This window comes from Chelonia mydas, chromosome 22, assembly GCF_015237465.2.
Source record: "Chelonia mydas isolate rCheMyd1 chromosome 22, rCheMyd1.pri.v2, whole genome shotgun sequence".
Lineage (NCBI taxonomy): Eukaryota > Metazoa > Chordata > Testudines > Cheloniidae > Chelonia > Chelonia mydas.
Window position 1 is genome coordinate 20813 of NC_051262.2, and position 52201 is coordinate 73013.

The 52201-nt window shown below is 53.6% G+C and overlaps 1 protein-coding gene and 1 non-coding gene across 2 annotated transcripts; both read right to left on the minus strand.

The window, feature by feature from the left end:
• Positions 1-7286: 7286 nt before the first annotated feature.
• LOC119564016 lies at positions 7287-30525 on the minus strand. Its single transcript, XM_043533851.1, has 6 exons — positions 30252-30525; positions 29019-30120; positions 9899-10058; positions 8182-8304; positions 7746-7923; positions 7287-7393 (listed from the first exon to the last, which is right to left on the minus strand). The coding sequence occupies exons 2-6, from the start codon at positions 29099-29101 to the stop codon at positions 7287-7289; spliced, it is 651 nt and encodes a 216-aa protein (XP_043389786.1). The 5' UTR covers positions 29102-30120; positions 30252-30525.
• A 16945-nt stretch (positions 30526-47470) lies between these two features.
• Positions 47471-47543, minus strand: TRNAR-UCU. Its single transcript has one exon. It is a non-coding gene; the product is annotated as a tRNA-Arg (tRNA).
• Between the last annotated feature and the right edge of the window lie 4658 nt (positions 47544-52201).

Here is a 52201-nt window from a genome sequence, read left to right on the forward strand (position 1 = left end):
GGTACCCATTCTATGTGGGCAGGAGTGGGGGGGGGATCTTGTTTACCCCCTCCCCAGACCTGCTGTGCTTGCAGTTTACCCCCAGCCCCTCTCTTGCTTCAAGGACCAATCCTAGCTCCTGCCCCACTGTGCTTTTGCCCTCAGCCCCTGCCTCGCTCCAATCAACAGGGACTAATCCTCCCCCCATCCCCCACTGTGCTCATCTTGCCCCTGTCCCCTGCCTCACTCCAGCTGGGGACCAATCCTTCCCCCCGCCCCCCATGCCCAACTTTGAGGGTGGATGAAAATCAATGACTTTTTAAAAAAAATCAAATAATCTGATTTTTTTAAATTTAAATTGGATTTTTGAGGAAAAAATATCTAAAGATTGTTTTAATTAAGGTACATCAGAGATGCTTAGTTTTGCAGTTCTCAGACTGTGGATTTGTGTCTCCAGGGGTAACGTGCTTGTTAACAGCAAAAATGTTTTAAATAAATAAATAATATAGAGAGGTGAGAAATAACAGACCTCAACTCTATTGTCCCTCTGCAAATATGTGGACACAGGGTCAACCCCTTACCTCTCTTTAAAAGTGAAAAGTTTCAAAAAGTTCAATGAATAGAAGATTGTTGGGGGCAGAATAGATCTGGACAAGGAAAAGAAGTCTGGAGATAAATGTGAGAAGTGAGGGACATATGCTTTTTGTTAAACTATTATGTTTGCTGTTGAAGAAAAATATCCAGAATACTTCACGTGGTTGTTTTAGTTAAATAAAGCAATTTAAATATCTGTCTGGGGATGTTCTCTTCCTAATACAGCCTGCCAAGAAAATCCTCCAAATATTAATGATTAACCTGTTGAATTGGAGAGAGCTCACCTCCCAATAACTTCATAAAGATCGGCGTCAGTTACCTTTGGTAAATGAAATAACCAAACACTCATTCATTTTGTGACATAGCTGTAAAACTCATCTGAAAAGTTTTCAAAATAAATCACGGTTTAAAAATGTATAGTGTTTCCCTTCTAAAAGTGAAACCTACATCGAACTCTGAGTTGTGAAGAATATGTATTGAGGTTATAACAACCAACAAGAATGCACTTTTATGTAGAAAACCATGATTAAATGGAGTCTTCCTGACAAGTGATTTAAATCAAATCCACCCTGCCCGCTGTGCACTTGCCCCGGCCTCTTCATTCCCCAGGGGGGCCCACAAATATGTTTGGTGCCAGGCCCACAAAAAGTCAATCTGGCCCTGTTCCTAGAAGGAACCCTCATTGAGTGGGGCGATCCTCAGGGAGTAGCTCCAACCTCCAGCCTGTCTGGCCAGTGGCAGGACATGAGCACGGCAAGGGAGTGGGGTGGCAGTGACATTACACAGGCCTTTTGCAGGAGCTCAGCCGATTGGTCAAAGGTGGTGGGGAGGTGGTGACCTCACAGACAGATGCTGACATCAGCCAGGCAGGACGGGGAGGGGCCAGGGAAACCTCAGCGACCCCTGTGGCTTCACTTCAGCGAGTCTCCTTCTCGAGGTCTCTCCGTGAGGACTGAGACGGGATCAGGGGTCATGTACGTGAGCCCCAGGGGGAACCTCTGTAGAGTTTTCTCCTTTCCTTTCATAGATTTATTGATAGAAAACAGACGTCCCTGTTGAGAAGGTAAGAGCCTCCTCAGGTCTGAAACCTCTTCAGTCGGATCTATCTGGTGACAGTTGAATTCTAAGCAAGATTCATCAGCCAGATTCTACAGAAAATTCTTTCCTGAGTAATTCGGATCTCACCCCATCTAATAGCGCATCACAGGCCATTGGGGCTATTTACCATGAATATTTAATTACCAAAACCATGTTATCCCATCATACCATCTCCTCCATAAACTTATCGAGTTTAATCTTAAAGCCAGATAGATCTTTTACCCCCACTGCTTCCCTTGGAAGGCTATTCCAAAACTTCACTCCTCTGACGGTTAAAAACCATCGTCTAATTTCTAGTCTAAATTTCCTAGTGGCCAGTTTATATCCATTTTTTCTTGTGTCCACATTGGTACTGAGCTTAAATAATTCCTCTCCCTCTCTGGTATTTATCCCTCTGATATATTTATAGAGAGCAATCCTATCTCCCCTCAACTTTCTTTTAGTTAGGCTACACAAGCCAAGCTCCCTGAGTCTCCTTTCATAAGACAAGTTTTCCATTCCTCGGATCATCCTAGTAGCCCTTCTCTGTACCTGTTCCAGTTTGAATTCATCCTTCTTAAACATGGGAGACCAGAACTGCACACAGTATTCCAGGTGAGGTCTCACCAGTGCCTTGTATAACGGTACTAACACCTCCTTATCCCTACTGGAAATATCTCTCCTGATGCATCCCAAGACCGCATTAGCTTTTTTCACAGCCATATCACATTGGCGGCTCATAGTCATCCTATGATCAACCAATACTCCAAGATCCTTTTCCTCCTCCGTTACTTCTAATTGATGCGTCCCTAGCTTATAACTAAAATTCTTGTTATTAATCCCTAAATGCATGACCTTACACTTCTCACTATTAAATTTCATCCTATTACTATTACTCGAGTTTACAAGGTCATCCAGATCCTCCTGTAGGATATCCCTGTCCTTCTCTAAATTGGCAATACCTCCCAGCTTTGTATCATCCGCAAACTTTATTAGCACACTCCCACTTTTTGTGCCAAGGTTAGTAATAAAAAGATTAAATAAAATTGGTCCCAAAACCGATCCTTGAGGAACTCCACTGGTAACCTCCCTCCAGCCTGACAGTTCACCTTTCAGTAGGACCCATTGTAGTCTCCCCTTTAACCAATTCCTTATCCACCTTTCAATTTTCCTATTGATCCCAATCTTATCCAATTTAACTAATAATTCCCCATGTGGCACAGTATCAAATGCTTTACTAAAATCTAGGTAAATTAGATCCACTGCGTTTCCTTTGTCTAAAAAATCTGTTACTTTCTCAAAGAAGGAGATCAGGTTGGTTTGGTACGATCTACCTTTTGTAAAACCATGTTGTATTTTGTCCCATTTACCATTGACTTCAATGTCCTTAACTACCTTCTCCTTCAAATTTTTTTCCGAGATCTTGCATACTACTGATGTCAAACTAACAGGCCTATAATTACCCGGATCACTTTTTTTCCCTTTCTTAAAAATAGGAACTATGTTAGCAATTCTCCAATCATACGGTACAACCCCTGAGTTTACAGATTCATTAAAAATACTTGCTAATGGGCTTGCAATTTCTTGTGCCAATTCCTTTAATATTCTTGGATGAAGATTATCTGGGCCCCCCGATTTAGTCCCATTAAGCTGTTTGAGTTTTGCTTCTACCTCAAATATGGTGATGTCTACCTCCATTTCCTCATTCCCATTTGTCATGTTACCATTGTCCCTAAGATCGTCTTTAGTCTTATTAAAGACTGAGGCAAAGTATTTGTTTAGATATTGGGCCATGCCTAGATTATCCTTGACCTCCACTCCATCCTCAGTGTTTAGTGGTCCCACTTCTTCTTTCTTTGTTTTCTTCTTATTTATATGACTATAGACCCTTTTACTATTGGTTTTAATTCACTTTGCAAGGTCCAACTCTACTTGACTTTTAGCCTGTCTCACTTTATCCCTACATGTTCTGACCTCAATAAGGTAGCTTTCCTTGCTGATCCCTCCCTTCTTCCACTCCCTATATGCTTTCTGCTTTTTCTTCATCACCTCTCTGAGATGCTTGCTCATCCAGCTTGGTCTACAACTCCTGCCTATGATTTTTTCCCCTTACTTGGGATGCAGGCTTCCGATAGTTTCTGCAGCTTTGATTTAAAATAATCCTCCTCTACCTTTAGATCCATAAATTCTTCAGTCTAATCCACTTCCCTAACTAATTTCCTTAATTTTTGAAAGTCAGCCCTTTTGAAATCAAAAACCCTAGCTGCAGATTTATTTTTATTAATCCTTCCATTAAGTTTGAATTGAATTAGCTCATGATCACTTGAACCAAGATTATCCCCTACAACCATTTCTTCTATGAGGTCCTCACTACTCACCAAAACCAAATCTAAAATGGCATCCCCTCTAGTCAGTTCAGCAACTACTTGCTGAAGGAATCCATCAGCTATCGCATCTAGGAACATCTGAGCCCGATTATTATTACTAGCACTCGTCCTCCAGTCTATATCTGGGAAGTTAAAGTCTCCCATGATCACACAGTTTCCATTAGTATTTACTTTATTAAAAACCTTAAAAAGGGCTCTATCCATATCCAAATTAGATCCCAGCGGTCTATAGCACACCCCAAGCACTATCCCAGGGGAGGTTCTAATAGTTTTCTCCCCAAATATAATGTTTGCCCAGACGGACTCAGTCATATCCATTTCATTGCTTCTTATTTCTTTACTTTCTATCTCATCATTGATATACAGTGCTACTCCACCACCTTTACCTTTATTTCGGTCTTTCCTAAACAGCACATACCCTTCAATACCTGTAGCCCAGTCATGACTACTATTCCACCCTGTTTCTGTTATCCCCAGAATATTTGGTTTCACTTCCTACACCAGTAGCTCTAGTTCCTCCATTTTGTTACCTAGGCTCCTCGCATTAGTGTACAAACATCTTCATTTTTGCTGTTTGGCCTCACTCACATTCTGTACCCTATTAGGCACAGTCATTTTACTACCAGTATAACCTATTAGACTTGTATCTACACTGCCCTTCCGCCTACCCACGGCTGTATCCTCTCTTACTTCATTTTCTTTCCTCTCAATGCTAAATTCTGGCGTGGAGATTACCTGGACATCTCCCAACCATCTCCCCCTAATTCCTAGTTTAAAGCTCTCTTAATCAGTTGTGCCAGCCTCCATCCTAGAAGTCTATTTCCTTCCCTACTCAGATGAAGTCCATCCCGAGAGAACTGTCCTCTATCCATGAATGCCTCCCAGTGGCCATACATCCCAAAGCCCTCCTTATAGCACCACTGCCTGAGTCATCTGTTGATAGTCATAATCTTGTCACACCTTTGTTGCCCTTCTCTAGGAACAGGCAGAATCCCACTAAAGATCACCTGAGCCTCAATTTGCTTAAGCGTCTTCCCCAGCCTAGCATAATCTCCCTTAATACTTTCCAGCGAGAATCTAGCCGTATCATTTGTTCCCACATGAAGGATAATTAGGGGATTCTTTCCCGCTCCCTTTAGAATCCTTTTCAACCTCAGGTCTACGTCCCGTATCTTAGCACCTGCAAGACAGCACACCCTCCTATTCTCTGGATCAGCTCTGGTTACAGGCCTATCTATTCTTCTCAGTAAAGAGTCCCCAATCACATAGACCTGTCTTTTCCTAGTGACATTGCTATTCTCCAGTCTATCCCCTGTTCCCTCTGGCTGCAAGTTCTTTCCATTCCTATTCTCCCTTGTAATCCTCTTTAATCCATCCTGTATCCTCCTGGGGCTCTTATTTGATGTAATCTCCATTAACTCTTCCCCTTTTCCTATAGGACTAGCCGCTCTTCTCTTCTTCCTTGCCCTTCCACCTTCAGTGACTACCTGCTGAGCCCCTTCTTCATTTTCCAACTCTGCATACCTGTTCTTAAGCTCTATTTCTCCTTCACTAGCCCATCTTTTCCTCTGCCTGGTTCTTTTAGTCACATGCTTCCACTGAGCACTTCCCTCACCCAGCAGTCTCCCCTCAGAATTCCCCAGTCCTGCTTCCATCTGCAAGTCTGAGCTTTTCCCTTCAGATACCTCATGTCTTTGCTTTATAATCTGCTCAAACCCCTTCCTAAACTCCACCAGACTTTCCACCTGCATCTCCAAACCTCGGATCTTTTCCTCCATCAGCTCTGTCGAGACGGCATTTCATGCAGACAAAACTCTTACCAGGTCCCCGCTCCAGGATCATGGACATACGGCAGCTTCCACATCCAGTCATCTCCATTGTGTCTTCCCCTACATGGGTCACTCCCACTGCTGCCTCTGTGTCTGTCAGACCCTTCCCACCTAAGTCCTGTTAATCTGGGAAACACAAACCCCACCAAAACCCACCGCCCACAGCAAAACACAAGCCCCACAAGACAAACCCCCCTGACAAACTCCCCCTCAACCCCCCCGTCTACAGCTCTGTTCGCTAGCTCCTGTGCCGCTGCCTAACTCGCCAGACCTGCTCCAGCCCACCTACGCCTGGAGCCAGGAGCCTGGGGTCAGTGGCCACTGTCGTCGAACGCAGGGAGGGTGATGGTGGATCTGAGCAGGGCCATGCTGCTCCTAATGGCCCTGGCTCTCTCTCGCGACACCCTGGGCACGATCCAGTAGTTAATGTGCTGTGGGGAAAGGAGGCAGCTCAGGATCAATGGGTAGGTGCATGTGTTGTGCTAATGAGCCCCTCCCCATCCCCAGGGGGCTGAGACATTGTGTGTGGGGTGGAATATCTAATTCACTGATTGCAGAGCTTCCGAAGGGGATTGTTGCCCCAGGATGATGGTTGTATCCTGCAGGTCACAACTTGTCACTGTCTCTCTAGATTGGGACAATGCTCGGTGTTGGGGCTGCTCCCATCCTCCCTGACCTCCTGATTCCTGAACAGCTTACCAGGAAAGAGACAGACCCCTTCCCCCTCCCTGGCTCTCAAGTCCTTGGTCGGCTGAAGGGACTGAGTGTGAGCACAATCCCCCCAGGAATCTCAGGGCCCCTCGGAGACAAGGGCTGATTGTGTGGGGTCCTCCTGGTTCTCTAGGAACGAGCCTGTGACTCTTCTCTGAGGACCGTCTTCTGGATCTCACAGGAGGGGTTCAGACTCTCGCTCCCCAAGCCAGCCAGGGGCCCTGTGGTTAGCGCTGAACAGAACCAGGCAGACCTCTGGCTTGAAGTCCCAGCTCCTTCCTCTGTCCTTCCAGGAGGAAGGGCCTGACACTGCATTGCACTAACTGTCCTGACCAAGGATGGCCCACTGCGGGCCCAGCTAGGAGGACAGCCTGGAAAATGGATCTAAGAGTGAAGGTAAAATTGCCCCCACTCCTCTCATCACACTCACCTCCAAGATGTAGTGGAGCCTGTTGGTGCCTGGGGACTCTGCCAGCAGATTCCCCAGCATGGCATCCAGGATGTCTGGCAAGACCCTATGCAGATCCTGCAAAGCAAGGGAGAGTCATGGGTCAGAGTTAGGGAAACAGGGGCTACACCTGCCACAGGATAGGAAGAGGGGACTGTGGGAAGCAGTGGTGAGACCCCCAGACACATATCCTGGCCTCTCTCATTCACATCCCACTGCAGGCAATTAGCAAGGATTCGTGGCAGGATGACAACTAGCTCTTCAAGCCATGACTTTAGCATGATCTACCTGGACTTGGGTGGGGTCCTTCTCCATGCTTAGGGTGAACATGGCATGAAGGGCAGCACGAAGGAGGTGGGTCTCCAGCTCTGGCTCCAGGGCGGGTGTCATGGTGCTGGCAAGAGAGAGAGGAGCCGGTATTAGACTGTGCAGTGCAGGGGTGGGACTGGCACCAACACGGACGTGAAACTGCAGGGAAATAAGCAGAGGCTGGCGAGAATGGAAACTGAGGCACCAAGCCAGGGAATGATAAGGCCAAGGTTTCCCAGACAGACAGTGGCAGGGCAGGAATAGCGCCTGTTCCCTGGACCCTGCTGTCCCTCCTATAGCTGATCCTGGGAGTCAGCCTCTCCCAAAAGCCATTGCAATGTTACTGGAATGAAAAGAACAGCCCAGCCAGGAGTGTGTGAACCTTCCCGTCACCTCTGCCAGAGGACTCACCCTCTGGAGGTGACCTGGGAGTGGGAGGGACAGTGACTCCCAGCCATGGACCTGAGCAGCACTGGGGTGAGGGGAACTGGGCAAGAGAGTCTCGGTACCTGAGGTTGCCCACAGCAATCAGGCAATTGGCCAGGATGGCGCCGGGTGGAGAGTCATCAGGAAGCTCCTCAATGAGCTCCTGTGAAACCCAAAGGAGACAAAGGAGTGTGTGAGATTCGGGCCTCACTGACACTTTCCAATGAGAAGATTACACAGCCAGCACCCCACCCAGCCAGCAGGATCCCCCCACCTGCCTCCCACTCCTCCAATTCCTGCCCACTATTTCTCCCGTCTCTTCTCCCCTATCTTCACCCCAGCAATCCCTGCCCTCAGCTGCCCCTCCAGCACCAACCATCCCCCAGCTGGCTCAAGCTGCCGGGCGCCGTGTCTCGCTCACCACAATCCTCTCCACCACAGCCACCTTGCAGCAGTTCGGCTCCAGTGTGTCCTGCCCTCTCTTGTGTGCAGCGAGACACGTGGGGTAGATGGCATGCAGGAACGCGAGCTGCTGGGCCTCATCCTGCGCCCACCAGGTGTGGGGTTAGGCAGGAGAGAGCCAGTTAGCCAGGGACCTCCCTGACCACACTCCCCCTTCTCAATGATGCCTTCAGCCCCCAACTCCTTCTAGACTCCATAGCAAAGAGACCCCCCCCCCAACCACTGTCTTGGGCTCCCTGGGAGGTGCCTCCCCCCCCACCCCGCCCAATGGAGCACCATGGACCCAAGTGGCAGCATCTTGTGTCAGTGGGGTTCACGTGGCTCAGACCAGACATCTGGGCTGGGGACCTGCCCTTCATAGCGTTGGTCAAGGGCCAGGGCCCAGAGTGTTCACAGCCCCCTCTTCACCCAGCCTGGCTCCTCACCTGGAACAAAGCAGAAGCGTCCATTGGCCTGGCTGCTGCTCGAGTCCCAGGCGCTGCTGCTGTCCCATGGGGAGCGGGCCGAGCTGCTGGTGCTGGGACAGGGATCCTCCACCTCCTGCCCTGGGGAGGCTGGAAGGTCCTCAGTGACCGGGCAGGGCGATGCCTCGTGCTGGAAATCAGGGTTGGGCTCCTGGGGCCGATGCTGCCCACACAACAAGCCCCAGACCCACCCTGCCCGGCTCCGCTCCTGGGCTGGGTCCTGCCTGCCCATCCGCATCCTGGGCCAGCTCCATTTTGGCCTGGCCACTGCCTCTCCCACCTCAGCATCTGCGCCGGGAGCAGGTTTCCTCTGCCAGAAGGCTGGGCACTTCCACCTCCTGGCCCGGCCGGGAGCTCGTTCCCCGCCAGCGGAGACAGAGGGGCCGCTCTGCTCCTGGGGAAGGTGGCAGCTGCTTCCCTCAGGCTCTGGGGCCACCTGCAGAGCCTTCTTCCTGAACACCCTCAGGAGCCGGGCCACCCTGGACCCGAGCGGGGAGCAGTCGTGAGTCTGGGCTCAAGACAGCCTCTCACTAACCAGCCTTTTTGGTCCCTCCCCATCCCTGCCCCAGCCAGAGCAGCTCCTTTCCCCCCCTCTCCCCAAAGGGGTACAGGGAGTGCAAGCTACACACACTGGCAGAAGTTCATTGCATGGTCTGCTCCCAACTTTCCCCCTCGTCATCCCTGGTGCTGCAATAACTGGGGTCTCCTCCTCTCGAGCACTAGGGTCAGTCACAAAGACCATCAGGTACTTTGGACAAGCAGCTCCCTCCTGCCATCACAGGCCACACTCCCATCTCCCCCCTCTGCTCCCACCCAGGCTAGAGCAGGAACAGAACCCAGGAGTCCGGACTTCTCCTGGGAAACCATTGCCCACTTCAAACCATTCCACACTTCCCTCGGCATAGCAAGGTCAGGGTCTCGTTGTTTCCCCCCACTGATTTCCATGCTCAGCAGCTCACAGTGTCAGGCCCAGCTCAGAGACCTCAGCCTGGGGAACAGTCTCCCACAAGGGAAGGGCTGGGAGCCCCATTGCTGGGACCTTTCCAAACACACTGGAGATGGCTCTGGAGAATTCCCTCCCTGGTCTGAGAGCCAGGGACTCCTGGGGGCTGTTTGCAAATCCAATCTCCTTTGGGAGAGATTCTCTCCCCCTCTTTCTGCCTCTCCCCAGACAGACAGGGAATGCCACAGAGGAACCCTAATGCCACTCACTTGCTCTGGTGATGGAGCGATGGATGGAGGATGTTCAGTGTCGTCCCTCACCCATCTCCTCACTCTCCAAGCCTGAGGCAGGCTGGAGAGGGTGGTGGTGACCTGAGGAGTTACCCTGCCCAGCCAGCAGGCAGGGTGATGACACTGGGCCATCGACTGGCTGTGAAAACAAGAGTCTGTCTTATTGCCAAGGGACAGAGAGACTTGGCCTGCAGCAGGGGGTGCAGTACACCGTGCTAGTGTGGAGGTGACAGAGCCTCCCGGATCCTGACATCCCAGCACTTTACACACCTTCCTGGAGCCTCCCAGCCCCCCTGGGCTGTAGGGACTGCGACCCCAACCCGACTGATGAGAAACAGGCCTGGGGAGGGGAAGCTATTGGCTCAGTCAGAGCCTGGGATGGTACCCAGCAGTCCTTATTTCCAGGCCCCTTCACTAACCACTGCTGCACACTCCCTCCCACAGCTGGCAATTACAACCAGGCCCTCGTGTCCGCTCCCCCTGCCTTTGAGAGGGAGTGTGCTCTGCTGGAGTGACTGGACCAGGGATTGGGAGCCAGGACTCCTGAGTTCCATTGCTGGGTTTCCTATTGCTTCCATTGGTGGTTGTTTTCCTTTTCCTGTGGGACTTTGGGCAAGTTGCTCCCCCTCTATGGCTCTGTCCCCAGCAGTCAAATGGGGATTGAATACTTTCCACGACTGGACAGTGCTGGGAGAATCCCCCAGCAAAAGCTGCTCTGACAGTGCCAAGCAGCATCTGCCTATTGAAGGTCAGAGCGCACTGCCCGGGAGGAGGAGTGTTCGGCTCTGGGGTTTCACTTCAGCCCAGTCCATAGAGAGGGGCCCAGTCATGGAGTTTGGCTCAAGAAGACCAAGTCTCCAATTTCCTAAGGGCTTTTTGAATTCCAGTCCTGTGCTCCAAAGTGCTTGGTGTCATTTGCATATTTTAGAAGCATACTTTCCACTCCATTTTCCAAACCATTAATGAAAATATTGAATCGTACCAGACCCCGGACTGATCCCTGCCAGACCCACTAGGTGCACCCTCTCCGTTGGACAGCCAAACATGGAGAAGGGCTCTTGGAGGATGGGCTTTCAACCAGCTCTGCACCCACATTACACTAATTGCATCTAGACCACATTTCCCTAGTTTGCTTGTGAGAATGTCCTATGGGACTGTGTCAAAAGCCTTAGTAACACCACGATCGATCACATCTACTCTTTACCCACCTCCAGTAGGCCCGTAACCCTACTAAAGAAGGAAATAGGATTGGTTTGGAATGATGTGTTCTTGACAAATCTATGCTCACTAGTCCTAAGAACCGAATTATCCAGAAGGTGCTGACAAACTGATTGTTTAAGAATGTATTCCAGGATCTTTCCAGCTATGGAAGTGAAGCTAGCTAGTCTGTAAGTCCCAGGGTTCTCTTTGTTCCCCTTTTAAAGATAGGTCCTGTCTTGTGACTGGACGGGAAGATGTTCTTTTTCAGGGACCTCAGACGAGAACTGGGGCACAGCACCTGGTTCGTTAAGGCCACAAAACTAGAGGCAGGAACCTCTTCTCTCCTGCTGGCAAAGAACCCCAGGTACCTAAAAGGCAGGGACTCACATCCCTGAATGGGCTTTAAAAAAGGCAGTGGTTAAAAAATTTGGCCCTGACCATTTCTTGTTTCCACAGACTAGACATTTTAGCAAACTTTAGAATTCCTTGGTGCTAAACACCGTAAAACTCCCCTTTCTCCTTCCCAGAGGGCTTTAACGCCCTTTATCTCACTCAGGATCATGACTGCCCAGAGTTGGAGAATTGTCCCTGTTCTCATTGAATAGCTGGGGAGGAGCTTGAGGTACAGAGAAGGGAAGTGACCTACCCAAGGGCCTACACAGCAAGGCGGTGGCAGAGCCAGAAAGAGAAGCCACCAGTCCTGACTCCTAACGGACAACAAACCCCCAAGAGGCAGGGATAGAGCCCAGGAATCGAGATGGTGGGAAATTTCATTGAAACCGTTTCTGTCAGAAAATCCCATTCAGACTAAACCAGTTTGTTCCTGGAAATCATAACAAGTGGGATGAGAGTTCTTTGCAAAAAGATTTTGTTGCCAAACAAAAGCATCTCCTCTTCGTCACAGTGTGTTAAATTGTCTCATGGCACATGTAAGCAGTGTCAGGATGAGCTCCACCCTGACATCTGGTGGTGAGGTGTGGCAAGTTGTGGAAAAGAACTTCAGGGGCTGATCTCATTTGCATAGGCACACCCACCCCGCCTAGAATGAGGCCATAGCTGCCCAAATGATCACTTTGGCTGCTGTGGGATCCCCAGTGTCTCTGTTATTGGGACAGGAAGAATAACTTGCTATTACTCTGATTATGGGAACTGTGCTGGGAACTGTACTTGGCCTTTTGTTATGATGGAGGGATTCACCATCCACTAAGTAGCACTCGCTAGGCAAGGGTCATGGGTTCCAAAACTCTGTGAATTGAGAGAGGTTGGGGACAAGTATTAATATTTGGTGGCATGGGCCCCTGGGTGAGGGCCATACATGCTAATTTCACTTCCTCCTCTCTCCACTGTGGAATATCAGAGCTAATTTTGATTCCATTAGGAGTCTAGTTACAGGCTGCTGAGCTCATTTTGGGCTAATAGTGCACCAGCACTGAGGCTCCCCTACTACAAGCTGAATACACCAAAGAGCTGAACTGACTAAGAGCTGACATCCCTGAGCGTTGTGTTAAGTAGTGGGGGAGCCTGAAGATATATTGTGGAGCAGTTTGTGGGACGGCTGGAGTGCCTTGTGGACAGGCTAGTGGAGCAGTTCGTGGGACTGCGGGAGCTGCTTGTGGGACGTGGAGTGGAGCAGTTCGTGGACCGCCTGGTGGAGCAGTTTGTGGGACGGCGGGAGCTGCTTGTGGGCAGCGGAGCTGAGCCGAGCCGAGCAAAGCAGTTTGTGGGGCAGCTGGCGGAGCGGAGCGAAGACCTATGGAGCTGTGGGGTGGTCAGCTTCAGATCACGTAAGATGCCCCTTACCTCTCTTCCCCCTCGCCCCATCTCCACCCAGGTTGGGAGGTAAAGCACTGCAGATAAACTTTCGAACTCTGGGGCTGCCCTGACCAGGGAAAGAGACTTTTGGGTCATTGGACTTTTAGGACTTTGGGTGATTTGGGGTTGCTGGACTCAAGAACCAAAGGGAAAGAGCATGCCCCAATTTGCTTGGGGTGGGTTTTTGCTCATGGGTTGTGTTACGAATCCTGTTGGTGGTGTTTCCCCAACATAATGCTGTTAGGGGGCTTATTCCTTCACCCACTCACTTCCCTGGTCCTTCTCGCATGAACAGAGAGCAACAATACCCGAAGTCCAAAGGTGCAAACAATTCGATGTTTATTGGGGTGAACTTCCAGCAAGCATGATTCCAGTTTCCTTCCTTAGTATCCTCCTTCCCAGCTCTGACACCACAGAGCCTTACACCTGTGTCCCTGTTCCCATTCCTGCCCTTAGCAAAACATTATTCCAATTTCCTTGCTTTTGCTACACTCAGACTCTGTGCTTGTGAGAGGGGAAGTATTGCCTCTTGGAGGCGCCCAGCGGGGGGTGGTATATATTTGTCCCAGGTCACTGGGTGGGGGCTCGAGCCGGTTTGCATTGTGTTATTGGAATGAATCCCCTAGATATTGAACCAGGTCCTTGTTGCTGCCAACTCTGATGGGCAGAAGGGTTACACACACAAAGAGGAGATACTTAGATCTCAAAAATTAGATAAGAAAATACAAATAAAATAGACTATTTCAGCTATTCTATTATGTCATAATCTGATCTGAGTAAACGTGATAGGACACCTCATATTACGCACTACTCCTAGTGACACTCTCCAATGGATCCGCATCCTCCACCCACCGTGAGGTAGGTAGGAGTGGACCGTTATTATCCCTACTTGGAAGAGGGAGAAGTTAAGACTGAGAAAGGAGAATTGACTTGTCTTAGGTCATACAGCCAGTGAGTGGCAGAGTTGGGAATAGGACCCAAGTGCCCTGATTTTCAAACTAACCATCGGATCTTCAATTTCACACACTCAATGACCTGAATAAAGTGCTCTCAAATGAGCTCCAGACCAACAAGAGTGCACAGGAATTATTCAGCAAGTATTTGAGGAGAACTGGAATGTTCAAGAGAATCATGAACTGCTCAGAGGCAATTAATGCAGAGAAGCAGCAAAATTCGTCAACTATATGACTGGTTGTGACTTACTAACTTACTTGGTCTTAAAAGAGAACAACAAAGACCTGAGTCTCCTCCCTGTCAATAACCCCCTGCTCAGCCAATCAGGGTAGAGGCTGAGGACTGGAGGCTGAGAGTTCTCACCAGAGAGCCCAAAGGATGGCCCAGGTCACTGGTGGGGATCACTGCCCGAGCACTATTTCAGCCCCACATTTTTGGGCGGATCTCCCACGACATGAGCTGCAGAGCACTCTCCCGTCACACACACACCCCTCCTGGTGTTGGGAGGGGAAGAGGAGAAAGGACAAAAGATGCAAGAGAAGAAGAGAAAGGAGGGAGGGAAGGAGGAAAAGGTGAAATAAAACAGACAAACCCTCATGTCCCCAGTGATTCTAAGGGACAAAATTCTAGGTGCGGAATAAAATTCTGCCTCCTTAAGCTTGTGTTTTCCACGCCTAGAATTCAACTGTCACCAGACGGATCCGACTGAAGAGGTTTCAGCCCTGAGCAGGCTCTTACCTTCTCAACAGGGACATCTGTTTTCTCGTCAAATCGATGAAAGGAAAGGAGAAAAGTCGACAGAGGTTCCTCCTGGCGCTCACGGACGTGACCCTGATCCCCTCTCAGTCCTCACAGAGAGACCTCGAGAAGAAGACTTCCCTGGCCCCTCCCCATCCTGCCTGGCTGATGTCAGCATCTGTCTGTGAGGTCACCACCTCCCCACCACCTTTGACCAATCGGCTGAGCTCCTGCAAAAGGCCTGTGTAATGTCACTGCCACCCCACTCCCTTGCCGTGCTCATGTCCTGCCACTGGCCAGACAGGCTGGAGGTTGGAGCTACTCCCTGAGGATCGCCCCACTCAATGAGGGTTCCTTCTAGGAACAGGGCCAGATTGACTTTTTGTGGGCCTGGCACCAAACATATTTGTGGGCCCCCCTGGGGAATGAAGAGGCCGGGGCAAGTGCACAGCGGGCAGGGTGGATTTGATTTAAATCACTTGTCAGGAAGACTCCATTTAATCATGGTTTTCTACATAAAAGTGCATTCTTGTTGGTTGTTATAACCTCAATACATATTCTTCACAACTCAGAGTTCGATGTAGGTTTCACTTTTAGAAGGGAAACACTATACATTTTTAAACCGTGATTTATTTTGAAAACTTTTCAGATGAGTTTTACAGCTATGTCACAAAATGAATGAGTGTTTGGTTATTTCATTTACCAAAGGTAACTGACGCAGATCTTTATGAAGTTATTGGGAGGTGAGCTCTCTCCAATTCAACAGGTTAATCATTAATATTTGGAGGATTTTCTTGGCAGGCTGTATTAGGAAGAGAACATCCCCAGACAGATATTTAAATTGCTTTATTTAACTAAAACAACCACGTGAAGTATTCTGGATATTTTTCTTCAACAGCAAACATAATAGTTTAACAAAAAGCATATGTCCCTCACTTCTCACATTTATCTCCAGACTTCTTTTCCTTGTCCAGATCTATTCTGCCCCCAACAATCTTCTATTCATTGAACTTTTTGAAACTTTTCACTTTTAAAGAGAGGTAAGGGGTTGACCCTGTGTCCACATATTTGCAGAGGGACAATAGAGTTGAGGTCTGTTACTTCTCACCTCTCTATATTATTTATTTATTTAAAACAGTTTTGCTGTTAACAAGCACGTTACCTCTGGAGACACAAATCCACAGTTTGAGAACTGCAAAACTAAGCATCTCTGATGTACCTTAATTAAAACAATCTTTAGATATTTTTTCCTCAAAAATCCAATTTAAATAAAAAAAACAGATTATTTGATTTTTTAAAAAAAAGTCATTGATTTTTATCCACCCTCAAAGTTGGGCATGGGGGCGGGGGGAAGGATTGGTCCCCAGCTGGAGTGAGGCAGGGGACAGGGGCAAGATGAGCACAGCGGGGGATGAGGGGAGGACTAGTCCCTGTTGACTGGAGCAAGGCAGGGTCTGAGGGCAAAAGCACAGTGGGGCAGGAGCTAGGGTTGGTCCTTGGAGCAAGAGAGGGGCTGGGGGTAAACTGCAAGCACAGCAGGGCTGGGAAGGGGGTAAACAGGCTCTCCCCCACTCCTACCCACATAGGGTGGTTACATACCTTAGCCCTGGTTCTAGCCTATTCTCTTCATCTCACTCTGCACTGAGCTGAGGGTGGGGGCGCACTGAGCACAGGGCTGGGTGTGAAGGAGAAGGCTGGGGGTTGGGATGCAGGGTCTGAACAGGAGGTAGAATGAGGGAGGGGGCTCAGGGTTGGGGCAGGAGGTTGGGGGTGTGGAGCGCTTACCTGGGGCAGCTCCCATTGGGTGCGAGGGGTGCAGGTTGGTATGTGGGGGGGAGGGTGCAAGAGCTCCAGTTTGGTGCTCAGGGTGGGGGTGGGGATGTGTGGGGGGTGCAGGAGTCAGAACTGGGGACTGGGTGTGTGTGAGGGGGGTGCAGGAGTCAGAACTGGGGACTGGGTGTGTGTGAGGGGGGTGCAGGAGTCAGGACTGGGTGTGTGAGGGGGGTGCAGGAGTCAGGGCTGGGGCGTGCAGGAGTCAGGGCAGAGGGCTGCGTGTGTGGGAGAGGGCTGCAGGGGTCAGGGCTGGGGAGGTGCGCTGGAGTCGTGGGGGTGCTCCCAGCCCCCTGCCCTGAGCCGTTCACAGGAGGGGGCTGGAGGGGGTATACCCCGATTCCACCCCCTTCCTCAAGGCCCTGTCCCTGCCTCTTCTCCACGTCCCCCTCTCTCTGCCCGGCACACCGCGGACCGGGGGCAGGGGGCGGAGGTGGGGCGAGTCCGCAGCCAGCTGCAGGGCGAGGCGGGAACTTGGCTGCCGGCAAACTCGGAGCAGCAGGACCGAGCCCGGGGCACAGCCCCACCAAGCTTCTCCCCCCCAGGAGAGAGCAGAGGCAGAGAAGAGTGGCTGGGCCAGGGCCCCCCTACCCCAGACTCCCCCGCCCCCCATCTCCAGCAGTCCGGCCGCCCCCCCCCTTTTTTTTTGCGCTTGGGGCGACCCTGATTCGGGTGTGCCTGGGCCCACCTTGTGCGCACGCCTCTGAAGCTAGCATTATTGTGTGATCCTTGAGAACCCCGGAGCTGTGCTGTCCCTGAGTAGTGTGAGCGGGAATTGTGCTTTTTCACACTGCTTGTGAACACACGGGGGTCCAACTAGCCGGCTTTCAGCTCCCCCACTATAAAAAGTGATCAAGCCCTTCCTGTACCATAAACCCAGGGCCTTGAAGGGACGGGTCAGCGCGGAGAATTCAGGGCTTGCCAACAGGGGGTCACTCAGCAAAATTAATTTTGATTAGTAGAAGGTGTGACTTGAAAGTGGATTAGTTAAATGGCATCGAACCCCTCACTAACCCCATCAAAGAACTGACCTTACATAGCGCATCAGAGCTCAAAGCTATTTCTTTATGTTTTTTGGGAGAAAGCTTCATATTCCACAGTCCACACCCCTCTTCAAATGAGAGTTTTGGGGAGGTTGCAGAGAGGTTCCCTGTGCCTCTCTGGTGACTTGGCTTCTGGATTCTCCTGGTCTTTACCTTCTCCTGCTCCTGCAGTGTTGATTTTCTCTCCTTCACCATCCTGCAGCCTCCTCCTTCTCTTCCTGTTGAAATAGCAGCAGCAGCTGCTCTGGTATCTTAGACCTTGTCTACACTAGAACTGACTTCGGTATAACTTACGGCGCTCAGGGGGGTGAATAATCCACCCCCCGAGCAACGTAAGTGATCCCGATCGAAGCGCTGTTGAGGAGAGCGCTGTGTCGGCAGGAGAGCTTCTCCCGCTGACAGAGCTACGCCTCTCACGGCGAGTGGGGCAATTAAGCTGATGGGAGGAGCTTAGAGCATCTTCTAGTGTCGATGTAGCATTAGTGATGAGTAGCTCAGTGTCTAGATAAACCCTTGAATATGACCAGAACTATGAACAGAAGCGAGGTAACAAACTTGCAACAACTCTGCAGGATGGTGTGGTCCCCACTTCACACTGTTTAGCTCTGTGCTCAGAGCACTCGGCTGGGACCTGGGAGACCCAGATTCAGTTCTTTCCTGTCTGCCAGAGGGAAAGAGAGGATTTGAACAGGAGTATCCCAGGTCTCAGGAGGTGCTCTAACCACTGGGATATTCTGATCTGGGGCTCCCTCCGTTTCTCCTGTTGAAGCTGTTCTCCTGTGGATAAATAATGAAAGAGTGATTGGAGCAGGCAGACTAGACCCAGGGTCTCCTCCCAGGTGGATGCCCTGACCACTGGACTACAGAGTCCTTCACGTTCTCTGGCCCAATGATGATTTCAGCACTTATCCACAGTGGAACAGAGTGGTATTTGTCTCTTGAGTGCCTGCTAGTAGTTGGGTGTGGTACTGCAATCTTTCCCCCACTCCTGGTGCCCCCTGTATGTTGCTGACCTCACAAGGCATGTCTGCAGTGACTCACACCTCCAGCCAGGTCTCACAGTCAAAAATGAACCCCTTCCCGGGTAGCAAAGAGCTTAGCCAGCTGCCTGCCTGTCCTCACCATGGTCTTCAGCCCCATCTCAGGGCCCTTTAAATCCAGCCCTTTGCTCAGGTTTCTAGAGGAGTCTTGTCCCCTGCCCAGGGCTCAGGCCACTTCATCACTGGGGGAACCCACTCACAGCTCCAGATTCCAGCCCAGGGATCTTGTCAACAGCAAGCGCCTACTGCTTCCTTTCATTAATTCCTGCTACATTCCCTGGGCCTCTCCCCACCTCTACCTCGTAATGGTTTCAGTTCCTCTCACTCCCCAGTTTAGCTTGTGCAGCCTATCAAATGCCTTTTGGCCAGAGCTGAGCACCCTTCTTTGCTCCTCCACCCCAGCAAGGAACTGAGCAGCTGAGGTCCTGCAGCTCCTTTTTATAGGAGGCTGCTGGGCTCTGATTGGCTGCTTCCATGAGGCTTCTCTAGGCAAGCCTAGAGGAGCCCCCTCTGCTGCTCCTTCCTGGGTCAGGGAGTAGGACTGCAGGGCCACCAGGAGGAGGCCACAAGGGGCCAGGTACACCCCATCACAAACAGGCCTCCAGATTTTAGATGCCAAAGTCCTGGGTTTGTTTGGGTGTCAAAGCCAAACTCCTGGGGTTTGATCTGATAGGCCCTAGAAACACTCCGGGGAGTGAGGGGAGACATTGGGGATCGGTGGAGGGAATGAGGGGAGAAGAGCAAGGATCACTATCACTCCACCCAGCAGAAATGGGGCTTGGGGTGAAGAGAACTGGGCTGTGTGAGAAGAGACAAAAGGCAGGAAAGCTACTGAGCATGTTATGAGAACCTGTCTAGACCAGAAAGTTGATTCACCTCACCCCACTGAGCCTTCTATAGAAATAGTCTTGTGTTTTAATGCTGGGCTGGGGGTCTGCTCTTCCCCAGGGTCCCCCTTTATGTAAGGGGCACTCTTTGCTGTTTGATTCCTGAGACTTTCGGGTTGAATGAGGTCACATTTTCAATTCTCTGCATCCACTAGGGCTAGAAACTTAACTTTATTTTTCTTAAATGAAAGCCAAAGTTCTCATCTAGCCATTGGACGCCAGGAGCTGGGCTCTTGGAAACCCCAAATACCATGAGACCCATGATAAAATCACGTGGTGGCAATACGGAGGCTGAGACTTCCAGAGCAGTCATGGGGATTTAGATCCATAATTACCTGAATTGAAGAAGTGCCTAGATGAGCAGTTCTCCAATGGATTTTTCCTCTGTCTGCCCTTCAGTCATAGCAATTTCACAGTGGCCACAGCGTGAGCAGTTACAATATTGCACTGACAGCATTGCGGCAGAATGATGAGGGCAGAGGCAGCACAGACCAGATGTCACTCATTGCATGACATTGGTACCCTGCTTGCAAGAAAAGCTACCTGGAGAGGAAATACGCAGGAGGAGCAAGCCTCCAATGCAGTTAATGGGCTGTCCTGGCCAGCTGTAGTCCCTGGGAGGGGAGCTAGGGTTGCAGATACCTTGCAGAGCTCCACTTGTTCTTCAGGCAAGCCCAGTTGGCTCCGTATTGCCCATGAGCTCATCCTACAGACCAATCCAATGGAGACAGCAAGAAAGGAGTAAAATGGAACCACGGGCTACAGAATGGGGCAGCAGCAACAGGGACCAGAGCTACAGAATTCTGCAGTTTACAATATTTTATTTGGTTGCTTAAGTCTATAAAGAGAAAAATTGTAAATGACTGTCTAACAGTGCCCCCCTCCCCCAATAAAATCAATTAATGCATCTAACAGTGTTCAGGGAAGGTCCCATAATCCTGAGGAAATGCCAAATCCTGGGGCAGGTTGCTGGGCCTCTCCTCTGCCCCTGCCCTTCCAGCAGTAGAACTGCTGCATGTTTTCAAGTGTCACAAGAGCCTCTTACCCTGTGAGCAGCTTCTTCTGAGAGGGGTCAAAGGCATTAAATCAGCCAGGGATTTTAACGCCACTAGGCCGTTATCATCCAGTCCCGTGATTCCCAAACACATTTTTGCTTTAGTTGAACTTATGGCCACAGCAAACTCAACGCGGCTGCTGCTGTGACAGTTAAATTGTCCTGCGAGGGCTGGGGGGAGGGGGGGGGTCAATGAGCAGAGGTGCGCTGGGGCTCCTGCTCTGATCGGGGGCAGGCTCCAGTCTAGCGTTTCTGTTTAAGTATTTTTTAGAACAGCTTGTGAAGGGCTGCCCAGAGCTTTAGCTGGGTGCGCTTTGGTCGTCGACTGTAAGAGCATTTCTTGAGATTTGATCCTGGGAACCACACGGATACATTTCAGGTCTTACGCTCAGCATCCCCCTGCTAACCTTTGTCGTTTCAATCTCACTTTCCTACTCGTAAATCCTTTTCTTGTCACTGAGGCCCCTAGGGTTGGCTGCAGGATAAAGTGGCACTTGTGTAATTTCAATCAGTGTTTACACGTGCGTTCTCTTCCTCCCAACACACTACTTTGCACCAGAGCCAACCTCACCTCCAGGCTGCTCCCCCACCCCACCCAAACTCTCTGCTACCTCCCCTGGGGCAGATGCTTCTGCCTCCCTACCTCTCTTATATGTCCCCTCCTGTCAGCTTCTCAGTGGGGATGGCACAAGTCTCACACGCACCCCCAGTCCCCGCTACTGACCAAAGGAACCCCTGGCCCACACTTGCTACAACCTCCACACTCCTTTACCCCCCTCCCTACGGACCCAGCTCCCTCCAGGTCCCTCCTCCCCCAATGGCTGGTGCCCTCCCCACCACACTGCCCCCACCTGCCTTGCTCCAATCCCTACAGCCCCAGCCCCTTCTGGCTCCAAGCACCTCAGCACAAACCTGCTCCCTGTGGTCCCCCCACAAGCTCCCCAGCAATGGCTGTGGAAGGTGGGGGGTCCCTCTTGGCAACCGCACACCCACAGCATCTCCCTAAGCAACAACCCCCTCACACTCTCCAATGCCCCCCGTCCCAAACCTCCCTTGCAATGGCCATGGTGCTGTCCGGGCTCCCCTCCCCCACCATAGCCTTCAGTGTCCTCATTCCCAGCCCCTCCTCAAGGACCGTGGTGCTGCTGTCCAGCCCCCTGCCAGTCACCATAGCCCTGGGGCACCTCACAGGAGCCACTGGATCCCAGACCTTGACCCCCCAGAACCTAGAAACTGGCTGGGGCACTCTGGGCCCCGCTAGCTATGGAGTCCTCCCCCAAAGCCCACCAGACAATTCTGTGACCCCCCCACACCACAGCCTCCGCATCCCACTTAGTCAGGCTCCCCGATCCCCCCACCACAAATAGCCTCAGCCCCCCAACTGCTACCACATACTCCCCTTCACTGCAGCCCCCCTTAACTGCCAGTCTCCCCTCCCGCAGTTCCTCCCTCATCATACCCCCCTGGGGTGTCCCTTCAGCCCCACCCCCCAGAATTACACATGGAGCACACCCCTTCCCCCGCCCCCAAAGGCCAGGCCCGGCCTTCTGTCCACAGCCACCCCCCACTCCGCTCCGGCTCCCCCGTGTCGGAACCAGACCGTCGCCCCAGGTCCAGGGGGGAGGGCAGCCGGGAGAGGGCTGCCGCAGCCACTTCCGGTGCCTCAGACCCCGTCCCCCGTCCCTTTGATTTCTTCATGACAACATGTTATTAACGTTTCTTGGGAGTGTTTTCTGAGTCTAAAGATGTGAGTTTCTTTGTCTTGCAGGAGGATTGTTTTAAAAGCTGATCGTCTTTCTACTGTGAGTCTTTTCATCAGTGTGAGGGATGAATGCTTTCCCGATGGAGAGTCTGTTGGGGAGATGGTTGGTTGGGTTTGGGGGGTTTTTTGGTGAGGGGGGGCAGATTGGTAATATTTGAGGTCACACATATATCGATAACTGCATGAGTTAAAGACTCCCCCCCCGCCCCAGCCCACGTTCCATGGATCTTGCCTGAGTCCCCCCCCCCCCCCCCATTCCAGGGCAGAAGCCCGAAGCCCGAGCCCCACTGCACCTGGGAAGGTTGGAACTCCCACCGCTTGCCTGCTCCTACAGGGCTGATGGCTCCGGAAGTGGGTAGGGACCAACCCCTGCAGACAGCCCCCGGGGAAGAGCCATTGCTTTGCTGCCCCCGACTCCCCCTCAATTCCAGCCCAGCAGGGCCGGCTCCAGGCACCAGCGTTCCAAGCAGGTGCTGTGGCGGCACTGGGAAAGGGGGCATTCCGGGTGCCGTCAGGGCGGCCCTCGTCTTTCCGCGGCAGCGGTAATTCGGCCGCACTTTTACTCTGCAGGCTGGTCACAATGGTAGTGGTGGGGTCACATAGGCAGTTGCCCTCAGTGATCACCAGAGGTCGCTGCAGCAATGAGAGGAGGGATACATGCCAGGCATTGCCACACCTGGCCACCAGGAGTCACTGCTCCAACAAGAAGGCACCTACAGGGCACTCCCGTGCCTGGCCAGCAGGGGTCACTATCACAGTGCTGGGGGGGAGATACACATAGGGCACTATCCCACCTGGCCAGCAGCGATCAGTGCCCCAACAGGAGCGATATTCACCATGCACTGCCTCACCTGGGCACCAGGGGGCCCTGCACCCTTACACCGACCCACACTTATCCCTGGTGAGCAGGCGTGTGCCTGTGTGTTACTCTGCACTTTAAGGAATGAGGCAAAGGCTAATTTTATTTAAATTTCTGATGAAGAAAGCTCTGAGTTATAATCCTCACCTTGCTGAGCACCTGCCCATAGCCAGAGCAGTGTCCCCGATGACAGCAGAGACCCCAGAACACAGACACCCAAAGGGGAAGCAGCTTTTAGGGGAAGCAATGACAGACTCTGGGGAGGGGCTCTGGGGAAGCAGAGAAAGACCAACTAACTGCAGAGGGGAAAATCATAATCTATCAGGGAGAAAGAACTGACTCCGCCAGGACATCACACCAACTACAGCCAGGCTGGGATACCAGCAATTTGGGGCTGGAGCAGCTCCAGCAAGAGGCTGGGTGGAGACAGGTGACCTCAGTCTCTCTGCCGAGCAGGCTGCTTTGGGTGCAAGGAGGGACAAGGAGCCCCTCCAGCCAGGGTCTTGCTGCCCAAGGAGGGGGAGATCTGGGGCAGTCTTTGGAGGAGCTGGTTCAGCAGCCGTGAGCCCGCTGGCTTGTCCAGGCCTGAGCTCTCCAGCAGCACCCTGTGCACAGGTGTACGCACGGGATGGAGGCACCAGTGTAACGCTACAGGGCCTGACTCTGCTGAGTGCTGCCTGCAAGAGACGGGGCAGAGTCCAGGGCAGATGGGGGCAGGAGATGACAGGGCCAGCGGCCATGAGCTGAACCCATCACACCTCTGGCCCGTGACGTCACCACCCGTCCCTGCAGCTCTCCACCTGTCCCGCTGTCCATCCAACCCTAAAGCCCCCCATCCACCCCCACTGTATGCAACATACAGCCCTTCACCCATCTGCCTCACACACTCATCTATCTCCTCATGCATCCTGCTGGCCCTCTGGGTGTCCGTGCAGTGCCCAGCACAAGGAGGTTTGGACAGGGCCCGATTAACCTTCTGTGAGCCCAGCACCAAACATATATGTGGGTCCCCATGGGGGAATGGGGTATGGCACAAGGGGGGGTTGATCACCAGAGCCAGGGGCTGGCCAGGGGTAAGGCACAGGGAGGTGCGGGGAGGGAGACACAGCTCCGGTCTGCACAGCCCCACACAGGGGCTCTGTTTGCAAACCCGCAGCCACCAGACACATACTGGCCCACCCAGCCCTGCGCTGCCAGCGTGCTCTGCCATACCACCCCCCTGCCCATTGCTCCCCACCCTATTATACCCAGCAACTCCCATGCCCAGTGCCCCCTCACCCAGAGATCTGGCTCACAGATCCCTGTGCCCAACACTCCCCACTGCCCCTCTCACAGCCCCCCCACAACTGCCCAGCACCCCATATTCCTGAGGAAATTCAGCACCAAAAAATTAAAAATTCTGTGCACTATTTGAAAATTCTGCAAATGTTATTTGTCAATAAATGAATGTGGAAGCTCCGGCCTGGCAGGGGGGAGCAGAGGCCACTGGCTGCATGGAGGTGGGAGATCACCCTGCAGCCTTCCCCCTCCCCTCCCGGGATAGGGACTCGGCCGTGAGGCTGCACCCGACCCTGACACAGCGTAAGGGATAAACCTGCCCCAGAAACACTCTTGGCCACTGCCCCTGCGCCAGGTGTGGGCAGACAGGCTCAGCCTGGCAGGATCGAAGTGTGGAGGGGCTCAGTGTGAGGGGATCCAGGGGGGTAAGAGGGCTCTGTGTGGAGCAGTCGGGGTGCAGGCGGCTCACTGCGGGATCTGGATGCACAGGGGCTTGTTGGGGGGCTCCAGGTGCAGGCGCAGTGGGACGCTGCAGAGGGCTCCAAGTGAAGGTGGTTGGGGCTCAGCAGGAAGTGTGTAGGTGTGGGGAGCTCAGCGCAGGACGGGTCCGGGTGCAGGGGAGGTAGGGCTCATTGGAGTGTGGGTCCAAGTGCAGCAGGCTGGGGCTCCGTGGGGTGGGTGTCCGGGGGGCTTATCAGGTTGGTCCAGGTGCAGGGGAGGTGGGGGCTTGTCAGAGTGAGGGTTTGATGGGCCTGCTTAATGGGGAGCCTCAGCTGCTGCCAAGGGGATGCTGCATGCCGGGCCCCCGCTTCCCCCTGCCCCCACTTCCTCTATCCCCTTCTCTTCCCCACCCCGTGCTCCTTCCCTATTGCCCCAGCCCTCCTCATCCCACCCCCTTCCTTCCCTACGGCTTATTTCCCCCTGCTCTCCCCACCCCGCCCTGCCCCAGCACACTCACTCACTGCTGTACAGAGAACAGGATGGCTCCTTCCAGCACGCAGACGGGGAGCCCGACAGGCACTAGGACCCAAAAGGCAGCGTCCACCTGCAAAGTCAGCAGAACTGAGAGCTGGGGGTGTGTCAAGGTTCCTCCCCCACTCTGAACTCTAGGGTACAGATGTGGGGACCTGCATGAAAACCTCCTAAGCTTACTTTCACCAGCTTAGGTTAAAACTTCCCCAAGGTACAAATTAATTTTATCCTTTGACCCTGGATCTCCACCGCCACCACCAAACTCTAACTGGGTTTACTGGGAAACGTAGTTTGGACACGTCTTTCCCCCCAAAATCCTCCCAACTCTTGCACCCCACTTCCTGGGGAAGCTTTGGTAAAAATCCTCACCAATTTGCATAGGTGACCACAGACCCAAACCCTTGGATCTGAGAACAATGAAAAAGCATTCAGTTTTCTTAGAAGAAGACTTTTAATAGAAATAAAGGAATCACCTCTGTAAAATCAGGATGGTAGATACCTTACAGGGTAATTAGATTCAAAACATAGAGAATCCCTCTAGGCAAAACCTTAAGTTACAAAAAAGACACACAGTCAGGAATAGTCATTCTATTCAGCACAGTTCTTTTCTCAGCCATTTAAAGAAATCATAATCTAACACATACCTAGCTAGATTACTTACTAAAAGTTCTAAGACTCCATTCCTGGTCTATCCCTGGCAAAAGCATCACACAGACAGACACAGACCCTTTGTTTCTCTCCCTCCTCCCAGCTTTTGAAAGTCTCTTGTCTCCTCATTGGTCATTTTGGTCAGGTGCCAGCGAGGTTACCTTTAGCTTCTTAACCCTTTACAGATGAGAGGATTTTTCCTCTGGCCAGGAGGGATTTTAAAGGGGTTTACCCTTCCCTTTATTTTTATGACAGGGTGGCACTCTTTCCAACAGAGCTCCTACAGCCAATCAATCAGCACTGAACAAATATCACAACACTAACACCTTCCAGGCCAGATTTTAGCAGAGAGCCTCTAAGCCTCACTGCAGGGAGCTTCCCTCCACCAGCCCTGAACAGAATATCGCTGCCAGCCTCCAGCTCAGGGTTGAGCCTTCACTTCCTCCCATGCAGCTCTCAGAGAAAAAGCTCCTTCGGTTCCCCGAAGGGGAAAATCCACAAACAAACCTTCACTTTGCTCTCACACCTCTAGGGGCCCAGGACAGCCAGGTATCCATCCCAGCCCATGCAGGGGTAGGAGTTCCTGCTGCTCCCTGTTGACAAACACTGACCTTGCGCTGCCCTGGGGGGGCTGGGGGAGCTGCCCCATTTTCCACACGTACATCCTGTTTCTGGGAAGGAAGAACTACGGCCCTAGTGTTAACTCCCTGCTGCACCGTGCTCTGCACAATGCCAGAGCCTCACCGGGCCGGAGCCTCCTTTGTCAGCCACCTGCGAGAGGAGCAGGCTCGTTTCCACAAGACTTGGGGAGTTCGGAGAGACGGGGCAGAGGACGAAGTCTAGAGACACCAGTGGGAGCCCCATGCCCTGAGCTAAGAGAGCTAGTGCCCGATAAAAGAGCCTTCGCCGTAGAGCTTCCACCACCCGCGGCGGAGAGGAGCCAGCAGTGGCCGGGGGGTAGGGGGGAAGGGGGAGGAGAGGAGCCCCGGGCCTGGCCAGCTGAGAGGAGCGAGCAGTGGACGGGGGGAGGGGAGACGAGCCAGCGGGCAGGGGGACCTGAGGGCACATGGGAAGTGGAAGGGGCTGGGCCACGGCCCCTTCAAAGCATGGGCAGTGCCAGGTTAACAAGACCACCAGAGGCTCCATGGAGCCGGGCCCATGCTCAGAAGGGGCCCTGGCCTGCTCCGCATGCACTGCATCCCGAGACCCCACTGGTCCCCACCCCCGACCACCATTTACTCCTCTCAGCCTGCTCCGTGGACGGCCAAGGGCTCCTCTCCACCCCGTGGCCCCCCTGCCAGCTTCTTTCTGTCCCCTGGCATGATCCCAGTGCACCTCCAGCTGCAGGCCTGTCGGGCCCCACCTGTCTCCCCGGAGCTGAGCTGCCTGGGACTGATGCAGAAGCCTGTCCAGTCTCGGCTGGTTGGGGGAGGGCAGTGCGGGGGGAGGGGCTTGGCTGGGCCCCTCCAGGCAAAGGGTCCTGATGGAGCCCGGCAGGGGCAGGCCCTGGACTGGCTGATTGCACCACTTCCGAGGGGCCAGAGCGATTCCCCGCCCCAGGTCCAGCTCTGGCGGTTCAGCCCGGCTGACACAGTCACCTCCCAGCAGGGCCAGTGAGTGGGGCCAGGAGGCAGGGCTTGGGGGAGTGGGTCACTAGGGGGCCTGGAGCCGGGGGATGCTGGGCTGTGAGGGGGCAGGGAACGTGTGTGTTGGGGCACTAGGGAGTGGGGGTTCTGTTGGAGGTGCTGGACAGTTGTGGTGTTGTGCTGGGCGCTGTGCATATTTCGCAGGGTCTGGGGAGGGGGCGCGCTGGGCAGAGCGGGTCTGGGGGGGCTTTGGCCATAGGGAATTGGAGGGGGGATGTTCAAGTGTTGGGCAGGGGGGCTGTGTGGCACAGCATGGGCCCACCGGCAGCACAGGGCTGGGTGGGCCATTGTGCATCTGGCAACTGCTGGTTCGTAAATAGTGCCATCGTTCTGGGTGGAGCGGGGCTGCCCCTGCCGTGCCATATTGCCCCTGACTGACCCCTCGCTCTGAGGACAGACCCCGCCCCCCCCCCCCGCGCCATGCTCCATTGCCCCCATGGGGTGCGCACAAATATGTTGGCACCGGGCACACCAAAGGTTAATCAGAAACCCAGTAGTGGGCGTGGACCCTGAGCGAGGCTTTTGGCTGATGTAGTAATGGAACTAGAGAGTGATTAGGGGGGTTCTTGGCATCTCTAATCCCAGCCCCACTTCTCCTGTGCCCAAAGTCGCCCAAAGAGAGCGAGCCACCCCTCTCCGTCTCAGACCCCAGAGCCCAAAAGGCATGACTGGCCACTCACGCTGTGACCCAGTTACACCAATGAAGTCTCCCCAGACTCTCTAAGAAGATAGGGAGCGGGAAGAGCAACCCCCGTAACCTGGCAGGCAGTACGCATCCTTCCCAGTAGGGCAGATGAACAGGGAGTCACCCTCAGGGATCCAACCTTCTGCTAGGGAGCACACCCCACTCCTGGCCAGAGAGATGATCAGCCCCCGCAAATGGCAACATCATCTCCCTTGAAGCCACAGCTAGTCAGAAAACCCACACCCAGCTAACGGGAAGTCCCTGCTTGGAGCCAGGGGGGCTGTGACCAGAGCCCTCCCCAAACCAGACACTTACCTCACTCACAGTGACAGCTGCTTCGCTCCCAGCTAGACAGGTCTTGCCTGGCATCAACAGGATTCACGCTGTCACTGCTCTCGCTCACTTTCCATCTCACCTCGGGGCTGGACTCCGTCCTCATGACTTCTTTCCCCTTGGTATTAAACACAACACAAGAGGGAAAGAAAAAGCAATGGTGGCGAGGCTCCTCTTCTCGCTCCTCCCGTACCCCAGGGCTCTGGCTTCAACCCTCCTCCCATTATGCCATCACAGATACAATTAGAAATCCCCCCTCTGCACCTGCACCCAAAGGAGTCACTCTGCACAGGAGACGATTGTCTCTTCCCCTGCCCTTAATACCACGCGCAGCTCACGGCCTCTGAAGAAAACTAACCTGGGAAGAGCTGAGGAAGAGAGTGCCGTCACCGCTGACTCACACCCAGTGCTGGGAAAGGCAGAAAGCTCAGGACTGTTCATCTCTGCTTACCGGGATGTCCAGCCTGCTCAGCTCCACTTCTTCCAGCTTCTCCTCTGCCTGGGGCTCCTGGGCGACGCATCTGCAAGCGCAGGAAATAACCGATGAGCGAGGCAGCCCTGTCCACAGCTCTACTGGTGCGCGAGAGCTCGGCCTCCCTCCGTCTCCCACATGCTCTAGAGCAGCCCCACGCGATGAAAAGAGACAGAGGCAATGGGCTGCGTGGCCAGTCACCCCACCTCCCCCACTGTCGCCTCCAGGACCCGCTATGATTCTCTTCCCTCCTGCTAGATGGTGCAGGCTCTCGAGACCACGCCTGTGGGGATCAATGCGCACTTCTCCTGCCCATGGCCTGCAGTAGGAGGCACAACAAAGAGAGAGAGAAGGTGCGTTGTCCAACACAGAAGACAAGACAGAGAGAGGGGGAATAGGAGAAATTAAAGTAACTCAGCATCTGGAGTCACCCTCCTGGATCCAACCTCCTGCTGGGCTTGGACACACCACTCCCACCAAGAGAGATGAGCAGTCCCCAAACCAAGCACTCCTCTCACAGACAGAGACAGCTGCTCCACTCCCAGCTCAACAGGTCTTGCCTGGCATTAACAGTGCTTGCGCTCTCGCTCGCTTTCCATCTCTCCACCAGGACGGACTCTGTCCCCGCCCCTCTCACCCTCCAACATACACACATACACTTACACACTTCTTTTCCCGTGGTGCCAAACACAACGCAAGAAGGAAAAACAAAAGTTATCGTCACACTCTGCCGTGATGGCGGGACTCTTCTTTTCGCATCTCCCACACCCCAGGGCTCTATCCTGAACCCCCTTCCCATGATGTTCTCGGAGCTACAATTAGAAGCACCCCAGTGCACCTGCACCCAAAATCGTCACTCTGCACAGGAGACTCTTGTCCCTTCCACTGGTCTTAACCCCGCAGAGCCCCGGGCCAAGCTAGGATGCACCTTATTATTCTTGGGTACTGGGGCGCTCGTTCTCTCCTTCCTATCCCTCTTGGACTCCATCTGTGAGAGAGGACAGGGAAGTGTTACAGACACAGACACCCTCCCCCAGCTCTCTTTGCGCCCTGGCTTCACACCTGGGTGTCTCCCCAATCCTTGGCATTGTCCAGCATGTCTCCCTCCACAGAAGTCACCTGGCCTCGTCTTAGACGCCATCTTCATCTTGCTCTTCTCCTTCCCAGAGCTCCTGCTCTGCTCCTCTGTCCTCAGCTCTGCAGGCAGAGGGGAAGGGGCACCGTGGGATCACACACGCCCCATTGCAGACACCCCGTCGCATCCACAGGGCTCCCAAACAGTGTCACCTTCGGCCAAAAACCACACCCCACCCCGAGGGAGCAAAGAGTCTTTGTGAGCCCAGCACACACCAGACAGGAAAAGATTCACACTCACACCCAGCCCAGCCACATTGGGAGCTTGCCCCCCCCTTCCCGGCCACGGGGCTAATGGATGGAGAAGTTTGGTGGGCTGTGGGGGCCCCTGAAGGACTAGCTCAGCGTGTGAATGAGTGACCAGGACATATGTGGGGGGCGGACTGTGGGGTTGAGGTGTCCAGGCGGACCCAAGGGAAGGGAATGGGGGGATTCGAGGTAGAGGAGGGAAGGGTTACCAAGGTGCACTGTGGGAATAGGGGATTTAGAGACCCCAGAGGGGACGGGTGGGGGCATGTTTGAGGGCCCCACGGTGGCTGAAAAGGGGAACCCGGCAGGTTGGGGGGTAGCCGAGACGGGCGATGAGGAACCTGGCACGCTGGGGGTGGACGGGGGAGGGGGGACGGGAAAGGGGGGCCAGCAGTGGGGAGAGGGGTGGGAGTCCATGGGGCGGGGTGCTGAGGACGGGGGAGGAGCTGGGGGCGGCAGCACATTTCGGGGGACGCTGGGGGCCGAGGGATGAGGAAAAGGGTTGGGGTGAGCTGTGGGGAGTTTGGGGAGCGGGGTCTGAGGGATCCCCCGGATGCAGGGCGGGGCTGGGGGGGCCCGCCGGGGGCTGGAGGGGTGTCGGGGCCAATGGCTGGCGCGGGGTGACTGTGGGAGACGTTGGGGGAGGGGTCGGGGGCGCAGACGCGCACCGGGGGCGGGGCCGGGCTGCTTGTGGCGCGCGGGCGACACGTGGCTGAGGACGGGAGATGGACACGCTCCGCCCACGTCACCCTCCGCCCGCCCCTTGGGGGCTTCTGACCTTCTCCTAATGGCGTCCTGAGAGCAGCCCTCACTTCCTGTGTCCGCGACTTCCGCTTTGAGCAGGGAGTTCTGACGCCGAAAGACCGGGTGGACCGTAGCCGGCCCCGCCCTGGCCGCTGGGAGAAGGGTCCGGGGCCAGCCCGGCGCGTGGCGCCTCTCCCGGGGGCCGCGGAGCCCCGACCCCCTTTCTGACACGGCCGCAGCCGGTGTCTGACCCCCAGTGGGGGGGGCTGGGGGCGCCCCGAGGCCCCGCCCCCGGTGGCTCCCTCTCCCCGTCCCTGGGGCAGGGGTTTGGGGGGCGAGGGGGGCCGACTCGGGGGGGGGGGGTTGTGGGGCGCCGGCTCCGGGAGGGGTTGTGGGGGGGGTTGTGGGGCGCCTGGCTCCGGGAGGGGTTGTGGGGCGCGGGGGGGGGGTTGTGGGGCGCCGGCTCCGGGGGGGGCTGACCGGGGGGGCAGTCGGAGGTTCGGGGTCCAGCCCGGCAGCGCTCGGCTCAGGCAGCTCCCGGTTGGCGGCTCCGCGGGACTCTGGCCGGCCCCACGCTCAGGGGGTGACTCCAGACCTGCCCCGAGGCCGCTGATCCTAATCTGGGCAGAGGCGCCGACTCTGTGGGTGCTCTGGGGCTGGAGCACCAGGGGGAAGAAGAGGGGTGCTCAGCACCCACCAGGGTGACCAGCCATCAGGTGACCAAGGGAGCCCAGCTCGCCTAGGGCGGGTGGGGGCAGGGCAGTTTCCGGGGGGGGGGGAGCCCCGACCCCGACAGGAGATGCGGCGCTGAAGCCCCCAGCTGCCCGAGTAGCAGAAGCTGCAGGGCTGAAGCCCCGACTCCCCCCTGTGCAGAGCTGGCCTGAGCCCCTATCTCCCGTTCCCCCCTGTGCATTCCCCCTGTGAGGGGCTGGCTCTCACTCTCAGCCTGTGGAGAAATTCAGCCCCAATCTACCCACCTTGGTGTCTCCGTTTCCCCCTCATCACACAGCCATGACTGGATTGTGCCTCGGAGGCAGGGTCAGTATTAGCCCCAGGTGGGATCTAGGGTACACGGAGGTGAAGTGACTTTCCAAGGCTAAGCAGGGAGTCTGTGGCAGAGCAGAGAACCAAACCCAGCACACCCGAGCCCCCAGGGCTGTGACTGAACCACTGGGCGACCTTCTAACCCAGAGCCTCCGCTGAGCTTTGAGTGTGTGGGTGGGCCAGGCCCTAGACCGAGCCACCAGGAGGGGGCATGGGGAAAGGCACATGGGTGGGAAGCAAGAAGGGGAAACAACAGGAAGGGGAGCAAAGACTTGGAGAAGAAAGAAGAGAGGGGCAGGGGGAGGGGAAAGACTGCCCATGGCTTGTCCCTCGCAGCTGCTACCTTCCCACAGCCATCACTGGCCCACAGCTGCCAAAGAGGCCCCAAGCAGGTGTGAAGTGGAGCGAACCTCACGTCTTTCCACTGGGCTGTTAGTGAAGACACCTGGAGCTGAGTGTAATCATTTAAAAACCCTGTAACTCCTGATCATGTCCTTACGTAGTTCGTTACTATTTTAATGATGGCATTAAGAACCCAATAACAATAATCAGTAGAACATGAAAAGTGCATAAATAGGCTGAAAATTGGCAGTTGGGGGGAGGCAGGAAGGAGTGAGTGGGAGACCCCCAGGGGAGGGGAACCAGGGGGAGGGGGCAGAAAGGGGTGGGGTGAGTTGGGGCTGGGGCCTTGGGGGAGAGGGCGGAGCCGGGATGGGGCACCCACTGGCAAAACCAAAGGCAGCATCTATGCTACACCTGATGTCCGGTTACCAACTTTCTGCACAAAAGCGCACGCCCTAGCCCCGCCCCTTCCCCTCAGGTCCTGCCCCCAGTTCACTCCATTCCCCCTCCTTTGGTGGCTCGCTCTCCCCCACCCTCTCTATCACTGGGCTGGGGTAGGGGGGTGGGATGCAGGAGGGGGTGAGGGCTCTAATGGGGGGTGCGGGCTCTGGGGTGGGGCCAGAAATGAGGGGTTCAGGGTGCGAGACGGGGCTCCAGGCTGGGGCAGGGGTGCAGGAGGGGTGAGCGCTCCGGTTGTGTGTGTGACCTTCCCCTTTCCCTTAGCCATGTGTTTGCCTCCCCTCCTCCCCCACCAGGGCCAGCATGCACAAGGCCTTGCTGACGGGTCACCTGGCTCTCCACTGACAGCTCAGGGGTCTGGCGTCCTCTGGCCCTGAGACCCCACAATAACTCCAAGGTTATTTCTAACGGGTTAAAGCCGAACTTGTGCTGAGATGAACACATCCCTTGTGGGTGTGGGGTTTTACAATCTGAACTGGCTCTGCGTGTGGGTACAGTGCATGGGTCTGAGTGAGACCCACATGCCAACATGGCTGAAACACACAACTCCCCATCCTGGGGGTGTCCATCCCCCTCATTCCTCCCACGGGGGCCTGGCCCGTCTCCTGTACGGCCAGAGACCTGAGGGCCAGCAGTCGGGGTGTTGGGAGAGGGTCTGTTTTCTGTGGCTAGTGACTGCCCCAGAGTCACTCCCACCAGCCCCGATTGCCTTGCACGGCAGCTGCCGTCCTCTGAAGACTGGCTGGGGATTCGACTAGGAAGAGGCACCTGGGAGCTGGAGTGACCACGGGTCAAACACTGCAACATTGGAGCCAGAACATCCAGGTCTAGATTTTCAGGCCAGTCAAGACAACAAAATAATCCAGTGTGACCCCCAGACACATGACACCCAGCTGATCCGGGCAAGTGACTTGTGCCTCTTGCCACAGAGGACGGCAAAAACTCCAACATCCCTGCCAATCTGACCTGGGGGAAATTCCTTCCTAACCCCCAAAAATGGAGATCAGTGAGACCCTGAGCATGTGAGCAAGGCCCACCGGCCAAGCACCGGAGAGAAATCATTTTCTATATCACCTGAGAGCACTTGCTTCAGCACTCCCTGCCCCCTCCTGCCACCTCCACGTGGAGTGGAGAATCCATCACTGCCCTGGGTACCTTGTTCCAATGTTTAATCACCCGATTTCAAATGTGTCCCAAATTTCTAATGTTAGTTTCTCTGGCATGAACTTCCAGCCATTGGTTCTTGTTCTGCCTTTCGCTGCTTGGTTAAAGAGCCCTTTCGTACCCAGGTTTCTCTTTGTGAGGGGATTTACGCACTGTCATCAAGTGACCTCTTGGTCTTCTTTGTGAGAAACTGAACAGATTCAGCTCTTGTCTCGCACTGAAAGGCAACTTTTCAGCTCCTTTTTTTTTTTTTGGGGGGGGGGGTTCTCTGCCCCCTGTCCAATTTTTCATTCTCCGTTTTAAAATGCGGCCAACACGACTGTATTGAAGATTCCGGTGTTGGTCTGACCATGGTGGTATACAGAGATATCTCTGGTGCCCTATTTCTAGTCACTATTCTCCTGTCTGTGCATCCAAGGGTGGCCACAGCATCGCACGAGGATTTCATGCTGAGTTGTATGTCCATTATGACACCTAAATCCTTTACCGAGTCACAGAAGTCCGGCCTTCCTCCATATTAAAGCTCAGTGTGTTTGAATGGACACAGCTTCCCCAGTGCTCCATCACACACACAAGGGAATCCCCCACTCAGCCACCTTCACCTGCTGCTGGTCTCTTTTCTCTTTCTTTTTCTCCAGGATCTGCATGTGTCCTTCTGGGGGCAGTTCTCCTCCTCTCTTTGCCTGTGAGCAATGTGACCCCCCCTGGACAGACTGACCAACCCAGGATTCCTTCAGCCTGAAAGCAGAGGGGAGCTTTCACCCACTCCCTCTTTAGGGCTCCAGTCTCAGGACCTAAATTCCCTGCCACAGCCCAAAAATCCACACTGGGCCCCACTCCTCTCTCTGGCGATTTCCCTTCTCCCACAGACCTGTCTTGAGGACACAGCCCTGGGGCCAGCTGAGCAGAGCCCCTGAGATTTCCCTTCACAATCTCTGAGGGTCAGGTTGCCCCGTTACACAGCTCAGTAATGTCGTCTTTTCTTCTCCTTTCAGAGGTAAATTGTTGTATTTCTAGTCTCTTTATACGACCCCCCGATTTGCTGCTTCCAATTCTCTGCTGTACACACCAACACTGGACTGGGTGAGGAGCCTGGAGCCATCCTGCACTGGGTACGTGGGAGGCTTGTAGGATCAGACCCTAAAATAGCTTTGGAGGGAAATTCTACCCCCCCCCCCCCTTCCTGTCCTGACCTGTCACTGGGAGGTGCCAGCACTGACCCAGGCCGCCGAGCACCACAGACAGAGGAGACCAATTTTATCCACAAAAAGAAAAGGAGGACTTGTGGCACCTTAGAGACTAACCAATTTATTTGAGCATAAGCTTTCGTGAGCTACAGCTCATTTCATCAGATGCATAAAGTGGAAAATGCAATGAGGATGTTTTATACACACAGACCATGAAAAAATGGGTGTTTATCACTTCAAAGGGTTTTCTCTCCCCCCACCCCACTCTCCTGCTGGTAATAGCTTATCTAAAGGGATCGCTCTCCTTACAATGTGTATGATAATCAAGGTGGGCCATTTCCAGCGCAAATCCAGGGTTTAACAAGAACGTCTGAGGAACAGTGGCGGGGGAGGGGGAGTAGGAAAAAACAAGGGGAAATAGGTTACCTTGCATAATGACTTAGCCACTCCCAGTCTCTATTCAAGCCTAAGTTAATTGTATCCAATTTGCAAATGAATTCCAATTCAACAGTCTCTCGCTGGAGTCTGGAATTGAAGTTTTTTTGTTGTAATATCGCAACTTTCATGTCTGTAATCGCGTGACCAGAGAGATTGAAGTGTTCTCCGACTGGTTTATGAGTGTTATAATTCTTGACTTCTGATTTGTGTCCATTTATTCTTTTACGTAGAGACTGTCCAGTTTGACCAATGTACATGGCAGAGGGGCATTGCTGGCACATGATGGCATATATCACATTGGTAGATGTGCAGGTGAACAAGCCTCTGATAGTGTGGCTGATGTTATTAGGCCCTGTGGCTTAGGCTTGAATAGCAGTCCATATGTTTTATGGAAATATGCTTATAAGTGTGAATATGATGTAACTGGATTATGCTTTATGCTAAAACGTCTCTGGTAAGGCCTCATTACAAGGCTTATTATCTCCTGAGTGTGGTCATCCTATCTGTATCATTCTTAAAAAGAAAAGGAGTACTTGTGGCACCTTAGAGACTAACCAATTTATCTGAGCATGAGCTTTCGTGAGCTACAGCTCACTTCATCGGATGCATACTGTGGAAATTGCAGAATATCATTATTATATACACAGACACCATGAAACAATACCTCCTCCCACCCCACTCTCCTGCTGGTAATAGCTTATCTAAAGTGATCGTCAAGATGGGCCATTTCCAGCACAAATCCAGGTTTTCTCACTCTCCGCCCCCCCACAGACAAACTCACTCTCTTGCTGGTAATAGCCCATCCAAAGTGACCACTCTCTTCACAATGTATATGATAATCAAGGTGGGCCATTTCCTGCAGAAATCCAGGTTCTCTCACCCCCTCACCCCCCTCCAAAAACCACACACACAAACTCACTCTCCTGCTGGTAATAGCCTATCCAAAGTGACCACTCTCCTTACAACGTGCATGAAAATCAAGGTAGGCCATTTCCAGCACAAATACAGGTTTTCTCACCCCCCCACCCCCATACACACAAACTCACTCTCCTGCTGGTAATAGCCTATCCAAAGTGACCACTCTCCTTACAACGTGCATGAAAATCAAGGTGGGCCATTTCCAGCACAAATCCAGGTTTTCTCACCCCCCCCCCCCCACACACACAAACTCACTCTCCTGCTGGCAATAGCTCATCCAAACTGACCACTATCCCCACAATGTGCATGACAATCAAGGTGGGCCACTTCCAGCATAAATCCAAGTTTAACCAGAAGGCCAGGGGGGGTGGTATTTTTGCGAATACAGACTAACACGGCTGTTACTCTGAAATGTATCATTCTTGTACATGTATCATTCTTGTGTCTGAAGCTAGAAATATGAAGTAGGACTCTGAAGTCCTGTTGTAATTATGGACAGTGTGGGCCGTTGATGATGGTTTGGAAGCTTGATGGCTCCCATTGACTGGGACAATTGGTTGTAAGTGGCTCTGTTCACTTGGTGCGGGCTAGCCCTGGAAGAATGGAGACAAGGGGGCTCACAGAACATGTGACCCTGTAACAGGATACTGGAATCCATCTTCAACCTGGTGCTTTTCCATTTTGAAGGAGGGGTGGGGATCCAGAGAGATAAAGGGGTCCCGCCTTGGGCCAAAGCTATAAAAGGGGTGGAGCAGAACAAGGGGGGTCCCAGTCATGAGAAAGCCCCTGCTATTCACCTAAGATGCCTGCTGGAACTAACAAGGACTGTACCAGAGGAAAGGATTGTGCCCAGACAAGGAAGGAGAGGTACTGAACAGTTGCAGGGGACAGGGCTGGGATAACAGAGCCTGCGGGTCGGGAGTGAGGGGCACCAGCAGAGCAGTGACTGGAGATCCCAAGGCTGGGACAGTAGGGGCTGCGGGTTGGGAGTGAGGGGCACGAGCAGAGCAGTGACTGGGGATTACTTGCTTTTGCCTGCCTTGCTCAGCTTGACTTGCTTCCTCACCCCATTCCTGCCTTAGTTCCTAGCTTGACCTGGTGGCCGAAGCAGACTGGGGGCCAGTTGCCCATGGAGGAAGTTGAGCTGGATCCTGAGCTAGACTAGACCCTGGTGGCGAGAGTCTGGCCACCGCTTGCCACCCCACCCTGTTGTCCTGGCTTCCCCTACTGGACGTCATTTAGGGAGGGAAGTGGGGCTTCTGCCTCCCCTCCCTGATTTTCATACCGCAGACGAGTGTGAACAGGAAAGCGAACGGCTGCTCCACACTCCCACCGGAGGAACCCGACGCCCTGAGCTGTTGGCTGACAGGCCTGTCCCCGAGGAGTGGGAACAGCAGCTGCCGCCACCCCCTCGGCTCCAGGCTGCATCACCCTCGTATGGCACTTTCTAGGTGAATGAGAGAAAGTCAGTGGGGGGAGTGACATGGCTCATGAACACTGATGCTGTGGGCGAGGCCTGGACTCACAACCCCAGCAGTGCATCCCCCCTGCTCTCGCCAGTTGCACCCCTGTAGGTGCTGCCGAAACAAACCTGGGAAGTGGGCAGTTACCTGAGTCTGTGGTTATCAACTTTGGCTGGTAGCTGAAAGGCTGATGATTCCAACCCACCTGAAGATGGCATAGGCGCCGACTTCTGCTGGCGCCGGTGGGTGCTCGACCCCCCTCTGCCCCTGGCCGCACCCCGACTCCCCCCTGCTCCACCCCCTGTTGTTGCAGGAGGGGAATGTCACACCAGGAATCCTGGTTCTCAGGCTCTCTGATGGGACTGCCCTGGGATGGGGGGGTACCGTGGCCGGATCCATTAGGTAACCAGACTGAGCCAACTCATACCCTTGGCATGCTGCCCACTGCAACGATGGGGCCTTTTAACACACACATCCTGGCCTGGGGTGGGATCCAGCTGCCACATCTGGTATCTATGCCCCAAGCACTGGTCGTCACGCAGAAGTCATTGGTTTCCCTGATGAACGCATGGCAGAGGGGAAGGCGGCAGCCCAGCTGGCTGGAGAAGAGGGATCCATTCTGCCCCCCGAAGAGAGAGGGAAAAGGTCCATCTGACTGTCCTGGTAGCTGTACAGCGAGGATCCCTCTGGCCTCCCCCCGCCACGTCCATCCAGCCTCTCCACAGGATGGGGGCACCCAGCTCTCGGCAGCCCCAGCTTTCGCTCCTGAGCTCTCCCGGCAGACGTGCAGCAAGCGCACTTAGGGTGACCAGCTCACAAGAGTGAAATATCAGGACACTTTGGGCGACCGGGTCGGGGGGGGAGAGAGACAGACACAGGTGCACAGCCCCGACCGGAGCCAGGGGGCACACTGGTCTGCTGGGCCCTGTGCTACCAGCGTGCCCCTTCCTGCTGGGGGTGGGCCCACGCTGCGCCACACAGCTCCCCTGCCCAGCGCCCCTGGATCCACTATGCCCAGAGCCCCCCTACAACCCTTCCACCACAAACGCACAGTGCTGCGCACACACACACCCCGCCCAGCGCCCCCCTGCCCACGGCCCCACCACAGCTGCCCAGCACCCCACCCAGAACCCCCGACTCGCTCGTTTCCCAATACACACACATTCTCCTCCTTCCCAGTGCCCTTCCCCACAGCTCCATCACCACAACTACACAATGTCCCCCACAGACCCCACTGCCCAGTGCCCTGACACACACAGCTCTCCCCCACTGCCCAGCACCCCCCAACAGGCCCCCACTGCCTAGCACCCCAAAACACACAAACCTCCCCACTGCCCTCCCCACCCTCACAGCCCAGCACCCCACACACACCTTCACACCCTGCCCCCTTCCCTGGCCGCACTCACCAGCCCTGCCGGGCGGTCTCTGGCCCCTAGGGTCAGAGCGGCGAGGGGGGGGTCTCCAGACTCTCCACGTGCTGCCCCCGCTACAAGTGCGAGCTCCGTGGCTCCCACTGGCTGGGAAAGCACCAACGGGAGCCACCAGAGCCGCCGAGTGGGGCTTGCATGTGCCGGCAGCGCACAGAGGCCCCTTTGCCCCCTGCCCTGACCCTAAGAGCCAGAGGGACCAGCCGGGGGGCGAGGTGGGGAGTCCCAGCGGTGCTTACATGGGGTGGCTCCCGTCCCGGGAACCATCTGGCAGGCTGGTCCCTCTGGCACCAAGGGTCACAGGTCAGGTCGGGGGGGTCGGGTGCGGGGGGCGGAGGGCTCTCTGCCCAGTCCCGGGGCCTGCATGCCCCGCCCCTGCAGCACGCGGCTCTCCTGCCGGCGGGCGGGCACCGAGAGCTGCCCCAGGAAGCAGTGAGCGATGGCGCCGCGGCTGCGGTCCGGACGGCCCCGATATTGGGACCAAGGGCGTCCCAACCGATGTAGGGTTACCCTATGTGCACGGGGGGCACCGCACACACATGGGCCCGAGAGAACTAACCGATGGGCTCCAGGGAGAGACGGCCTGGCCAGGCTCCCCAAAGGAGCACTGCAGCTCTGAACGGGGGTTTCCTGGCGAAACTGGCTTTGGCTCCAGGCTGGGAAATGGGGACAATGGCTGGTGCTGGCGATGCAAGTGAAGCCGACACACACACTGTGTCTCCCTCACAGGTCCAAACCCGCCAGCAGCCCGCAGGGCAGCCCCTGCTCCTGGCTTTCCAGTCCTTAGAGCAGTCGGAGGTGAGCCGAGAATGGGAGCCTGCCTAGCAGCCTGGCAGCTGCCTATCTGGGTTCAGCTGGAAGCCCGACAAGCCGGGGTCCCCAGAGGCCTCAGCCGGAGATACAGCTATGGCAGAGATGATGTGGGGCACCCAATTCCTCCCCCTCCCCATATGAGCTCTGCCGGAGGGACAGGCCCGGGAGTGCGCATGCCGCACCATTGACTGGGGCAGTGAAAGCGGATTTAGCCCACGTCAATAGGACCCATCAACATTTTTCTGTAGAAGCTATTTTTGATGGAAAAGTTCATTTTCCGTTAAATGCTTTCCACACAAACGTTCGGTTTTTACAGAAAAAAATGGAAAACTCCAAATTGAAAACTTTCCACCCAGAACCTTTTGGGTTTGCAATGAAAATGTTCAGTGTGGCAACCAAAAGTCACCGTCTGCCCTGGAAACACGTCCCTGTCAGACCTGCTCCACACGGCAGGGGAAGAGGTGGCCCAGCAAGAGCAGTCGCTCCCAAGTGACCTCGTTCCAGGCTCCGCACAAAGGGGACTGGCTGCTTGGGCCCCAGGTGGGAATCCTCTCTCTTTAGAGCAATGCAAAGTGGGCAGGGGGCGGCTCTGGGCCTGTTCCCACCCATGGCATAGAGTTGCCTTGGTGCAGAATAAAAAGTGCTGTTGGCCTGGAGCAGGAAGGTAACAAGAGAGGCAGGGTCTCTAGGAGAGAAAAGTTCTCCAGCCGCGTATTGCCCGGCACGCTTTGGCCAGCCTCCTAGGTAGGGTCTGCTCCTTGAGCTGCACTGGATAGAATTTATTTAGCGCGTGCAACTGGATATATAATGAGCTGACTTCAAAGCACTCGCCCCACACCCCCTTGCAGGCACAGCATGCTGCTGTCAGTCCCTGCGCTGCCGTGCTCGTGTTGGAAACAAACCATCTTCTCCGTGCCTGGGCACAACAATTCCTCTCTGCTGCCAATTCTGCCAGGTCTGGGCAGGTAGCACAGGCCTCCCAGGCTGCTGGAGAGTTCAGGCAGCTCATGGTTGCACATGGTTGTATGTAAAACTGAACAGTCCCCTGGGGTCCCTAGAATGGGCTGCAACAGCACACGGTGTAACTTCGGGGACTCTCAGCAAAAGGGGCTAAGAGCCGTGCTGTTGTCCTTGTAGGACTTACAAAAGATTCTTTCCATCCATGGTATTTTGCAAGCTCCCCCCAGCATGAGCAAATCTGCATTTGGTGTTTGAAATGAAGGAATCAAAGCAGAACTCCCAAGCCTGGAAGTCTGGCTCTACACCAGGCAGAAAGGTTCCTCAGCCGGGTTTTTTTAGTTTCTGACCTCTTTGCCCATGTGCAGCAAGTGGATGGACAAGCAGGCCCCCGGGGCTCCCAGCATCATGACCGGTGAAGTGAAGAGGATTGTCCCAGTGGGCTTTGAAGACTTCAAAAAAGCTGGGATCATCTGTTGTCCTCAAAAGCCTTTCTATTGGGGTCACATCACTGACAGAACCTGATCTCGGGAAAGTAACAGTGACTCCAAAGCGACAGGGGCTCCTCTTGGGGTGTCACTTATTCAAAGAGACCAACATCCTCAGGGCCTGGCTATGCTATGGGTGCGACAACAACACAGCGACATATCGCTGCAGCTGTAGCGCTAGAGTGTAGACACTTCCTGCATTGAGAGATGGGGGTTACCGCAATGGTGGGAATCCACTTCTCCAAGTGGCGGTAGCTACGTTGACAGAAGAATTCTGCTGTCACCCCTCACCATGTCTACACCAGGGGTTAGGTCGGCTTAGCTATGGCACTTGGGTGGGTGAATTCCCCCCCGCCCCCCTAAGACATAGCTAGGTCAATCTGATTTTTAAGTGTAGACCAGCCCTAAAACAGACAAATAAATGCACATGGCCATAAAACAATCAGATTAGGTAGACAGATAGATTAGATCGCTGAGTGAGTGAGTTTTGGTTTGCTCACATCTAATTCTCAGTTGCTGATCTGTGGGGTCCAGAGGCACCATTTCTTTCATGCTCCGTGCATTTTAAGATACAGCTTCAATGTCTTTCTTTCATTTTTATAACTAGGGGGATGCCATTTGAGGGCTGTGAAGCCTTCCCCACTTCAGCTTGGAAATTGTGAATACCTTGCCAGACACTTTAGTTCTGAGGTAACTAAATATTAATACAATAATGTTACGTGATCAAACATTTAATTCTTTCCCCCCAATATTTCTACCCATATAGATGCCCGTATAGCTGCTACACTTTGTCCTGCTTTCCCTCCAGCTGCATAACTCCTTCTAATGGAGGAAATTGGGTATCCAGAAAATGAACACAGCGGCTTGGTTTACATGACTTGCCAAACATAACACAAGAACTCTGGGGCAGAGGCAGGGAGAAAATCCAGTTTACCAGGGCAGCATTCATCTGTCTAAACCATGGGACCAGCCTTTCTCCTCCTGAAATTCTCTGCCTCCTTCATTGCACACTTTCCAACTTCTGCAGCACATGAGGCTGGGGTCCTACAGACGACAGCCTCTTTCAGTCCACAGCTTGATTTGTCCTCACAGCACTATCCATTCTGTGCACTGGATGAGGCCGGGATCCCGTGGGAAAGTGTGTGACCGTGCAACTAACGCATATGCTTCCTGGCAGGTGCCATCCACAGATGCTCCTTACAAGCTGCCTGAGCAGCGTCTACTCAGCCTGAGCTGTGAGCGGGTGTACAAGGCGCCAGCCCCACTTTCAATCTGTTTTATGCACGTTTAAAAGAAGACAGGTGCCCACAAGGATGGACACGTTTTAGCAGTGTCAGGCCAACGACCGAATGTCCCTTTCACCCCCACGGGTGACCCTCCAAGTTCAGTTCTGGTGAAGAGCCAGAGGCCCTGGGACTTGGTGCCCCAGCTGGTGGCAGGACCCAAAGCTCCCAGCAGAGAGGGGAGCTTTTGGTGACCCGAACCTCCATCTGGTTGAGCCTGTTGGCTCTGTAGCTGCTTCCGCACTCGGGGGTGGTTTGCCAAATTCTGCCGTGGAATCAGTCGGCCTCGGTGTCACTTGCTGCGCTGCCCCCTGCTCAGAACTGCTCTCTTCAGCCCTGGTGAGAGGGGCTGCGTCCAGTCGTTTCACTCCACCCCAACACAGGGAAATAAACTCCCCCTTTGCCCCTGGGCCTTAGGCCAACCCCTGTCGCTGGCTACATGTGAAACAAGAGCTGATGGAGATTATTCGGAATATTTCATGTTGCCAGGTGTTGTAAAGCATGAGAAAAATCTTTGCCACCACCTGGCATATCTCTAATTACCATGGAATTTGGCTTCTACGGGAGACAGGTATAAAAGCTGTGATTGATCACGTGTGGCACAGAATGCCTGCTTTCCTCCTTTCATGTACGCAGGGAACCCCAAACAGTCCAGCATGGCTGGCCTGCCCCGTCCGAGCCAAGGGATAGCCAGGGGAATCTCACTGGCCCACTTTGGAGTAGCCCCTGTATTAGAGAGTTGGTATCACAACTGTTTTAGAAATCGAACCATGCATTGATGTCCCATTCTGGTTGTCAGGGGCTCCCAGGAACACATGGGAATGGGCTATGTAAATAGAAGAAAAGTGAATGAGTGCTGGTGTAAGGAAATCTGCAGGAGCCTCTGGGAGTTCACTGTCCACATCCAGTGGGACTTTGGATCCATTTAGCCAAATTGCCTTTGAAAATCTCAGCCTAGATCATCAACACTTTACGCATAGCAGGCTTGTGTTTGAGTGTCTTTAGCAGCCATAAGAGAAAATGCCATTCGATACCTGTTAACTGCAGGCAGCCCCAGGTGTGTCAGAGATGCGGCGTTTGCAGTCACTTGCATGTTCAGAGACACTCTACCTGGACCATTGCCCGAGGGCAGTGGGTGTGTGAGTCGTTTTGCAGGAGGAGTCAGTGTTCATGAGGACAGACTAGTTTTGCCAGGGACTCTCAGGATAGAACCTTTCTGTTCTTTAAACAGGCATGAGACGTTGTTAGAACAGAGCATTGTCTGAACGTTGGAACCTATAGAAATTGTAAATATGGGCACCTGGAGCAGTAATGACTAGTGCACTTGCCATGGCACGCGCCGGTGTCCCGCTCCACACGCCTGAATGCTTGGGGTGAGCACTGAGCACGCCAGCTCTTCCAACGGGTTAGATTTCAGAAGATCTCCAGGCTGTCCTCTGCCAGTGACATGCTCATCGCAAAGGAAAAGGACAATATTTTACTAGAAAGTCCTGGTGATTTTGTACAGCTTTAGAGATACAAGTTCACAGATAGTGTTAATGAGCTTTGGTTCTGCTGCCAACATCCACTGAAGCCAAACCATGCCGTGAATCATTTTGCTAGCTGCCGCCGTAGGGGTTGTGAGGTTTTCCACCCAGAGGAGTTGTTCCCTGGTTGGGATGGGGAACGGTGAAGTGCTGGCTGGGTCTGCCAGGTAGGTCTGCAGATGTGAATCCCCTCCGCTGTCTTGTATCTTCCACCATTTCCCCTTGACACCCAGTGCGCACTCGCACTCTGCATGCCCCTTGCCAGAGGGTCCGGGGGGGCACTCAGAGTCTGAGCTGGGGCCCTGGCTATTGTCTGTATTCTACTGGAGATGTCTATTATAGACCCTGGGGCTGGCTTCTCTATGGAGACTGACAGCTCTTTGGGGCAGGGACTGTGTGCTACAGTGTTTGTACAGCCCCTGGCACAATGGCACTGCATGCTGGGTTGATCTCTAGGCACCACTGTAATAACTGTCATTAAAAATAACATCAGAGTCCAGTCCAGATCCTCTCGCAGAGATCCAGAGCTACAGGTCCTCCCCTCACCCTGGAACTGAGTCAATCCATTGAGTATTAGATGCTCAGTACTGCGACATATAATAATGGTAAGGGACTCACTTATTACAGAGTCAGTTTTATTCATCGTTAATAAAGACATCTTGGAAAAGATTGAAAAGCGCAGATTTGGAGCTAGTCTCCTTTCAGACATAGCAAGGCAAGAAAAATGATACAAGGTTTAAAAAAACCTGATCTCTGAGGAATGGTTAAAAAAACGAGGCACATTGAGGCCTTGTCTACACTAAAAAATTGTTTGTTGGATGTACAAAGTTCCACGGAGCTGCCAGTGCCAGGGAACCCAGAGATCCCGATGATATTTGTATGACAGCTTCAGGGAATAAGGCAGAAAGTGGCCCAGGGAGGCGGAGTGAGTGGTGTCTCATACCCGGGTAAGGGCAGCATGTCGCGGTAGGATCTCGGCTGGCTGGGTGGCAAATGCACTTAACTTGAGCGGGCCTTGGGCTGGGACCCGGTGGAGTTAGCTGGGCCCTTCCAAAGTGGCCCCTGGATCTGGCAATTAGGCCTTGCAACCTTGAACCAAAGGGTGGCCATATTGACACTGGCCATTAGGTCATTCATCCCTGTACTTCACGGTGCCATATTGACTCAAGCCGTTAGACCACGCAATCCTGAACCCAAGTACAGCCATGCTGACTCTGGACTTAGTGCGCCTAAATCTTGAGTTCAAGAACAGTCTAACCTTTCCAGTGATATCTCACATGACCCATCTTGCATAAAACACATGTTAGTAATGCCATATGTATATCATAACAATGTCTCTCTGAAGAATATGGGGCATAGGGTCACAGCACCTCTGGCAGGGCAGCTGCTAGCAGGGACCAGGGGAAGCTAGAGAGAGCTCCTGGCTGGTTGCTGGGACTTGCAGGCTTGAGACCCTGAGAAGAGGGCGAACAACATGCTGGGACTGCGGGAGAGCAGCCCCGGGAATTGAAGCAGCACTGGTGGAGGCAGTTAAGGAGAGGAAGCAGAAGCTGTTTCTACAGGATCCCTGGGCTGGAACCCAAAGTACTGTGGGCCTGGTTCCCTGCCACTCACCACTGGGGACATGGCTGGATTTGGAGATACCCACCCCCTGCCCCATCACCCTGGAAGGAAGGAGCACAGATCATGGCACGGCCGGATGGCCGAGTCATAAAGAGGATGCGCTGTACTTGGACTGAGGTGGGTCTGCAAGCGGTGACAACGATGGACAAGGCACCACCAGGAGAGGGAACTCCAGCTGAGTGAGCTAATCCCTGAGACAAACAGCGGGAGGCGCCACGCTGGTGAGTGAACCCCCTTACAGGGCCTGAGTGCACGCCCTCCTCTTCCTGGGGTCTGGCCAATCTCTGCCAAGCGAGGCTGAGCTGCTCTGTGAGCCCGTCCAGAGATCTGATACTACCCAGATACTTGAGTGTCCTCAGGGCTACACGGTTGCAAAAGTGAGTAGCAGCACGCTGCAGCACACACCACACTTGCTGGCTCAGCCATGTGCATGCTGGGGTGGCCACCTCCCCATTGATGAGACCTGGTGCCACCATCTTCCTGGAGCTGCAGCCTGCCCTGCTGCCATCCCTGCCTGTGTTGCTGTTGTTTTCTCTAGCAGTTGACTGGAAGGTGCGCATTGGCCCCATGCCATGTAGCCATGTTGTCTCGAAGGGCAAGACACCCTTTATTCCATAACATAATTAAGGAAAATATTTCTCAATGAACTCTCAGTAAAAGGTCAGAAACAGCCAGTGTCCGCATCATGCTAAGGGCATTGGTATTTTCTTTAAATTTGCCAGACCAACCTAACTAACATCTAACACACATTTGAACCTCTTCTTTTCACACCATTGCTCATCCTCAGGCTCTGCTTTGTCTCCAGACAGATCCGTTCTCTTTCAGAACGGCCTTGCTCTTTCCATCTGTTTCGTTCATTGACACGTTGGAGTAAACACTCCCCTTCACTCTGTTCTCAGACAAACACTAGTATTAACTGTTTGCAACTGATGGGTTTAAAAAGCGTTTGTCGAGTGGAAGATGACATTTGTGGGGGATTGTTCCCAAGATCCAGTACTTTGTGTTCCAACATCTCCCAGCTTCCTTGGTGAAAATAAGACCAAGGTTTCCTTGCAATATAGAAGAAGAAAGCAGCTTTTCACCCCAGATGGGACTTGAACCTACAATCTCTGGCTTAGAAAGCCAATGCCTTATCCATTAGGCCACTGGGGCCCTGCTGCATAAGTGAAGGAGGGATGGAAATTCCCTCTCATAATTGCACATTCCTCACATTCACTTGGAATCAAATACTCCCTTTATGCACTTTACAGAACTGTCTGCATCCCCTGGCAGCGAGGCAACGGGGCAGGTCACTGACAGAGCTGAGCACCACCTTTCTGCCAGCCATCTTTAGAGAAGAACCCCACCCTAGAGTCACACCTCCCTCCTCCAGCACCTCCATGTCTGTGGCTCTGAGTGCCAGTAGGATGATTAGGGGGGAATCTGGGGCTGGAAGGGGGGTCAGGTCAGCCTGTAAGGAGTAACCAGGTGGGGCAGACCCAGGGGGAGGCTGCGGGCTGCTGTACAATTGGATCCAGTGACATCTGGCCGAGTTCCAGGAGATGAGGCTGCAGCTGGACGATTTGAGCAGGATCACCAAGTGAGGGGAGGGGCGGCCTCCCCAGACATTTCTGCGGCCTGCAGGGAATGGAGACAAAGCAGGGGGATGCAGGGACTCAGGGCAGGACCCGCAGATCCGGTAGTGCAGGGCTACAGTTGATGGAGGAGAGAGAGTCCTGCAAGAGGAAGCAGCCGGAGGGAAGCAATAAGTGCAGAGTGCTAGCCAGCCAGCTGAGAGTCACAGGGGTCCAGAAATGGAAATGCTAGCAGGTCCCATGGTGTAATGGTCAGCCCGCAAAATTCTGAATCCTGCGATCTGAGTTCAAATCCCAGTGGGACCTCCTGGGGCTATGTTGGTTTGCTGCAAAGCCTTAGAGTTTAGGGTGCTTGGTTTCCGTGAATCAGAGTGAATTTTTTCCCTCTTCCTGGGCGACTGATGCCCACTGGAGATAGGTCTTTGGTCCAGCTGGTTCAAGGGTCTGGCCATCATAGGTTAGGGCCCTGGAACTTAACAGTCTGGCTAGAGACACCTGAACATTGTGTTTCTCACTGCTTCACCTGATGCTCACAAGTTTGGTCCTTCTACCTGCAGTTGCCAAACTCTTCCTCTTGCCCACATGGCGCTTGAATAAAGGAATGCCAGGGACAGGCTTCATAGTCAGGGCTAGGCAGGAGGGAGGAAGAGTCCCAGGCTGGAGCCCAGCGCACCTCTCCTCCTCTGGGCACCTAGAACAGAGGCGGCTGGTGCTGACAGCTCCAAGGGAAGGCTTAAAAGGCACAGAGCAACTGTGGGTGGGGCAAGAGGAGAGGAGGAACATGCCTATGTGTGGCCAGCAGACAGCCACAGAGACAGACAGACAGCCTGCTCCCTGCTCCCTGGCATGCCGAACCCCCACTGAAGGCCACCCACAGACCAGCATTCTCTCTGCGGCCAGCATCACAAGGTGGTAGGAAAGCATGGCCAGCCCCCCCAGTGAGGCCTCTGACCGTTCCCACTCAAGGGGTCCTTTTGGCGGTGGCACAGGAGATATTTCCCCAAGAGGCTTTTCCCCAGCTTCTGAGAAGCACCCAGGGCTTGCTCTTGTGGTGGACGGGTGAATACATTTAGGCGGCTTGGCTAGTTCAGCTGGCTGCGCATAGAATCATAGAATCACAGAATATCAGGGTTGGAAGGGACCTCAGGAGGTCATCTAGTCCAACCCCCTGCTCAAAGCAGGACCAATCCCCAACTAAATCATCCCAGCCAGGGCTTTGTCAAGCCTGACCTTAAAAACTTCGAAAGAAGGAGATTCCACCACCAACTCCCTAGGTAACGCATTCCAGTGTTTCACCACCCTCCTAGTGAAAAGGTTTTTCCTAATATCCAACCTAAACCTCCCCCACTGCAACTTGAGACCATTACTCCTTGTTCTGTCATCCGCTATCACTGGGAAGAGTCTAGATCCATCCTCTTTGGAACCCCCTTTCAGGTAGTTGAAAGCAGCTATCAAATCCCCCCTCATTCTTCTCTTCCTCAGACTAAACAATCCCAGTTCCCTCAGCCTCTCCTCATAAGTCATGTGTTCCAGTCCCCAAATCATTTTTGTTGCCCTCCGCTGGACTCCTTCCACTTTTTCCACATCCTTCTTGTAGTGTGGGGCCCAAAACTGGACACAGTACTCCAGATGAGGCCTCACCAATGTCAAATAGAGGGGAACGATCACGTCCCTTGATCTGCTGGCAATGCCCCTACTTATACATCCCAAAATGCCATTGGCCTTCTTGGCAAGAAGGGCACACTGTTGACTCATATCCAGCTTCTCGTCCACTGTAACCCCTAGGTCCTTTTCTGCAGAACTGCTGCCGAGCCATTCGGTCCCTAGTCTGTAGCGGTGCATGGGATTCTTCCGTCCTAAGTGCAGCACCCTGCACTTGTCCTTGTTGAACCTCATCAGATTTCTTTTGGCCCAATCCTCCAATTTGTCTAGGGCCCTCTGTATCCTACCCCTACCCTCCAGCGTATCTACCTCTCCTCCCAGTTTAGTGTCATCTGCAAACTTGCTGAGGGTGCAATCCACACCATCCTCCAGATCATTTATTAAGATATTGAACAAAACTGGCCCCAGGACCGACCCTGGGGGCACTCCACTTGATACCAGCTGCCAACTAGACATGGAGCCATTGATCACTACCCGTTGAGCCCGACAATCTAGCCAGCTTTCTATCCACCTTATAGTCCATTCATCCACCCATACTTCTTTAACTTGTTGGCAAGAATACTGTGGGAGACCCTGTCAAAAGCTTTGCTAAAGTCAAGTAACAACACGTCCACTGCTTTCCCCTCATCCACAGAGCCAGTTATCTCGTCATAGAAGGCAATTAGATTAGTCAGGCATGACTTGCCCTTGGTGAATCCATGCTGACTGTTCCTGATCACTTTCCTCTCCTCTAAGTGCTTCAGAATTGATTCCTTGAGGACCTGCTCCATGATTTTTCCAGGAACTGAGGTGAGGCTGACTGGTCTGTAGTTCCCAGGATCCTCCTTCTTCCCTTTTTTAATGATGGACACTACATTCACCTTTTTCTAGTTGTCTGGGACTTCCCCTGATCACCATGAGTTTTCAAAGATAATGGCCAATGGCTCTGCAATCATATCCGCCAACTCCTTTAGCACTCTCGGATGCAGCGCATCCAGCCCCATGGACTTGTGCTCGTCCAGCTTTTCTAAATAGTCCCGAACCACTTCTTTCTCCACAGAGGGCTGGTCACCTCCTCCCCATGCTGTGCTGCCCAGTGCAGTAGTCTGGGAGCTGACCTTGTTCATGAAGACAGAGGCAAAAAAAGCATTGAGTACAATAGCTTTTTCCACATCCTCTGTCACTAGGTTGCCTCCCTCATTCAGTAAGGAGCCCACACTTTCCTTGACTTTCTTCTTGTTGCTAACATACCTGAAGAAACCCTTCTTGTTACTCTTAACATCTCTTGCTAGCTGCACCTCCAGGTGTGATTTGGCCTTCCTGATTTCACTCCTGCATGCCCGAGCAATACCTTTATACTCTTCTCTGGTCATTTGTCCAATCTTTCACTTCTTATAAGCTTCTTTTTTGAGTTTAAGATCAGCAAGGATTTCACTGTTAAGCCAAGCTTCCATACTTACTATTCTTTCTGCACATCGGGATGGTTTGTCCCTGTAACCTCAATAAGGATTCTTTAAAATACAGCCAACTCTCCTGGACTCCTTTCCCCGTCATGTTATTCTCCCAAGGGATCCTGCCCATCAGTTCCCTGAGGGAGTCAAAGTCTGCTTTTCTGAAGTCCAGGGTCCGTATTCTGCTTCTCTCCTTTCTTCCCTGTGTCAGGATCCTGAACTCAACCATCTCACGGTCACTGCCTCTCAGGTTCCCATCCACTTTTGCTTCCCCTACTAATTCTTCCCGGTTTGTGAACAGCAGGTCAAGAAGAGCTCTGCCCCTAGTTGGTTCCTCCAGCACTTGCACCAGGAAATTGTCCCCTACACTTTCCAAAAACTCCCTGGATTGTCTGTGCACCGCTGTATTGCTCTCCCAGCAGATATCAGGGTGACTGATGTCTCCCATGAGAACCAGGGCCTGCGATCTAGTAACTTCCGTGAGTTGCTGCAAGAAAGCCTCGTCCACCTCATCCCCCTGGTCCGGTGGTCTATAGCAGACTCCCACGACAACATCACCCTTGTTGCTCACACTTCTAAACTTAATCCAGAGACTCTCAGGTTTTTCTGCAGTTTCATACTTCAGCTCTGAGCAGTCATACTGCTCTCTTACATACAGTGCAACTCCCCTACCTTTTCTGCCCTGCCTGTCCTTCCTGAACAGTTTATATCCATTTATGACAGTACTCCAGTCATCTGAGTTATCCCACCAAGTCTCTGTTATTCCAATCACATCCTAATTCCTTGACAGTGCCAGGACTTCCAGTTCTCCCTGCTTGTTTCCCAGGCTTCTTGCATTTGTGTATAGGCACTTGAGATAACCCGCTGATCGCCCCTCTTTCTCAGTATGAGGCAGGAGCCCTCCCCTCTCGCGCGCTCCTGCTCCTGCTTCCTCCCGGTATCCCACTTCCCCACTTACCTCAGGGCTTTGGTCTCCTTCCCCTGGTGAACCTCGTTTAAAGCCCTCCTCACTAGGTTAGCCAGCCTGCTTGCGAAGATGCTCTTCCCTCATCTGGCTCTTAATCTGAAGGCTGAAGTTACAATTCCCTGTTCGGGTGCTTGGGGCTCCTCTTCAACAGTACAACACACAATCCGCTTAAGCCCC

Bases quoted from the DNA above. Each gene is read 5' to 3' on its own strand.
- LOC119564016 (XM_043533851.1), bottom strand. From the start codon at position 29,101: ATGAACAGTCCTGAGCTTTCTGCCTTTCCCAGCACTGGGTGTGAGTCA. The intron at 10,059-29,018 runs GTTAGTTTTCTT...TTGTTTTCACAG, and splicing joins TCTTCCTCAGCTCTTCCCAG to CCAGTCGATGGCCCAGTGTC. The intron at 7,394-7,745 runs GTGAGTCCTCTG...CCCTGGAGCCAG, and splicing joins TCCCAGGTCACCTCCAGAGG to AGCTGGAGACCCACCTCCTT.